Raw genomic sequence first — 57,017 nt, 5'->3', positions numbered from 1 at the left:
CAAGCCTTGTGTCCTAATGAACGACAATATTTCTTCGTGAATAATTGTAAAGGACATGCAATAAGAAGCTGGTCATAGGTAGGGTACTCTTCACCGATAACAGCAGATTTAGTCTCAGCAGCGATTCTGGACATCAGCTAATCTGGCAAGAGGTCGGAACACGGTATTGCACCAGAAACATCATGGAACGAGATAGATATGGCAGTCCAGGTGTTCTTGTCTGGGGTGGCACCATGTTGGATGGACGTACAGAGCTGCAGATCATCAAACACGCTACTGTAACTGGCGCACGCTATTGCGATGAGATCATTCTGCCCCATGTGCGTCTATTCTGAGGTGTGTTTGGTCCCGAGTTTCTGTTCATGGATGATAATGCTAGGCCACATCGTACTGCTGCTGTTGATGCCCTATTGGAAACAGGATATTCGATGGATGGATTGACCTGCCCATTCCCCCGATCTCAATCCAATAGAACATGTGTGGGACATCTTGGGAAGATGCGTAGCAGTACGTGAACACCCACTGGGAAATGTACAGCAGCTGAAGACAGTACTGCAAGAGGAATGGGCAATGTTATCACACAAACTCCTGAGCAACCTCATCCACAGTATGATGAGACAATGCAATTCCTGTATAGCTGTTCGAGGTGATCATATCCCCTACTAAGGACCACTGTTTCCCATTCTGTACATCTCTGACGTCGGTATATCTCTGTTCTGTCAAACACTGCTATGTAATCATTTCTGCATCCAGTGTGAATAAAGTGTGATAACATCACAAGATCATGTTTAAATGCTGTGTTCCTTCTGCTGCACTGTTCTCCTTCCTCTGGCAATGCCCCATACGAAGTTTCGTTCAGTTGTAACAGTTCTCACCAATGTTCTGTGCACTTCAGTACCTCGTCCTTAAGTTTTGCACACCAGTTTGTATATATACTGTGTTGCAGTGGCATGCCCAAAGGGGGGGGGGGGGGGCTTGTTGGGAGATAAGTATTCCTAAAAAGAACAATGTCAAAGGCAGGAAAAAATTGCAAAATGAGAGCTGACACTTACGTAACCCCTCCCTTAAGTAAATCCTGGGCACAGCACTGGTGTTGACCACTGTACTTTCTCAGTGGGGAGGAGCCGAAGCAGTCCATCTACCTCCACTTTGGTGTTATTCAGTTCAAATTAGGAGAAAGAGACAAAAATCTTACTATTTTGATAATAGATAACAGAAAAAGTTGTAAAATTCCAAAACTGAAATGTCTATGTGAGGGGTCACAGAACGTAACTTTCCTCGTTAATTTCAAAGATTTTTCTTAAATAAGGTATGTAAAAGTAAATAAAAAAATAGAATAACTATTTCACTATATTGATGGTATGAAATGTCAAAATTGAAGAAAAATAGTTATTCCAGATATTTTCACTTGTAGTGTACACACACACACACCAATAACTTCCATGTACAGTATTCCTTTTCCTGAGTAGAAAACACATAGGCCCAAAGTAAAAACCGAACTGTTAAAATATATTATTGGCCTACAAAACTAAAAAAAAACTTAAAAGAAGTCTGTAAGGGCGGGCCGAACCATGAGACGGCCAAACCCAACCGAAGCCGAACTAGAGGGTGCCTACTGTACTACTAATTTCTACGTAGAATTTTCAGTGAAAAATGCAGGCTCGACCAGGGCTTGAACCCGTTTCTCTGGCATACCGTGGCATTGCTCTACCTCTGAGCCAGCCTGGTCAAGCCTTTTCATTTTTCAATGAAAATTCTACATAATACATCTCCTGTGTGTGCCTAATTTGATGTACTAATTACTTGTTCTGCTCATTTAAATGCTACATGTCATTGAGAAATGACTTGTTATATCCTATATGCATACAACCACATGATCATGATTCACAGGTACCACAGACATTCATATTTCTGTCGAAAAGTGTCAAAATTTGTATACTGATAAACAGGAAGCCTAGTCTATCAAAAACTCTTGCAAAACTTACAAAGCAGTGACTAAATATTACAAAAAGTGATTATATTTTCCTTTACACAAAAATTTTGTGAGTGACTGCTCCCAGGAATGGTCTGGCATGCCTCTTCTGTCATATAGTGTAGTGGAACCCCATTCTATTCAATATTAAATAAATAAATAAAAGGTGGGAAAGATAGCATCGAAATTTGCCTTGAGCATGGCAGGGGTATAACAACCTGCTATCACTTGGTGTCTTGCTTTGAATGTGAAAGGGAAGAACATTGAGAGTAGAGAGGAAGAAATGGAGGGGGAAAGCAATTGACAGAGAAACCTGACTTGTAAGCAACGCCTTGTATTTGTAACAATGAACTGCCTTTGCTTGTAGAGCGACCGCAAACAAAATAACTTCGGCCAAAAACATTCGTGCATCTCCCCCTCCACTTTTCTATCTGTAAGGCCCATGATTCAGAATTCATTTATTGGTAATGAAGTTGTTGAATGTTGTCTTTGTGTATATTTTTGATTAAGTATGTGGCTGTTTTTGTCTTTCTTTCACACATGATTGTATAAGAAGAAATCCAATCTTGCAAGGCATTAACATGTAATGCATGACTAAATATTACTTGTAACTCGGACCATAAAGAAGCATGCTCCACTCTACTCTTCACATACATGCACAAATACGATGTACAGGACATGTGGTTCTGCGCAGGTCCCTTTTACCTGTGATCTCACTATAGTATAAAGAAAGAAAGAACGTATTTTGCTGACCAGTTTCAGGTGAACATGTTTCTCAACACAATTGTTGTAAAGGGGGAACAAAGAAAATTTGCTAAAAGAAAAATATGTCTAATATTTTGCATTTTGTAGGTTAGTCGCGTGTTACTCACAAATCCAAAATATAAAAAAGGAAAGTTAAAAAATGTACTTACGTATGTGAGTATATTGTTCCTACTGTAGAACGACGTTTCAGAGATTAACTATCTCCTTCTTCAGGTTCATAAATAAACTAGGTACTTGGCATAGTACTGCGTCAAAAATGTAATATGATTTTTGACGCAGTACTATGCCAACTACCTAGTTTTTTTATGAACCTGAAGAAGGAGATAGTCAATCTCTGAAACGTCGTTCTACAGTAGGAACAATATACTCACATACGTAAGTACATTTTTTAACTTTCCTTTTTTTATATAATATTTTGCAGCAAACTGTGGAGAAAGAGCAAATAAATTATTTTTCAGTCTTTTTTTGAGAGCAAGATGACAGGTTGCAATAGCATAGGACTTCAAAATATGACCATTCGTGGCATGTAGTGACACAGCACTTCATAAAAGTGATTGTGTGCTTGAATGCCATTTGAGATGGAATATTGAAAGAAGCGAAGTTAAGAATATTGCATTACTCTTGGTTTAGTTTAGAGTACACCTGTGTGATGAACCTGCGAAGAAGCATTGTGACTTTGGATTTGAATATGCAACAAAATGGCCTAGGAGTATGGTCAGATGTCTTGGTGATACCTGATGCTTTCTGGATGAAAGAATCCCAAATGAATCGGATGCACTCACTCACCTTTGTGATGGGGAATGGTACCATAATGGAGGTAAGGTCTCAATTTTTCATCATTGGAAGGCCAGCTGCGTTGAAGAGGAATACATTGATAAAGCTGATGGAAAAAGAGGGTGTTACTTGAAGACTTAAACCCACCATTTCATTGATTTCAATAACCTAAAATGCAAAAATTCCATGCAAAATGCCAATCAAATACATTTGACCAAAACCTTTACTATACAAAGATCACTCTAACATGAATCATGCCTAAATACAAAGCTCTAAATCCAAACTTTAAACAATATTATTTAAAGAAACACTTTGTTAGTATGTACCAGAAACTTGAATTAGCTGACTGGTACCAACTAAAAGAATATGAAGTTCTATGTATCGCCATTGACAAATTCTACGGAATAGTCCAAAGAGTTTTTAATGAATGTCTTCCATGCACTCGTTCAACTGCAAAAATATCTTATGCATATTGGTTCACATGGGAAATTATTAAAGATCTGAAAGCAAAATCACATCACAAATGGAAACAAGAAGTAGGGAATGTAATGTATCACAAAATTAAGTATAAATCTTTAACAAAATTAAATCGGAAAGCTTACCAAAACTATCTTCAAATTTCCAAAGCTAATCTTGCTCATGACTAATCATTTTTTTGTCTTTTATTAAAAATCAGAGAAATCAGCCTATGCAGCCAACCAAATATAACGATAAACTCATTGACAATAATGAAAGTATCCAAGATCATTTTGCATTGCATCCTACTATCTTAAATACCTGAAATTCAATTCAGTTTGAAATTCTTGTACAATTAACATTTTTTTGTAGATTAGTATATTCCGTAGCATTTGTGATTTGTGTTTGTAGATGTAGCCTGAGTTTGTGAAATGGCAAATGTAAACTCCATACCTTAAATTGAATATTTGAAATAGGGTATATATACCGTTTAATTGAATTGAATTAGAATTTTTGGATTCATTGGAATCAAACAGACCCTTTATATTATTAACATATTATTGTGTGGGTGGTGGGAGGTGGTATTACGTAAAGTTGAAATAGAGAAAACATCTGTTTCTACTCTTGAATTTTTGGAAACCTCGCCTTGAAAACCGGGAATTATCCTTGAATTTTATCATGGTCCAAGAGTGGCCACCCTGTAATTGAGAATTCTAGGTAGGAATGTGGGACGTAAGGGATGGCCTTTTGAGAAGACACCCAAATGCAAGTCTCACTTCCACATAGTACACCCTGGTAATTGCAATGTTGCAGGCCAACAAGGCTTGAGCGTTAGGACCTACAGCCAGTATAATCCTCTGTAGAGTCGTGTTTGTCCTTACATATGCTGAGTGCCCTTTTACAGCCTTTGCTTTTAACCAGGTAAGGAGGTTTTAGTCCTCGGAGACTGATGTTGATTTTAGTTACGATAAGGGGCTGGACCCCAAATAATGTGGCAGGTGCAAATAACCTAAGCGTTGATGCACCAAAAGAAATATTTCAATGAATTAATCAATTCAGGTAGAAATGTGTTCTATAGTTTTCACAGGGGGACAGGTGCCCCCTGACCCCTCTAGCTATGGGACTGATTTTAAGGAATACATGCAACACATTTCCCTCAAACAACTATATTAAAGAAACTATTTCATCAATTTTACACGTATGTACCAACTTTAAAATAATAATAATAATATAACCTTGCCAATAGCATCGCCATATGGTTGAAGCCAAGAGCTGTTGAGACCACCTTTGTATCCTACTCTATGTGACCAAAAGTATCCGGACACACTGCGAAACGTGTGTTTATCATAGAGGGTGACACAGTACTGCCATCTACCACGTGGAACGCAGAGTCTCACTCGGTAGTCTGCAGACAGTGTGAGACAGCAGTATGGGATGGTCTGAGGAACTCGCAGACTTTCAACATGGTCAGTTGGTTGGGTGCCACTTTTGTAGGAAGTCTGAGAGATTTCAACCCTCCTAAACATCCCTCTGTCCACTGTTTCCAATGTTATAGTGAAGGGATGTGTACAACCCAAAAGCATGCAGGCCAAACTCCCATGTTCACCTCCAGAGACCATCGAGTGTTCAAGAGGGTTGTATAGCATTATCGTCAATCATCCATCGCCACCATCACAAAGGAAGTCTGAACTGCATCAGGATCTACTTCAAGCACTGTTTGGTGCAAGGTGCGGCAACTTGGTTTCCATGGTCGAACAGCTGCCCATAAGTGAAACATCACACAGACAATTGCCAAACGCTGCCTTGTGTGGTGCAAGGAGCGTCAAAACTGGACCATAGAACAGTGGAGTCATGAATCACAGTACACAACGTGGCGATCCGATGGTAGGGTGTGGGTGTGGCGAATTCCTGGTGAACGACATCTACCAGCCTGTATAGTGCCGACAATGAAATTCGGAGGTGGTGGGGTTACAGTGTGGTCATGCTTCTCCTGGAGTGGGCTTGGCCCCCTTGTTGCTTTACATGACAATGTCACGGCACAAGCTTACGTTGACATTTTAACAGCTTTCATGCTGCCTACCATCGAAGACCAGTTCGGGGATGACCATTGTGTCTTTCAATACGACCAAGCACCCGTCCATACTGCAGGGCTTGTGGGGGAGTGGTTTGATGACAACAACGTCCAAATAATGGACTGGCCTGCACAGAGTCCTGATTTGAATCCCATAGAACATCTCTGGGATGTTTTGGAATGCCAACTTCGTGCTAGACCACACCGATCCACATCAATATCTCTTCTCATTTTGGCGTTCTGCGAGGAATGGGCTGCCATTCCTCAGGAAACCTTCCGGCACCTGATTGAAAGTATGCCTGTGAGAGAGAACGCTGTCATCAAGGCTAAGGGTGGGCCAACACTGTATTGACTACCAGTGTTCCCGATGGAGGGTTGCCCAAACTTGTACTTTATTTTCAGGTGGGTGTCCGGATACTTCTGATCACATAGAGTAAGTGTTCTAATCTTGTCACATGCAGTGGTGATTTTAGCATTGAAAGTATAACATATACTAGATTCGTACATTCTTTGAGAGCATTTGGTTGAAAATACTGCAAAAATCTGAGTGAAGAAAATTTTCTTCTATGCCAAAACATATAGGCAAGTAATTGTAAATGAGACTGTTAATTTCATTAAACGTAAGTGAAGAAAGTAAATTATTTGCAGTTACCAGTAGTAGCAATTGGGCGCCAAAGCTGCAGCCTGCAATGCCAGTAATTACTTCTCTTGGCAGACAAGCCCCCCCTCCCTCCGAGGGGGGCTTACTATTAGTAAGTACGTGGAGTGGCCCAGAGCTGGTTAATGGCTCCAAAGGCAGAAGAAGATGGATGGTCATCTCAACAGCAGCGGAGGCGGAAAACCCAGAGGAGTAACACCTCTCTAAGGAACCTTGGTCCAACTGGCTCCGAATGGTAGCACCTCGTAAGGGCCCCTAGCCAGGTTAACGTCGAAGACCCCAATGGCAGATGTGGCGGAGAAGGAGTCCTTTCGTACATGCAGATGGCGGAAGAGGCACTACATTCCCAAGTAGTTAAAATGTGGAAAACCACTGTCTAGTGGCGAGGAGGGATCCTCAATAGACTAAGGGAGAAAACCCCGACAGAAAACCAGCCATGGCCTTGAGGCTGAAAGGACTAAATAACCAAAAGGCCTCCTATCGCTGGGCTAATCACCCGCATAGGGGTAGATGATGATTCAGAGAAAAAATGAATGCCTCGGAAACCCCGGACAGATCTCACAAAGACGACAATGCAAGAATAAGGAAACGAGAATTGGAACCTGGAATATCAAAACATTAAATGGTAAAGAAATAGAAATAATCAAGGAAATGGAAAGATACAAAATAAGAATACTTGGAATAAGTGAAGTAAAGAAGAAAGAAAATGGGGAAAAAATGCTTGAAGGAAGAAATGTATGGAGATACTCAGGAGTACCAGTTGGACACAGAGCAAAAGAGGGAGTAGGAATTATAGTAACAGAAGAAATAGACAGAAGAGTAATCAGCTGGGATCCAGTAAATTCAAGAATAATAACTCTAAACATAGACTTAGAAGAAGAGATTGCACTGATTCAAGTATATGCACCAACCGAAGATGCTAATATGAGAGTCAAGGGAGAAGTCTACACAGAATTACAATCAAAATTAGAAAATGGAGGAAGAAAAGTTATAATATAATTATGGAAGACTTAAATGGAAGAGTGGGAAATGATCACTTGAGTGGATTTGGAACACTAGGAAAGTATGGAGGAGAAAGTATTAAAAACGGAAATGGACAGAGAATCATACATCTTTGCATAGAGAATGCAATGCTGATAGGAAACTTCTTCTACAAACATAAAACAATACATCAAGTAACGTTTGAAGGCGAGGGAAGAAATGTCGAAAGCATCATAGATTATTTAATATACCCACAACAAATAAGACAACAACATATCTGAGACATAAAAGTAATAAGAGGAGCAGAACTTGGAACCGACCATAGGCTGCTGGTAGCAGAAACATGGTTTTACACAGGGATAAAGAAGGAAAATAAAAAGACCTATTACAAAATAAAAACAGAAGAGTTGAAAAAAAAAGTGAAAAACAAGAATATCAGAATAAAGTAGGAGAACGACTAAACCAAGAAACATTTGAAGATGAAGATATAGAGGAAATGTGGAAAAAATCAAAGATATAATACTGAAGTCAGTGGAAGAGGTATGTGGGAAGAAAAGAGTAAATACAGGAAGCTAAAGAACCAGATGGTGGAATGAAGATGTGAAAAAGGCAGTACAGGAGAAGAAAAAAGCATGGAAAAATATATCGATACAAGAAGAGATGAAGACCAATTAGATTATTTAGAAAAAAGAAACACAGCTAAAAGAATAGTGAGAGAAGCAAAGAGGAAAACATGGGAAGAATTTGGAGAAGAAGTGGAATCACAATACAAAGAGAATAAAAAAGAATTTTGGTGCATAATAAAACGAATAAGAGGAAAAGGTGGAAGAAGAGTAAGAAGTGTAAGAAACAAAGCAAATATTCTAGAAACACAAATTGAAAATGCGTTCAAAACATGGAAAAAAGATAATACTTTGAAAGCAAATTTGAAAAGGAAGGCATACGAACAGCAGGTGGGAGGATTGGAGAACAAAATAGAAAAAAACAGGAAGAAGTAGAAGAAGAGTACAAGAGCAGGATAAGAATGAGATAGGAGAGTTAGTAAAGGAAATTGAAATAGGCGAAGTATATGAAGCCGTGAAAAGAGTAAGAAATGGAAAGACAGCAGGAATAGATGAAATAGCTCCAAAATATATAAAATATGGAGAAAAGACCCTCTTGGAGGCAATGACTAAACTGTATCAGAGAAGAGAAATTACCAGTAGAATGAGAAAAGAACATTATTATACCACTGAAGGAGAAAAGAGCCTCGACCAACTGTGAGAACTATCATGCAATATGTCTATCCACCATGGTACTTAAGGTGTACTCAAGAATATTGGAAGTAAGGCTAAGAAAAGAGATAGAAAAGGATTTGGAAGAAGAACAGGCTGCATTTCGTTCTGGGAGACAAACACAAGATCACATATATTCCATCTGAACAATATGTGATAAATACTTAGAAAAAGGAAAAAAGATGAACGTAGCATTTTTAGATCTAAAGGCTGCTTTTGACTCTGTACACAGAGAAGAAATATAGGCAATATTAGAGGCAAGAAAAATTCCAGGAAAACTTCTTTGAGTAATAAAATCAACATATAAAAGAGTAGAAGGAATAGTAAGGTTGGATGGAAAATATCAGACACATTTAAGTTGGAGAAAGGAGTGAAACAGGGAGACAGCTTGAGCTCGCTACTCTTTATAGTATTTATGGATGAATTTCTAAAGATATGCAAAAGAAGAACAGCAAGAACAAAAGTGGGTAATTGGAATATGAGACCGATATTATTAGTATATGCAGATGACATACTAATAGCAGATACAGAGAACAAGCTACAAGAGGCAGTTACAGAATGAACAGAAGTGTAAAGGCTAAAAGAATGACTGTAAATGCAAATAAGAGCAAAGTGATGCAAATAGGAAGAACGGAAGAGGTAATAGAAAGAACACACATAATATGCGATGGAATAGAACTGGAGCAGACAGAAAGATGTTAGTACCTGGGAACAGTCATAAACCAGACAGGAAGAATAGAAGAGGAAGTGATGAATAGAGTAAGGAAATCTAACAATGCATACTACCAACTAAGCCAGCTCATTTTTGGAAAAGGTACTTAAACACCAAAACTAAACTACAAGTGTACAGCCTGGTTTACATTGGTCGAGTAGACGGGAGAGTAGCTGGAGCGAGTAGAGCAAAGCGAGCTACTCTCCTCATGTAAACAACTGGGGAAGAGTACTGGAGCCAGTACTCGCTCCAGTAGTGAGGACAGTCGAATGGCTGTCCACGGAGGACAGCGACTCGACCAAGTGGCTTCCTTCCCCATTTTTTTTCACTCGCACGTAAACTCGACAGACCACTCAATCAATGTAAACTTTCTGAGGAGAGTATGGAGTCTGTGCAGTGGTAGAGTGTTGTGATTTTGCATATTAAATGTAATTGTATTTTTAAAAAAATTCAACCATGAATAGGAGGTGATCCAAGTCCGACAACATAAAGTTTGTAGAGACATAGGAGAAGTAAAATTGAAAATAAAGAATTTACGTTCTACGTACAACCAAGAACAATTGAAAATAGAAAATTCAAGTAAGTTTTCTTTCTTTCTAGACTTGTTCTCGTGCATTATTGTATTCATTTCTCGCAAAAAGAAAAAAAAAGTGTGTGAACTGTTTTAGAGCTTTTCTTAAAATCGCCAACTACGTCAACGTGTTCATATTGTTAAAAGAGCACCAAACAGCTGCAGCCACTATCCCACTTTGATAGAAAGTGTGTAAACAGCTACTCGCCACATAATGGTCGAGTCGAGCAGACAAGCCATTAACTCGTCCCAGTAACTCTCCCGCTTACTCGACCAATGTAAACCAGCCTTATAAGGCAGTAGTGGAACCAATTCTACTATACGGAAGTGAAAGCCTGGCCAGTAAGAGGAAAATACGTAAGACAAATAACGACAGTTGAGATGAAATGCTTCCGTAGAATAGTTGGTAAAATGAGAAGAGATAGAGTACGTAATGAAAGAATCGGAGAAGAATTAAATCAGAAGCCAATAGAAGAAAAACTGACACAAAGACAATTAACAATTAAAATGGGGAGCAATTTTACAATACCGGACCATTACCCGATTTCGTTCATATTTCGCATACTTAATGATTTTGGCCTCCCAATCACGAATCTGCAGTTAATATTTGGGGGTCACGTGTAGAAATTCGAAAAAAAGGGGATCCGTGATCGCAACCGACAATGCACGATTGCTCATTATTTACCGGAAAATTTCCGTTCCGAAAGTCGCACGAGTTTAACGCGTTAACGAGTTATGTTAACTAGCTGTCCCAGAAGTGTTTCCGTGCGTTTCGTGAGTTTCATTATGCTGTCCCAAAAGTCGCATTCCGTGCGTTTCGTGCAAGAACGAGATTCACCAAACGCACGGGCCAGGAGGCTGGTTTGTTCGGTGAGAATCGTCTGTTGCCTTCAGACAACGCACGTGCTGATGGATTCAAACTGCACTAGTTCGGAAAATGTATTATAATTTTAACAGATAGCGATATGAAGCAACATGCACAAGATGAGTAGCTATGCCTTAACCGTTCTTAGAATGTGATTAAAATTAGTAACAGTGTCCACAGTAGAGTTTATTTTTGCCATAAGGACATTCTTTCCGCTGAACGCCATGTGCAAAATTTCTCTAATGCCTGCGCTTTCGCCTAGTGTGTCCCATAAGTCTGTAAAATAACTGGTTTCACCAGATTCACGAGCCCAGTTATTTTCGTTGAATGCGTTTGTTTCGTTAAGACTTTCGGAACGCACCCATGGTTTCCATTCTCGTATGCGGAGAACAATTGTAGGCAAGGCTTAGCATTAAGAGATCAAAAAAAGTGTGGAACAACTGTACCCCACGCCTGTCTAATCGTCGCCACTTAGTGTTGCCCACGAGACGAGACTTTGGCCTGTCTCGTCTCGTGGAGTCTCGTGGAAATGCTGTCTCGTCTCGAAAATATTAGTTTGTCTTATGACACATGGTCAATCTCGTCTCGTCTCGAATTTTTAAAAGCCTGTCCCGTCTCGTCCCGTGGGCAACACTATCGCCACTGGCAGTTACAGTTACCAGGGGCATAACTTAGAGCTAAACTTGGGGGGGGGGAGAGAATAAGACTTTGGGCTTAACTTTGAGGGAGGGGGCAGAATCCAAATGTTTCCATTCCGTAGAGGACTATTTTACTACATAACTGTGTTATATTTGCGACATCTCAAACTTTATTCTGTATGACTTTGCTCCTCACAGTCAGGTCCCAGAAGGTTAACATAAAAGTATCCTTAACTTGTAAATTTTGTAAAAGCTGAAAATGCCCCATGCCCCGCCAAGTTACGCCTATGACAGTTACCATTTCTCGGAACCATGTTTTGCGTAAATTCTTATACAAAGCGATCCATTGAAGTGTAGATTGCCGCGTCGGTGTTTGCGCTATTGGCAAGTGAGGCGCTCGCAGCTTTATGTCGGCACTGTTGACTGTAAATCAAGCGCGCAAGTCTCCATAATTAGTTTAAAGAGTGACTGTATTTACCAATTTATGACAGAAGGTGCTGAAACTGTCCGCCTTCGTTGTCACACATTTTGACACCTCTTGATGAAGGTTACCCACAACTCCCTGCAGTTCCCGTTGATTAATGTTTGTAATTTATTGGCGGATGTCATATTTCAGTTCTTCCAGGGGGTGTGGATTTGACTTGTACACAGCATCCGATATAAAAAGCGCATGGAACTTTTACACCCGGGAATCTTATTTCAAATCGCCTTTGAACTTCACGTGTCGATTGAGTTAACACATATGAATCATAAATAAATACACGCTCGCTGTGCAGTAGAAAACATTTGCAGAGCCAAAACACACTTTGCCGTTGAATACACTAGCCAAAAACACAATACGTAACAAGCATCACATCACTTCACAGTCTCGTGTCTACTTTCAGGACCTCCGTAAAGACAGTTTTCGACCCCCCCTCGCAAGCTTAAGTTAGTGGGTGTCTTAATAAAGGGGTATCAAAAATGTGTGCCCATCGAAGGCGACTAGTTTGAACCAGGGTTGTTAAAGGTCCAGGAATTTAAATAAATTCAATTCCGGTCCAGGGGAGAAAATCAGCAATCGTAAATGGGTTCTGGACCGTAAAGAACCTTTTTATCTGTGAAGTATTTCAATTCGGTCCAGGAACCTTTTTTCCGGATGAATTTAAATACGGTTCAGGAACCTTGGACCTCCAACAACCCTGCTTCTCATTAAGGACCTGACGAAAAAATTATCCACTTCTTGAGCATGAGAAAGACTAATTCTGATGCTGGCTGTCTCGAGAATCTAAGGAACAAGGCCGTGCATAACGGTAGTAATGGGGAAATGCAAACGCTGGAGTCACGTTACCCCTCTCCAAGCAGCCCCATTCTCTCTCGCGTTCCTTTCCTTGGTTGAGACCTCTCGAGTCACTACTTGCGCAGAGACTTGTTTTCGTTTACATGCTTGTTGCTTTCGTTGAAAAGAACGTTTGAATAGCCATCCCCATTGCGCTGCAATGTAAATATTAGGGCAACCAAGTGATGAACGAAATTGTTAAGGGACTCGACAAGGGTGGCATCGGCACCGGAAAAGTTTGGCAATGAACAGCCCCACTTGCTCCGATTTTCCTTGCATTAAGGACAATTTTCCTTGATGTAGCAACACTGCCCGTCCCTGTTGAGATAGCTGCAGTGCTGCAGCCTCACGTAACCGGTCGGAACAACACGTGACGGGTTTGTTTGAACTCAATGTGACGTCACTCTAATATGGTTCATTGCATTCGACAAGGGAGGTTTTTGGAATTGGCCCACAAGAGAACAGCAGAGTTATGATTTTTTTTCCTTCGCTACGGTTTCTACGAGTACGAGGGCCACTATTTATATTTTGAGCCTTGGCAACACTGATTGAAGTTAGGCGCGATTTGACGTTTGCACGGAATCGTCTGGCATTATTGACTATAACGTACTTCAAATGTTTTGTCAATAGCTTCATTTGTGTTGTTTAGGTTGCCTTGGAGATTGTGCGACAACAATAAAATGGAATTAACTTGTGAACATTTTCGTGCGATGATTTTTTACGACAAGAGTGCATCGATCAACTTACTTCCACATTTGGCGATGAAGCCCCATCCTTTGCCACTGTGAAACGCTGGTATAACGAATTTAATCGTGGCCGCCATTCGCTCACCGACGAGATTCGCGAAGGTCGTCCAAAATCAGTTGTTGTTCAAGAAAACATTGATGCTGTGCAAAACCTAATACTGCAAGATCGTCATGTGACATACTGTGAGATTGAGGCAACCATAGGCATTAGTTCCACCAGCATATATAAAATATTACATGATCATTTAGCTGTGAGAAAGGTATGTTCTCGTTGGATCCCACACAATTTGACAAAAAAAATCAAAAAGACGCTCACGTCAATTGGTGCAAACAAATGCTCAATAAATACAATCGTGGTGCTTCAAAAGACGTATATAAGATTGTAACAGGTGACGAATCATGGATATATGCATATGAGCCGGAACGTAAACAGCAGTCGACTGTATGGGTGTTTCAAGATGAACCCAATCCAACAAAAGTTGTTCGCGCTCGAAGCACATCGAAACAAATGGTCGCCTGTTTTTTCGGGAAAACTGGTCATGTGGCAACTGTGCCTTTAGAGGAACGTAGAACGGTACACAACAATTTGTTTGCCAGAGGTCTTCGGTCAAATACGGAAAACAAACAAACGCCGTCGGATCATTCTTCATCAAGACAATGCTAGCTGTCACACATCTCGTCTAACAAACGACTTTATGAACAGTCAAAAAATCGAATTGATGGGTCATCCACCGTACAATCTTGATTTGGCACCCAACGACTTCTTCTTGTTCCCGAATGTCAAGAATAAATTGCGTGGACAACGATTTTCGTCAGCGGATGACGCCGTTGATGCGTTCAAAAACCATACTATATGGAGATGTCTCAAGAAGATTGGAAAAACTGCTTTGACAAATGGTTCGAACGAATGCAAAAGTGTATTGACCATAAAGGAGAATACTTCGAAAAACAATAAAGCAGTTTTCAATGCCAAATTCCTGTTTTTCATTGTTAGGCTCAAAATATAAATAGTGACCCTCGTACAGTGGGATCCGTGAGTATTACCGTGCAAATTGTCCATCACCAAGTTCGTGCACTTTATTTGACCCAATAAGAGCTTCAAGAATTAAAATACAACTCGAAAAAAGCTGTTGACAACTTCTGCACCAGTATACATAAAAATCCATCGCTTAAAAACACATAGGATGCAAGAAAAAAATTAATGAAAATAGTCATGGACAATTTGCACGGTAATACTCATGGATCCCATTGTACAACCGCAGTGTGACATTCCAATGTAAAACGTACTCGCGGACATTTATAGAAGGTAACTTTTATTCCGTCAACCCTGGTCCAGGAATTGTAAAGAAATTCAATCCCGGACTGAGAGAGAAAATCAGCAAACGTAAATGAGTTTCAAGACAGTGTAGAACCTTTTCATGTTTAAAGCATTTCAATTCTGTCCGGGAACATTTTTTCAAAATCAATTTAAATACGGTCCAGGAACCTCTTTTCCAGGATCAATTTAAATTCGGGCCAGGAACATTTTTCCCGGATGAATTTAAATTCGCTCCAGGAACTTTTCCTCCCGCATCAATTTAAATATGGTCCAGGAACCTTTTATCAGGATTAATTATACGGTCTAGAAACCTTTTCCCAATGAAAAAATACGCAACTTGGACCGAATTTAAATTGTCCGAGAAAAAAATGTTCCGGTCCTGGAGCGGAACCCAATAGAACCCATTACAATTTATGGATTCCTGGACCTTTAACAACCCTACAACAAACCTGTAGCTAGCTACAGTAGCGACGCTACAAGTAGCGCGCTACTTCAGACCACTGACAATTTCCGAGAAGTATCAGACATTTACAATGTAGAACACTTCGAGAATTGGCCATTTTTTTAAAAAAAATGACTGGAATTTCCCGACTGTTCAGGATCCCGAAAAGTCGGGAAATCATTTCGTGAAATCGTGACAGGAAATTATCTTCCCCACACCAGTACCGACTTTTCGGAATCCCGCACACCCATGGGTGGCACCAGAGGGGTGCGAAGGGGATGCTTGCGCACCCCTTAATTTTCTTCCGCACCCCCCTATCCAAAACTTATTTTCAGCTGAAAATGCTGTTATAACTCTTCACAGACATAAAGCTTAGAAAAACAAATAAATAGTTTCTAGCAACTAAACATTTGTTTAAACAGGCGATATACAAATTACTTGATTATTCATCAGTACTAAATTCTCTTTAATAATCGTGTATATTTGCTTACCAAACGTGTTTTTTTCATTCACACGAAAGCACTTATAACCTTCTGTCATATTATAATTTTACTTTGGAGTGAAAAGGCTTTATTTTATTAGAGGGATGATAAGACTTATGAAAATCATATCGTGATACTGAGCGAAGGTACTGAAGAAATGCCACTATTATATATTATTGTATACTACAGGTAAGCCGTTAATACTAACCTGAAAGGGAAGCCGCATTTACTTATCTGTACATGTTGTTGTTGCTGTGGTAAAAGCAAGCAAGAAAAATTAATCAAGTCACTAGCAATTTTCAGTTTCACTGGCATATTTTCATAGAAGCGTACTAAAAGTTATCTGGTATTTGATAATCATACATGCATGTTTCATTTTTTCTTTATTTTCAACATCGCGTCGCCGCGTCCCTTAAATTTAATTCTGCAGCCTCTCAGCACACCTAGATGATTGATCCTGGCGCCGCCGCTGCGCACACACCCCTATAAATTACTGTGATTGAAATCAAATTACATGAGTGAAACTGAAACATATAATTTTTGATTGACATGCATTTACTAGGGGGCCGTGGCAGCCCTTGTCCCACTTCCGGACGTCCATGCTTATTCTTTACTCCATACCTTGCTATTTTAGTGATATATAAAGAGCAAGAAGTGAAAATTGCACAGCGCAAATCCTATTCGTTCTTACATCTTGGGTGGAATGTGAGGCGTCTGCAATTTTGATGACAGCAGGATGACAGTAGATGTACCGAAATGTACAATATTTGGTAAATATTGCATAAATTGTTCTTTTCAGCAATTACACATGTCACTTTAAATCTTTCAGTAATGTGTTGTCTAAAAGAGAGCACAGCTGAATAATTCCAGCGATCGTGATGTAGAACATAAAACGTATTTATGTGTTAAGTGAATACATAATTAGGATAATGTAAACTCGTCTTTAATATGTACCATACTGAGGAATTAAAAGTCGCTACATGAACTGAAGTATGAAATATTTTATTGCTCATGTCCTTATTGTAACTGGTTGAGGTTGACCTGTCGTGAACATTAGACAAGGTATGAATATTCAAGTTTATTTAGATGCATTATGCAAAGCTGTGTGCGTATGACTGGATGTAGTATCTCATCCGTTTTGGTATTTGAAGTCTGATCTTTACTGTCTATAAATTCACTTCAGCATCTGTAGAAGTACGTATTTTATTATTATTATTTACTTCCTGTAATATTGATGCACGTCTCCCTTCAGTTTTCAAGCATGTAACCATAATCGAACTGTAACCTAATAAAGTAACTCAAAATTGATTGTGATTTAGTTTAGTTCACTTCACTTTGTTTTGCCACTTTTGGCCAATCACGGAAATAAGGATGAGTGATAAAATTGATGATGGGATACACCCATGCACCTGGGAACCCTGGTGTCATAGTGCACTGTGCTAACCACCCAGCCATGGACGTCGGCACATGCATACCTTGAAAATATGCATTTTTTTGCTGTGTGGTGTGGGAGTGAAATATGTGGCACACAAATGATATCCTACAAACATAGTCATCGTACTATCCCATAGCACTTCCCTCCACAGTTTTATTTCAACTAAATATTGTTTAGTTTAACCTAAAACATCTAAACCCAAAGAACCTGTGGAAATTCTAACAGCATTGAGCCAAACTTTTCTAACCTAACAAAAATGTTAAACTACTATCAATGCTGTAATCATGCTTATGTATAAAATTCACCTGCATGAACGATGACAGAACCACCCATCCATCAGAATTGGCATCACATAGCAAGCTCATTGATGCCAGATCAGTACTGCCACCTATTAGCATTAGATACACACAATAATCCTTTTAATATAAACTGAAACATGACTTTAACCACATGCAATTTACTTTCCGATACATTTCTCGGTCCAAGTTTCGATTGTTTAATTTCGTATTTATTATGGTAGCCTACACATACATTTTTTTTACTTGCATTGATTTCAAATTATATCGCTTAACGCATACTTCAAAATCTTTATGCTCTCTCCAAGAAAATAGTCCAGTCAAGGTCATGCATTTTTCGAGCTTTCCCTTGCCTCCACACACCTGGCCCTCCAAGGATGCCACGCTTGTTCTAAGCTGCTCAGTCGACGCTTTGAGCATTGTACGTGTTCGGTTGATTTCATCTTTGCTGGTGTATTGTGTAAGGGTTATTTGGTTTTGTGTTCATTATGAATGACATTGAGGAGCAGCATCCTATGTGTGGTACATTAGCAGGTGGAAGTAATGGTGGTGTACGTGCCTTCCGAACAGACATTAAAAAACTTGCCTATAACAAAGAAGCAAGGAATAACATCAACTTTGCACAAGTACAAAAATGATGCGGAAGCTTGCAGGATTTCTGAAAAATCTGTACATAGTTTCAGCAGTACTTTAACTTCGGTAGAGGCTTTGATGTAGTAGTGGCGGTCTCTACAAACATCAGAGTCTCTCTTTCACCAGCATTGTTGTTAGGAATTGTTTTCGGTTTGCATTCTAATTCACTTTCTTGGAGTGTAATTATTAATATAGTATGCCTTGAACAATCCTGTTCATTTCAAATTACAAAGCATGTGAGTCATTCCATGGGAAGTCACCAGAATTGTCTGGAAACGGGTCGCCTCATAGTAACAGATTGTAACAAGCTTTTGTGCACGTATAGAGTTAGTAAGGAAATATCATTGTGTGAAATATCTCGTTTCAAAACATAATACATATTGTACAGTGTGCCTCTAAAGAATGGGATCCTTCAAAAAAAGTACAAGACACCGACATTTTCACATAATTGTTAAGAAACAACAAACTGAGATAGAAAGTATGTTTTTGCTTTATTGTACAAAGTAAAGTATACTTAGTTGTAACGAAATGTAGATTTTGCCTTACCTTCATATGTGTATGCCCAGGAAGTGGTTGAAATTCATTGTCGTTAAAATGTGCGGCAGAAAATCAGGTAAGTTTATTAATTTCCCCCCTACTGAGGAAATCAGCCAAAGTCTTAATATTCGTCATAGTATGACTTCTATGTATGGTTCATCAACACACACCCTCATATTGCTGTTTAATGTTTCTGGTTATAAATTACAGACACTTTTTACAGTATGTGTGGGAAAGAAAGTGCAAAATGAGGCTATTTCAGGAGTTAAAATCTTGTAATGGGAAAGGTGGCAACACTATGCAGGTGGTATAATTGGAAACACCTGAACTGTGGTATTATTTACAGGAAATATGAAAATTGCACTCTGCCTCATTTGGTATCTGTTGCGGACATACGAAATGCGTGCAGTGTAGAATGTCCGTAATACAGAAGTTTCCAATAATCATATCCCAAGTCAACTGGAAGTTGTAAGTGGAAAGTAATTTCAAGGGATCAATCTGAGAGTTGCAATGTGGAATATATTTTGACATTGCCACTGATGGTTGTCAATTTAGTTCACCAGCTCATTTGTATGTCGCAAATGCAGTGTGAATACATTGCACAGTTGCTGAATCCAGAGTATAGGTTCTCCCAGTAACTGTGCCAGGTGGTGAAATCCTGAGCAAAATGTCAGTGTGTGGAAGCCAACATGAATCTTCCTTGCTCGGCCATGTAAAACTCTGTGCAGGTCCGTGAGGGTGCATAAATTTGACACTATATTAAATGTTGTCATGAGACACTTCTGTAATGATCCCCAACCACCACTGCGAATTGTACACACAAGCAACGTATGATGAGCTGTGTAGCATTATGTTACCTTGTGTTACTGGCACGTTGGATACTTCTTTAGATATCACACTAATTTCAGTTCTTGTAGTCATGCTGGATATGTGAGATGTAAGCATGCATGTTTTGGTTAGTGGTATGAAACAATGAAGACTTCTTGTTCCTTCAATGCGAGTTGCTTGAGCAAATCGTGGCTTTAACTTGTCTGTTTGCTGTTCAATTTGCTTTGAGCTGACATAGAAAACCTGAATATTCTTCGTAGCTTCCTGGGCAGTTTGTACATTCACCAAACATACTCATACAGTCCATATTTGATATATTACAAATACATTTTTCCATTATAGTAAGAAGTTTGACATGGGGTTGAACAGAGTGCAGCATGAGCTTCATATTCTGGTGTATGATGCATACACACACACTATGAGTCCCACCTGTTCCTGGAAGAACACACCATTTTGGACGTAATTCAGCAAATTTTGAGAACACCACTTGCAAGTTTGGATGTTCATTTTTAAACAATGCATACTACTCTTAAATTGCACATTACCAGATGCTTTTGTTTATGCACCCTTCCTCCGTCAACCTTCACAGAAATTATGTATTTTTTTCCTGCACATATTCAGCTGTTTTCATCATTCTCATAAAATTTGCAGCAAGCATCAATGGTATCCCCATTCAGAGCAATGCCAGTCTTTGGTTAAGGCAGTGCCAGTATTCCTTTCTCAGCTCTCAGTTTTTTGGCTGTTCGTACCATGTACTCAGTAGTGTTGAAATATTCTTTAACCTTTGTTATTTGCCAACTATGAGGGGCAAGTGTGAGTATTGGAAGCTGTTCAGCTCTTGAAGACTTGATGAATTTCTGCTGAAGTTCTGACATGAGAAGGTTTAGGTCGCGTTCAGCATGAGTTTTTGTAGCCTCAGCAGATTCTTCCGACTCTTCAGGGATATGTAAAACTGCTGCAACATGCTTTGTAACAGAAGATTGTATTTGTTTCATTTTTTGATTTTCCATACCTTTTCATCTTCTCTTTGTTCACATGAGTTTATTTCACTTTGAGTTATGTGTTTATTTCACTTTGAGTTATCACACACAGAATGAATGTTTGGTTTGGTTTGAGTTGGTGTTTTAAGTCCACTTTATGCACAGTAAGGCTAATCGGGACTGGACCTACAGTTTAAAGTGGGATCCGAACCACTTGTGCCTCCACCGGGTATCGAACCTGGGACCCCTTGATTACAATGCAATGACGCTACCACTGCGCCATGGGGGAGGCCCCAGAGTATGAATGTCTTCCTGTCTCTAAGTACAGTTTGTTAACAAGTCTTACTGTTCTTCACACTAAATAATCGAAAAACACCACTGCTCTCACCAAAATATTACGGTACACCACCAGAAGCCAGCCTCATATCACACAATAGATTTGGCGGGGGAAAAAAAGTGTCCTGAAATTCACATGAAACAAATGAGTATCAAAATGCACAAATGTTTCACAACTTGCATTAACTTTTTTGTTTTGGAATATACTCTTTTACAGGTGTGAGTGCATGGGTCGAGGTACAACAACTTTAAACATTTGAAAGGAAAACTCAATTACGCATTATATGTAAAAGCAGATATTAGCAAAACGGCAGTACACATAATTCAGTATTCTATGAAAATGGTTCAGAGTGCAATCACGAAATTTCTCCTGAGGAACATGTTGGAATAGTACAATATTTTACTGCCACTCATTTCTTCTTGATATCTTTCCCTCATATGGAACTTTGAACCCAAAAAGAGTGCTTTTTTTAGCTTTTTCATATTTTTAACATACATGACACACTTTTTAAGCAAGAAGGAAATATATTGCAGTCTTCCTTTTTAGTGTGGAGACCCCACACTTTGGGAACTGTTCTTGTGAGAACTATGAAGATTGCACTTTATTTCCTTCCACTTTAAAATATGACATAGATTTCCACATATATACCACATATATGTGTGGAAAGTTGCTTTTTCGGTTATCAAAAAGACAACCACAAATTAATATAGTTGTCACCAAACTTAACTTTTTTTCATTGTATGTATTTCCTTTGCATAATACAACAACTAGAAACCATACGTCATTTCTTTTCGTTACGCTACAAGCATCTATCTTGTACCTTCGCGCTGTACGTTACCACGTCACTACACACTGGGACGGTAACTTTAATCAGTCCTGTAGCCCAAACTAATGACCGTAGACATAAATAATTTTACAGTTTTCCATAATACCCTCAGACATACATTTGTGCAAAATTTTATTAAAATTGGAGATGTAGTGGCGACTACCATTTCGGTGATTTGCCATGGAATGACCCATGTGTTTGTGGGCTGTGGTAAAATCTTGCAAACATGAAACACTTGCCTCGGTGTCACATTTCAGTAAGTGGTCGACCTTCAATATCGCTACTGAAGGTCACTGGTTAGAGTCCTGACCTTTTGAGTGTCCATTTATCAGTGTCATCTAATCGTCATTCATCTTCATCATCGCGATTGGTCAAAAGTGGCAGAAAAGTGATGCTAAATAACACAAATACACAAAAATTAACCCAATTCTTTCATTGGCATATTTTCATAGAAACGTACTAAAAGTTGATTGGTATTTAATTTAGTGGCTAAAACATACGTTTGTTTCATGTTTTCTTTATTTTCAACATCACACCCCTTTTATTTGATTCTGCATCCCCTCAGCACCCCTAGATGATTAATCCTAGTGCCCACTGTTATAGAGAGGGAGAGAGAGAGAGAGAGAGAGATTGTGGTGATTCTTACTGTGGACCAGGTACATATACAATATTTTGTGGAGTTACAGGAAATATTATGTTCCCTCAAGTAAGTAAGTAAATGTAGCCGGGCACAAGGCACGGGCATCGCTCAGATGAGCGCAAGATCGATGCATAGCAAAATTCATTCAAATAAAATATAAAATATAGCTGACATGTCATGCTAAAGACACTACGTGTACTTAAAATTAATATCAATGTTTTATTACAAACTTTCTTAGTGAAAGTTTTTACGTGATCAAATGCAATGCGAGTTAGCCTGCGGCAATATTTTACATTACATAACCAAAAAGTTTTTGCGATTCTTGGTACATTTTACTTTTTTTACTTCAAATGCTTAAACATTTTGTGCATAAAATATATACTGCAGGCATCTATGCACCTTAAGAATGTTTCACTATTTTTTCAACCCTATTGTGCTAAGTACTGCTTCCATATTTTTTTCAAGTTTGAAGCAAAAACAAAAATTCTTGCAAATTTCATGGAAACATGGTTTTATTTTTTTCTGAATGACCAAGAAAGTATTTCAAGGGGCTGTTTACCCACTGTACCCCCTCGAGAATTACGTCGAGTTTGTTTGTAATCAACAGATTTTAATGTTTTACATAATATAAAAGTGGTTCCAGTGTTAGGAAAGCACAAATAACTGAGATATTTGATCCCAAAGAATGGCCCACGTAAATTAAATCCTGCAATTTCGGAGTATTTTCGCCGCTTTTTGTTAGTAAAATATGTTTGTATGCACATTGAAATAGCGAAAGAACACGTCGAAAATAACTATCAGTAACAATCCTAACCTAACTATGTAAAATTATAGCTGCTGTTGTTGAAAGTCGTTTCGAGTGCTATATTCACTTGCGTGAAGCCGTTGGGCTGTTCTGCTACACGGTAAAGTAACATGCGAAGGTAACAGATGTACTTTACTTCACAATAACACATTTCCTGCTGCTGTAATCTACATCACATGCATGGGGTGCGAAGTGGTATTTCACCAGTTAATGCTTCCATTTTTAGGTTAGGATGGTCAGGTTTAGGGCTCTTAGCATATAAAATAGCCGTTTGTGTGGTGGGCAAGTAGCATAGTCACTTGATCATACCTTGTTCAAGTGCTTACATGTCCCTATCCAATCAAGCACTTGCACTGATCAAGAAAAAACGGATTGAATCGCGGCAACAGTGTTTGATAAAATATACACCACGGAGTACATTGCGACGAAACGCCACTTCAAAAATCATTAATATAACCACTACTTTCTGAAGGTACGAAATGTTTTCATTTTTTCACATAGTATTTCAAATGCTTGCGGCTACAATCTAAAGTTGAGAAACAACGAAATCTTCCTTACTAGAAAAAAATGCACCAGTATTTACAAATCTATCATCGGTACGCAGCAGTTTGAATATGATGGAGACCTTATATTTTCTGTTATTTACTTAAATATCTTTAATCGTAACGGAATTATAAGGATTTTAGGTTCTAGTGAATAAGCCAACCTTTTATATTGGAAACTTTCTTCCTTACTGAATCTATCAAATAAATTTTGTCTTATGCTTTAGTATGGCTTTAGAACTCGCTTAAGGAATTAGTGGACGTTCACGTGCACACTAACCCTGCACGATAGCTATCTTGCTTGTGGGTTACCACTATGTTGCTACGAATATGTGGCGAGGGTATAATTTTGCTCACGGAAGTATCACATGCAAACTCTAGCAAAACAGGAGGGAAGATACGCATATGTAGACTCGTGAAACAAATGTATCTCAATTTTGGTCAACTCATATTTGGGGTGTTTGCGACTTACTCACGTTATGTACTATATTACAAGTACAATATAAAATGATTGATTGATTGATTTGTTGTTTTAAGTCCACTTTATGCACAGTAAGGCTAATTGGGACTGGACCTACAGTTTAAAGTGGGATCCGAACCACTTGTGCCTCCACCGGGTATTGAACCCGGGACCCCTTGATTACAAGGCAACGACGCTACCACTGCGCCATCGGGAGGCCCAAGTACAATATAAAAATAAATATACTTTGGAATACTTACGTTTCGTGCGTATCTGTTTTGCGAAATACAGCGTTTTGGTCAAACTGTGGGTTACCATTATCTTGCACCAAGGGGGCAGAATTAGACTCTGCAGAAGTGTCATGCAGCATTTTTTGCGGACCCCGTGAAAGACGAAAATGCCGGAAAAGTATGGTATCGGTAAATGAATTCAAACCTATACTTTCCGATACTGATACCACTGGTATCGGCCGATACAGATACATTGGCATCAGTATCGGCTCAGCTGTAGTTTTATTCCATTAGGCATATTTTGACCATTCACAGCTTGGTGCGTTGCTCCACTAAAATTCACCTCTCCCAGGTACCATTCAACAATTCTGGGAAAGCTGGCAACACATGGAAATATTCTTACAGTGAAATATTTATACAGGGGACCTTAATTTATATGTTTCCCTGAGATCTGTGTCCAAAGAACTTATGGGCCTCCACAATGACATTGTTGCTTTGTAATCAAGGGGTCTTAGATTCGATACCTGGTGGAGGCTCATTTCACAGCGGTTCAGATCCCACTTTAAACTGTAAGTCCAGTCCTGATTAGCCTATCTGTGCATAAAGTGGACTTTAAACAACAACTCGAAACCAAAGAACTTAATTTGAAAATTATAATATGCAGGAGGGTGACCCGAGGTAATTATTGGACACAGAAAATCGGGGTAAATATTGGACAGGGACCAAGAACCATGTTGTATCATAGTTTGTTACATCTAACCAACCAACATTTGTTAATTGCATATCCTACAATGCTCTGATTAATTATAGGGATGAGATTAGTACATTTTCTCAAAAAATATATTAATAACCGAAAGTGCTCGAAAAAAATGGTTTTAACTTTTTTTCAAATGAAGCAAAATTGTGTATATGTTTGTTTTCTTTTACTTGGATGTCACGGTATCTAGTGACATGTGAAACGCAGTTCGATATAAATTATTTTTTGTTTATTGATTCATTTTATGCACAAACATGAAAGTGTGAGGTTTGATTTTATTTTGTGAATAAACTTGTATCCGAGCCAGACGTCGGAAGTTGGGGACGGGTTTTTCTTGAGTGACAGCGGAACTGTCTTTTCGGCTTAGGACATGACATATTTGCACCGACACGGAGATACGAAAGGAATATTTTCGTCGAGACCGGGCTTCAAGTCAGCGGGCGGTCGAACCCATGTTCACGGATGACCAGGTACACCAGCTGGAGCCCACGCCTGGAAGGATCGAAGACGCCTCGGCGACCGCGTTTCAAGACAATGGACAGAGGTCATTTCCATCCCCTGGGAAACCGAAGCGAAGCCAACTTAGCGTCATTCCCAACGGACAAATTCGAAAGGGACATATAAACAAGAGTACCACGATCCCAGACACAGTTTTTACCCGGATTTCATAGAGAGAGCATCTCCGCGCTACACTCTCGCGTGATCATTGCTTTGTGTCCGTGAACTTCGTTTCCTTACGTACCGTGAGCGAATTGCGGATAGAGTTACCAGTGTGCGCCTTATTTTGGTGAAGATTACGCGGTGATTTGTTGTTGCCAAGCGAGGACTACATAAGGATGGAGGGCTAAAGAAGATAGAGAAGGGGGCCGTCGCTCCCCCTGACGCCTGCAACGACGCAGAAGCCAGCCAGACGACGCCAAAACCAAACACTGCGAAGCCAGCCAGACGACGCCAAAACCAAACACTGCCCGAAGCCCGAGAGAGAGATTGAAGGACGACTCCAGAACGACGCCGATCGAAGCCAGAGAGAGAGATTGAAGGACGACTCCAGAACGACGCTTCCAGAACGACGCCGAATCGAAGCCAGTCACCAGAGAGATTCCGAACCGGCGCGTGACCACGTACATCCGACGCTAGTGGCAAGAGGAACGCCCGAAGTTCTGAGGAGGTGCAAGTACAACAGATCGTCGCAATTATTCTTCGTCGCGATCGACCTTGGAGGACAATTTCGCCACAAAGGAACCGTGTGCAAGTCCCGCGTCCAGGAGAGATGAATGACCACGCCATGTAGCAGAGTCTGGTACAGTATACTTCAGAGGGTCTCATGTACATGTAAACGTGCGTCGTTAGTATCAACACCGTACGTTAACGCCGAAGTCCCACTTATTCGCAAAGTTACTCAGGAAAACCCTAAACCTAACCCCGCGTCTGATAATTTTTGGTATTGTTATAAAAGAGTTATTTCATGGTCAGATGTGCTAATTTAATTGCCTGCATTCAGGGTTAGAAGCTCCATTTCATTTCTTTAATATTTAGTATAAATTGTCAAAGTGTGCTCCATTTTTTGTGTAACCGACCGCCCCGTCGCGCCATTTAATTTGTCGATGGTTGACTGATGAGTCCTTTTTAATTGTGGAAAGCGTAGTTGTTTTTATTGCAAGGTCGTGTGCGTGAAATAGTATTGTTTGTTGCATAGTGGTTTTTAAGGTAATTTTTGCTCGCGCCGACGATTGGTTAGTGTATTCCGGCAGCTGGAGCCAATTAAGTTTTTGCATCACTATGTAATTGAGTAGTTGTTCTCATGGGACGAGAGAGGCTTGTGTGTAATGCCCCCGTCCGAGAAACTTGTATATTGTCGAGCTTAGAGTCCAGCGCAGTTAATTCTGCCGTGCGATGCGCGAAACAACTAAAGAAGCAGTGTTGCTAATGGAGCAGATAGAAAAATCGCTGCAGTGCGCCGATGCACAGCTGTTACGTACAACAATAAAATTAGAGAATTCAGGTCTATCTAACGTTGAGTTTTAAACGTCATGCATTATACCAGGACTAGGATTAATATGTACTAACAAGTGGCTTTGTATGTAGCTACATACATATGGACTAAAAATTCGCAAAATATGAACTAACACATAAGTAAAATTACCAAAAATGCTGCAAAGAAGACTTCTTCATACGATTCCATATTTGAGTGATTTCAAACAAAATAAAAAAAATATATATATTATTTTTCATTGCATTAATGCACTGGTGGCGTTCTAACTTTTCACTCCCAAAACCCGTATACACTGGTATGGAACTGCAACGGCAGATAATAACATGCCAATGTGTTAAACAGCTACAATTGCACCATAACACTCCTCCTCAAACAGTATTATTATTTCCTCTCTGAGATCTACGACAGTCGGTTGCCTTTGTTGTACATTTACAAAGGATGCCGGCTTCGACAACAATAACAAGTACATATACTGCCACTAGACGATAAGCTGCGCGGCTTTTTCTTTTGTTATGAACCAGGGCCGGCGCTAGTCATTTTGCCTCCCTGGGAGGTGGCGGCAGATGCCGCTCTATTTCGACCCCCCCCCCCGGTCATTACGCAGCAACGGAAAATTGAAAATCAATATATTCCTAACTAAAACATCAAAATATAAAATAAATAATGAGACTTCTTATGCTATTTCAATACTATTCAGCGCAAAAGAATATCTCGCTCGATCACAGTTTTCAATAGGCTTATTTTTTTCTTCTCTTCAAATTTTGCCGCTCGGTTCGCCCTCCCCTTCCGCCGGCCCTGCTATGAACTTGGTCACCCATCAAAGCATGGCAATTTTAACACAGAAAACAATATGTATCGCATTAAGCAGCAAAAATGACAGCCTCCTCTATGCAATTTCTACAAGAACACCTGCCGGAGCCAGAGTTGAATTGCTTAGAATTTCCCGAGCTTGGCTATGCAAGGTTTTTGATTTCAACTTCGACAGAACTGGAGGCATTATGGAATTTAACGTTCATTAGCAAACACACACTTTTACATACACACACGCAATACACGCACACAACGTCAAACCGGTCAAATACTTAGTATAAAATAAAAATATGGTGCTTCCAATCCAAGAAAACTCACCGCCACTTTACCTGCTTTCCCCTTCCGTGACAGAAATAGTGCTTCATTATTACAGTTGGCAACACTAGTTACTAGCTAGCCAATGAACATGCACTGCATAAAAGAAGCAACGACTACGCCGTGCTATATTGCCACATTCCCGTCCCTGCCGACCGGTGGGAAGCGCGAGCTGGAGCGCTATTCAATTGTTTTCAATGAAGTTTGCGCGAGTGTGTCCAGGAATGGAATGACAATGTGGCAACAATAGCGAAGGTTTTCGAGCAGGGTAGAACACGTGATGCTAAGAGAGAGGGAGACGAAACGAAAATTCGTTTCTACGCAACGGCAAATTTACGTGTGTGGCACTCTACGTCTCGTAACCACGCCGACCCAATTGTCTTAGTTAACCGCTTTCCGAGGGCTGGCACTTAAGTTAATTTAAAAGAGCACAGGAGCTGGCAGACAAATGCCCTAAATTCACATAAAGGTTTAAAAATTAAAAGGAATGATATGTTAATGAGATCCATGATTTGTATCCATACTTCACATGTAAAAATACCTCATGTGTGTGAAAGAGAGATAGAATGAATGTTGTGAGAGTGAGGAGGCTTTGTAAACAGTTGTTGATTGCAATATTTTTTTTGGTTGTTACAATATATATTCACTTTTTTACCGTTCGTCAGTGTTGTTATTTGACGTTTTTCAGGTACCAGATATTATGCTATTAGTGTTTTATGATTGTTCGAATCTACATATCAAAGGTAAACAAAAGTGTAACATTTCAAGGTATTAATCTCCGCCTCGCAATAGTATGACAATAAACGACCGTCTCAGTACCGAACTTGATAACTGGACCGTGAGTCACGACCGGTTTCCCGTACACATAACGACGTTTGGCCCCGTGCCGGGGTATGATTGACACGTCATTTCGGGGGCCGTGAGTGCACTCGTTACATTTGGCGCGCGAACATGGGACGGCAACTTTTGTCATGTCTTTCCGGGAAAGCCAGGTTGCGAGAGCGGTAGAAATTTCATTGTTGTATACGTCACATATAAAATTCTTGTGTTAGGTTCCTGGTTACTTTTGTGTTTTTTGCTTTGTATTTCGAGGGTTATTTTCATGTATTTGTCATAGGTTCACGTGTAAGGACACGTTATTGGGCGTAATTGGTAACAATAGGGCAGATATTTTTTTCGGCGAAAGCAGCAAGGGCAGCTGCATAGGGCATTTTTTATGTACTTTTTGTGTATTTTTTGGTTTTTGGCGTAATTTATGGCATCAGGCTGAGTTGCGGGATAAGGGATTCCCGACGGACCTCCTTTTTCTTTTTATGTATCGATTTGTAATTCACATTTTGTGTGAGCTCGCGTAAGTTTGCATAACTGTTCCAAAGTGCGACAGAAAATCGAGCAGATATTTAGCGAAAGGCCTTCATGAGATTAAGAAATCGTCGTATAGACTGTTTGAACAAGAGTGACGTCATGATGGTTTGCGAGGCTTGTGGAAAGGAATTTGCTGACTCCGAAATCGAAGGGGAGGGAGCCAGACCGGTTTGTCCCCAGTGCAAGGGCCCGTTGGAAATGGAAAGGGAGATACCAAGTGCCCAAGGGGGTACATCGTCACGCGCGGACAGCGACCACAGCAAGGAACAAGATGACGTAGGAAGTGGCAGTGGTGCCAACCAATTTCAGCTGGTTCTCGAGATGCTCCAGGGAATGCAGACCGAGATGCGGACCAACATCCAGGGAATGCAGACCGAGATGCGGACCAACATGCAAGGAATGGAAACCAGGATGCAAGGAATGGAAACCAGGATGCAAGCCAACATCCAGGGATTGGAAACCAGATTGCAGACCGAGGTCCAGACGAACATCCAGGGATTGGAAACCAGAGTCCAAACCAACATCCAAGGATTGCAGGCTGAGGTGCAAGAGATGCAGACCGACGTACGAGGGATGGAAGAACGCCTCCAAGGGACGGTTCGCGCCTCCGGAGAAGAAGTGACACAACAGCTCCTTCAGACGATCCAAGAATCCGAGGCTCGAATCGAATCCAGGATCGCCAGGACTGACATTCGCCTCAATGAACAGGAAGCCAAGGTGGCAACACTGACGCAGAGCGTGCGTGAACAGGAAGGAGCTTTGCAACACATCGGCCAGCAGTGTGCACAGCTGGAGACGGCCTGCAATCGGAGCAACGATGCCCTCGAGCGACAAGTGCGGCGAGCAGCGAGCATAGCGGAAGGGAATTCCGACAAGATAAAGGAAATCGAGGATAAACTGCAACGACTAAACGTAGCCGACGTTCCGGGATCATCGCGAGAGGCGGCAGCCATGACGTCACCACAGCCAGCTGCGGTCCCCTCGTCCTCAAGGCGCGCGAGTGACGCAAGACCGACTACGCTTGTCAACGGAGGAAGCGAAGTGGAACCTGGACTACATCTTCCATCGCCGCGACCGTTCGAAGCCCAAACTTCAACCCGGGAAGATATACGGTCTGAACCAGCACCGGCGAGGAGGGCTCTGTTCCCGCCGGAATATAAGAAAAATTTCAAGAAGTTCTCCGGGGCCGACAGGATATTGCCGTCTGTTTTCATCGAGGAATTCGAAGCAACAGCGCGGGAGTTAGGACTTGCGGATGGGGAGCGATTACTCGTGCTGAAAGGCCTAATGCAAGATCGGGCAAAGAACTGGCTGGATCGGAATGAAAGACACTTTCATTCGTACTCGGCGTTTAGGGAAGCGTTCCTGACACACTTTCAACGCCCTATGCAAGTGGAAAGGATGCTCATCCAGCTGAGGAACGAGAGGTACGACAGGAACGGGGGACTTACTTTTTCGCAATATTTCTGGCGTAAGTTCAATGAGTTCCAAGCTCTCCAGCCACAGATGACCACGTCGGAGATAATTGCGGCCCTAATTTATCATTACCCGCAAGAGATAAGACGGCATCTCAACGGGGCGTGCGTTTTCGATGCAGAAGCCATGTCGCTCACGCTAGAGAACCTGAACCAGTGCGAAGAGGAACGCGAGAGGATGCGGAGTGACCGATGGAACAAAAGGAGACGACCGGAGGACGAAGGAAGCCGAGGAAATAAGCATCCACGTGTTCATCTGGTCCAGCAAAGATACGGTGGGCAGCAACACGCTCCAGGAGCCGAAGTAAGCCGTTTTCAAGACAATCCGCCTTCACCGCGACGCAGACGCCAGTGCCGAGGAAGGAGACGTCGAGGTGGACCGAGCTGTAGGTCGCCGGGTCACCATGGCAACAGCGACAACAACAACTTCTTCAACGGGCGAGTGAACAATGGTTATTATCACCGTCACCCCGACAGTAGACCGGAGAGCCCGCGTTCTGACAACGGGCACACAAGGCGCAGCCTGCCGAGGGTTCAGAGGAGCCCGACGCGAAACGCGAACGGGCCGAATCCCAGCAACACATCTCCACAGCCGGGGCCGTCAGGTCGTCAGCGCCGAAGGGAGGAATGGGATGGCGAAACATGGTTAAGCGACATCGCGCCATTTTAGAAGTAAAAAATAACACTGCGCCATACCCAGAGTGTATAAAATGTATATTTATTATGTAAATTGGAGGTATCATTTATATCATGTGTTTTGTGTTATCGAACTGGTTTACTTTTCTTGTACAGGGTGTTAAAAAATTTGTAGTCAAAATTTCATGCCCCTGAATAATAAATTTCAAATTTCATTTTATTCGCCTACAGAATTTTTTGATCGGAAGGAGGGCGAGATGTCACGGTATCTAGTGACATGTGAAACGCAGTTCGATATAAATTATTTTTTGTTTATTGATTCATTTTATGCACAAACATGAAAGTGTGAGGTTTGATTTTATTTTGTGAATAAACTTGTATCCGAGCCAGACGTCGGAAGTTGGGGACGGGTTTTTCTTGAGTGACAGCGGAACTGTCTTTTCGGCTTAGGACATGACATATTTGCACCGACACGGAGATACGAAAGGAATATTTTCGTCGAGACCGGGCTTCAAGTCAGCGGGCGGTCGAACCCATGTTCACGGATGACCAGGTACACCAGCTGGAGCCCACGCCTGGAAGGATCGAAGACGCCTCGGCGACCGCGTTTCAAGACAATGGACAGAGGTCATTTCCATCCCCTGGGAAACCGAAGCGAAGCCAACTTAGCGTCATTCCCAACGGACAAATTCGAAAGGGACATATAAACAAGAGTACCACGATCCCAGACACAGTTTTTACCCGGATTTCATAGAGAGAGCATCTCCGCGCTACACTCTCGCGTGATCATTGCTTTGTGTCCGTGAACTTCGTTTCCTTACGTACCGTGAGCGAATTGCGGATAGAGTTACCAGTGTGCGCCTTATTTTGGTGAAGATTACGCGGTGATTTGTTGTTGCCAAGCGAGGACTACATAAGGATGGAGGGCTAAAGAAGATAGAGAAGGGGGCCGTCGCTCCCCCTGACGCCTGCAACGACGCAGAAGCCAGCCAGACGACGCCAAAACCAAACACTGCGAAGCCAGCCAGACGACGCCAAAACCAAACACTGCCCGAAGCCCGAGAGAGAGATTGAAGGACGACTCCAGAACGACGCCGATCGAAGCCAGAGAGAGAGATTGAAGGACGACTCCAGAACGACGCTTCCAGAACGACGCCGAATCGAAGCCAGTCACCAGAGAGATTCCGAACCGGCGCGTGACCACGTACATCCGACGCTAGTGGCAAGAGGAACGCCCGAAGTTCTGAGGAGGTGCAAGTACAACAGATCGTCGCAATTATTCTTCGTCGCGATCGACCTTGGAGGACAATTTCGCCACAAAGGAACCGTGTGCAAGTCCCGCGTCCAGGAGAGATGAATGACCACGCCATGTAGCAGAGTCTGGTACAGTATACTTCAGAGGGTCTCATGTACATGTAAACGTGCGTCGTTAGTATCAACACCGTACGTTAACGCCGAAGTCCCACTTATTCGCAAAGTTACTCAGGAAAACCCTAAACCTAACCCCGCGTCTGATAATTTTTGGTATTGTTATAAAAGAGTTATTTCATGGTCAGATGTGCTAATTTAATTGCCTGCATTCAGGGTTAGAAGCTCCATTTCATTTCTTTAATATTTAGTATAAATTGTCAAAGTGTGCTCCATTTTTTGTGTAACCGACCGCCCCGTCGCGCCATTTAATTTGTCGATGGTTGACTGATGAGTCCTTTTTAATTGTGGAAAGCGTAGTTGTTTTTATTGCAAGGTCGTGTGCGTGAAATAGCATTGTTTGTTGCATAGTGGTTTTTATGGTAATTTTTGCTCGCGCCGACGATTGGTTAGTGTATTCCGGCAGCTGGAGCCAATTAAGTTTTTGCATCACTATGTAATTGAGTAGTTGTTCTCATGGGACGAGAGAGGCTTGTGTGTAATGCCCCCGTCCGAGAAACTTGTATATTGTCGAGCTTACGTCTCGTAACCACGCCGACCCAATTGTCTTAGTTAACCGCTTTCCGAGGGCTGGCACTTAAGTTAATTTAAAAGAGCACAGGAGCTGGCAGACAAATGCCCTAAATTCACATAAAGGTTTAAAAATTAAAAGGAATGATATGTTAATGAGATCCATGATTTGTATCCATACTTCACATGTAAAAATACCTCATGTGTGTGAAAGAGAGATAGAATGAATGTTGTGAGAGTGAGGAGGCTTTGTAAACAGTTGTTGATTGCAATATTTTTTTTGGTTGTTACAATATATATTCACTTTTTTACCGTTCGTCAGTGTTGTTATTTGACGTTTTTCAGGTACCAGATATTATGCTATTAGTGTTTTATGATTGTTCGAATCTACATATCAAAGGTAAACAAAAGTGTAACATTTCAAGGTATTAATCTCCGCCTCGCAATAGTATGACAATAAACGACCGTCTCAGTACCGAACTTGATAACTGGACCGTGAGTCACGACCGGTTTCCCGTACACATAACGACGTTTGGCCCCGTGCCGGGGTATGATTGACACGTCATTTCGGGGGCCGTGAGTGCACTCGTTACATGATCTTGAATTTTGTAATGCCGCTGAAAAACACCATTGTAGGATGAACAGTAACAGTATGACATGCATGTTTAGTTATGGGGTAATTATTGGACACAGCAGGGTAATTGGTGGACATGCTATTGGGTAATTATGGACTTTCAACAGGTACTGGTGGCCAGCGCAACCACAGATTGAAATTGTGGTTTATGGTCCTGTGCAAACCGTATCAGTTAATCCATTTCAAATAACTTGTAATGATGAAGTAAGGTCAATGTTTCAAAGTATCTCTAGTGCCTCCCTGATGGCGCAGTGGTTGCGTCGTTGCCTTGTAATCAAGGGGTCCTGGGTTCGATACCCGGTGGAGGCACATAGTGGTTTGGATCCCACTTTAAACTGTAGGCCCAGTGCCGATTAGCCTTACTGTGCATAAAGTGGACTTAAAACACCAAATCAAAATCTAAGTATCTCTAGACTCAGGAACAAAATATTCCCTACTCCACAGTCTGATCGTGTAATTATTGAAGATGATGTGGAAAGTGACAACCTAGTGTAAGCCTATAGCATCTCAATATGCTTTGTTGCAGTGTGTTTGATTAAAAGACATTTGTGCAATGTTTGTAGGCCTACTTGAAGAAATAAGCTGTCTAAAAAGTTTAAAGTTTTGAAAAGTTATGTATTTAGTTTTTAGTTATAACTGTATTTAGTTCAAATCAGTTCAGTTAGTTAGCTGTAGTTTGGGGACAGACAGCACCTCAATATGCTTAAAATTACTTGTTATAGTTTTTGTGATTAAAAGACACCTTTTGCGCAATGTTTGTACTTGAACAAGGCAGAAATTATTAAAAGGTTGCCCGAAAACTAAAAGTTTTTCTAATTTTTACTAGATTTCACTGTTAGACATTTTTTGCAGCAGTCATGTGGTGTTCAATAATTACCTCACACACAGCACCTATAGCACACACCATTGTCCAGCATTTACCCCCTATAGCTCATCTCTGTACTGTGCAGAACAGATTGAAAACTACTGTCCAATATTTACCCCGCTGTGTCCAACAATCACCCCAAGGGTGAGGTAATTTTTGGACACAGTTTTCTTTTTTTTCTACTCCTGAAAGGAATTAGTAAATTTCAACAATGGTACCCGACAGATATATTAAATAGTCATTACCAGAAAAATTACTGGCTAGCAAAGTACATAAATGTGGGAGCTGTAGTAAAAGTTTGGTTTTTGTCCAATATTTACCCCGGGTCACCCTACATAAAATTAGTATCCACCATATTTGTTAATGTGGCATGTTCTGTATCATCTGTTTATGCTGTTTTAATGTTTTGAACTTCAATGTATTTGTCTGTAATTAATTATGAACCTTCTTATTTCCAGCAAAGGGAAAATGAAGATAGCAGAATAACAGCATGAAAGAAATTAGCATGAGATGATACTTCCTCCTGACACACTGTCTGCTTGCCTTCATGAAGATTGTACAGGTTGTTCTGTGGATGATGACGACCTCCTAGAGAACGTAGAAACACCAACTCTAGTTGGTAGTAGCCAAACGGAGTCATGTTGTAGTTTGATGGAACCAGCATGCTCCGATATAGGTTGTAATGGTGTAGAAGACTTGTTATTGAAGACTGATGCATCTCAGGAAGAAATGTTTCCAATCAAAGTCGAATCTAGTCAGAATCTTGCGCTGGTACCTGACGAGGATAACTGGTCAGATTCCTTTCTTCTTGTTGTAGATCCATATAGAGATGATGCCAGTTCCGTACCAGACAATAATGGAAATGATGGCTGTGAAGAATTTGTGAAGACTTATTGTAGTTCTCAGATTTCAAAGTGCGCATTTGGCAGTTCGGAAGATGCAACCTCCCATGGTCCTCGTAAGAAACGTTCGCTTTCGACGTGTGATGTGTTAGGTTGCTACTTCTATCCGCTTCAGTCCAAACACTCCAGTACTCCATCTATTTATACGAAGTCAAGCGTCCCAACAGTTAATAGCTTATCAGTTGGCACCTTATCTGCAACAAAGTCACGAGATTCCGGGATAGCAAGATCAGTCAGCTGCACCAGCTTGAGTGTCCGCAGTGGATCCTACGATCATGTTCAGAGTAAGGTGAAAGAGTACATTAGGCAGATCAAAATCGCAAATGCAACCGATCGCAGTATGGCAGCTTTTCGGAGATGCAGCTCTCCAATTATCCTTGATAGGCAGTGTTGCGTTTTTCATTTGCCAAACAAATACTGCCTCAGCGAAAGCAGCTTGCAGAAATATGCCGAGAACCTATCTTCAGAGAAATTACTCACACTTCTGCTACAAGAAAGGAAGGAGCTACAAGAGAAAGAAAAATTGCTTGAAGAGTTGCAAGAAAACTATGATAATCTTTTAACTAAATATGCAGAGGCTGAGAATAAGATTGACCAATTAAGGTTTAGTAAGTTAATGCAAAAGGCAGATAGTGGAAACATGGTGCAATGTCCTACACCATCTAGAAGTAGTTTAGGAAATGATTTTGATTACCGTTATGCTTATGGATTATATCAGCAGTGTATTGGCCAAAGAAGAGAAGTGATCTGTGATTCTAAAAACACCGTGGGGGAGAATGTAATTGACATGTCTTCCAGGGTGCCTGCGAATTCAGAATATTTCGCAGCTGAAGAGGATGATGCACACCATAATGACACAGCAAGTGATACACGTTTGGAAAAAGTAAAGGATGAAGAACAAAGAATGGAAGGATTTGCCAAAGAAAGACTTTTAAATGGACACGAAACTCAAGAGCAGGAATCGCAGGTAACAAATTAATTTCATTTTAAGTGATGCATAATATTAGCTTTGAAATTTAGAAACTATTGAATTTGAAGTGGATGGTGGTCATCCCTGATGTCATATTGCTGTCACCTTGTATTCAATTAGTCCCTGGTGGAGGCACATGGCACAGTGGTTGGAATCCTGCTTTAAACTGTAGACCCAGTCCCAATTTGCCTATCTGAGGATAAGGTAGATCTAAAATAAACTTTTTGAAGTGAATGACTCGATTTTATTCCCAGAAGCTGTTTGTGATTTGTTCCATCATGTCTGTAAAGTAATTTTAACACATTCCCGCCTATAAACAACCATAGTCATCTCAAAGTATGTGCTTGCATATGCCCATAAACAACTAACGTAATTTAGCTGAGGTGTCCATTTTTCCATATTTTTTTTTTTTTTTTTGGCAATTTCTCCCCTCGTGTTGATTGGCAAAAGAGTCACCACATGACTTTGGGGGGGATGGGTCCAATGTGGTGCCTGAGAGCATGTCCAGGGCACTAAATTACCGAGAGCTCCAGGGGCCCAACACGTTTGGATCCTTGAAGGACCAATGGGGTTCATCGGTAGGGGACCAGCAAGAACCCTTGAAGAGGTCAGGTTACTATTCGCCAAGCTGGAAAAATTGACAAAAAAGTCCAATTGGATCTGCCAGGGTCCCATTTTTTAAAAAAAACTCCAAAATTCAAGATGGTGGCAACTTTTTTTTAGGTAAGTTTGGATTCAGAAAATGCCTGGGCTGGTTGTTTAAATGTCCCCCCTCAGAGCTGAGTGTTAAGTGTTAGGCATATTCTTCTTGAGTGTGCTGATTTTACTTTCCACTGTTTATCATATATGTTTGGAGATGACAGTGTTTTAGCAAATGTTTTTTTTTTTTGAGAAGAGCTGGTCTCTTTCTTTGTCTGAGAGGAAGTTTTTGGTGTATTCTTACAATTTTAATGTGTAGTGTTTGTCTTGTGCAGGTGCCTTTACAATCTTGCACTTTTAACTTTTCCTAAGGGGCTTCTTACATGACTTTTTAAACTCTTAGGTAAGAATTTTAGAAAAGGGGCCATTTCCCCAAGTACATGAAGGGTGCAAAATGGACATATGTACCAATGCAACCAAAAATTTTAACTCATTCATGGGTGAACACGTAGATAGAGTTCCTTCCTTCTTACAGGATAAAGGAGGATCAAATGACATATATTGTTTGAAACAGTTGTCAATTAGTGATCTTCTTCCATAGGGAAGTGGGAAGTGAAGAAGGGATTGGAGGGGATAAACCTAAACGAGGAGGATGAAATCCGTAGCTTTGATGTCATTAATTTGTATACTAGCGTCCCTCGAGATAAAGCCACGGATTGTCTTCAGAGGTGGGTTATGGATAAGGGAACTGATGTTGTAACAGCCTGGGAGTTCGTTCGGTGGTTCCATTTAGTATCAGGATATAATTATTTCTGTTTCAATGGGAAAATTTACAGACAGAACAAAGGACTTGCTATGGGCAACCCTGTTTCGGGAATAGTTTTCAGCATATTCCTCCATTACATTGAGAAGGATTCACTGAGTGAGGTTAACAATGATATTAAATATTTTTGTAGATATGTTGATGACATCTTGGTTATCGGGAAAAAAGAAATATTAGATCGTATTTTCGAAATCATGGGAGAACAAGACGATAGAATAAAATTCACTTGTGAGATAGAAAACGAAGGAGTAATTAACTATTTGGACATGAGGATTGAACGGGTTAATGGCAGGTTTCGGACTGGGATTTACCACAAGAAGTTGGCAGGGGACAGATACATCCACCAAGATTCTGAACACGCAAACAGAATTAAGAATAATCTATACATGAACTTCTACATTTGGGCCGGGAGGCTCTGTAATTGTAGGGAGGAAAGAGAGAAAGAAGAAAATTGGATAATGAAGGTGGGGTTCAGAAATGGTTATAAAGTAGAGGAAATGAGGAGAATAAAGAGGGGGTTACTTAAAGTCTTGAATAAGGAAGGTGGAAAGATTGGGATAAGTAAGAATAATGCGGTAGGGGAAATACGTCGGCATCCCATATGTAAAAGGGAGTATCCAAAAAATTTGATAAGATTCTAAAAGACTTCAGGTTAAAAGGGGGAATGAGAGCTCCCCGAAATAGAGAGGAATATTTTACTGAATACAAAAAGGATGGAAAGGGCCGAGAAGAGGTCAGAGATGAGAAGGGCGTGTATAAGATAAATTGCTATTGTAATAAAGCATATATTGGACAAACAGGAAGAAGCATGGGAATTCGCTGGGACGAGCATGACAAGGATATTAGGGAACAATCTCCGAAGACCGGGCTTTCTGAACATGTTTTAGAATTAAATCATAACGTTAGAAAAAGAGAAGTGGTAAAAAGAGTTCACAAACAACCTGATATGAACGTTCACGAGGCTGCAAATATTTGTGTTGATAGGGGGAAAAAACTAAATAGGGATGATGGTAACTTGAATGAGGCCTGGATCAACATGTTTAAACGGTGGGGAAAAAATAGTGAAGAGTCTGTTAAATTCCATGTCACGCCGGAGGGGACCCGCGCTGCTTCGGATCGGAATCTGTGGAGTTCTCATTGGAGGGGATGTAGCATTCGTACGCTACAGTAGTCATTCATTCTGTATGGTAATATGGGTACACAGTTCTTTTAGAATTATCTTTTAGTCGATATGGCATTTTTAAATTCCATATCCCAATACCCTCTCTTACCTAATCCTGGATTTTATTTTTACATATATGACGAAGTATCTTATATACTGAAAAGAAATACCTGAAGAAGCGAAGCGTAGCTTCGCGAAACGTTGTCTGCAAGGAGTTTTACGACTATTATACTCACTTATGTAAGTTTTTTTATACTTTTTATACTGTGAATATATTTAGTGAGTAAACACACAAATTTTCAAAATGTATCTTTCTTTCATCATTCCCCCAATCCACTCTGCTCATTGATTGCTTATTGTTGGTTTTATAAGTTGTTTCAGTTGACTGATTACTTTATGTTTTGACTTTCAATTTCACATTTTTTAATTTTTTTTTTTGTAATCCCTAATTACATCATGGTTGTTATTAGCCAAAAATGAAAGAAAATAGTGACGTAAACTAAGAAAAATACAAATACAATGCAACCTGTCCCCAGAAGCACTTGCTTCATTTATTCTTTGTTTTAAACATCTCGGTATGCATGTGTTGGAGAGGGGAGAAATAGCTATTTACTTATCCCTTCCACTGGGGGTAGACAAAAAAAAAAATCAGGAGCTAGCATCCCAGGCCTGTAGCTAGAACTGACCTCCAGGGATGACTCACGTGGACTCACTCCAAGTCCATTTTTCAAAAGTTTAATAGTATTAAATGAAGGTAAATTATGTGAGTCGGGGGTCATGAAATTAATTTAGAAATATCATACGAATACTACAGTTTCTTTTTCCATAACTTCTAAAACATCTCTTGAAGTGCTAATGACTGCTACTGACACCATCTCTTAATACTCACTCCATACTATTTTTGATGATACCTGTGCCCTCCACTCTCCATTAATCCAGGGATAGTTTGATGTATGCCACGGATTTCGAATGGATACCACAGGATAGTTTTGGTCAATATGACTTTATAGCATAAGAATGTAACATAAATCTTAATGCATTGTAAAAAGAAAGGCACAGTATGATAATTGGAATAATAATAAAATGATGATAAATGAATAAAGAGAAACAGTTAAGCAGTTATTTAATGGTGGTCCGTGTCTATGAATATAAATCGCTAGACTTTCAGTGGTGGTCTTGTATGTGTCGTTACAATTATACACCAAATATGTAGGTTCCATTATTAAATTATAGTGAAATTGTTATTCTCAACTTAACTTAAATAACTTAAACTTAAATATTTAAGTTTGAATTCTAAGTCTTACTTGGTGATATAAAGAAATTAGCATATAGTAATTGATGAGATGGATTGATGTTGATAGCATAAATGAAACACTAGGAATGGTTTGATACATGCATTTTTCGTGAATACCATTATAAATGTTTCATGATGAACCTGAACTAATTAACATTAGTTAATTATGTAACCAGTTGTTTGTAACAGCTGACTTCTGTGGCAGAGTGGTTAGCAAAGTGTGGTACAACATCAGGGTCCCAAGTTCAAATCCCTTCCTGGGCATGGGTGTTCTTTGTTAGTGTCCCTTCAATTAATCCTTTCATCATTCATCCTCATCATTGCAATTAGCCAAGAGCAACACTCAATAACAAAAATAAATGAATAAGATCAGGTGACTGCAACAGTTTTTTTGCTTTGAAAGTAATCTATATTTTAACATTTACTTCACAAAACTAGGCATATTAATTATTTCTTTATATTCATCAAAATAATATGGCACAATTTTACATTAAATTGCAGGATATATATTGAAATTTTGAACTGGTAAAGTTATTCTCAGTTCTATTGATAAACTGATAAAGCAGATATTGGTCAATACTAATAGGGCACAGACTGATCTCTCTCATCTATAATAAATAATAATTTTAAGATGTGAAATATAACAGTCTTTATTGAAAAGAGTACATGAGTATTGTTATGTCTATTTGTTTAATTTTAAATAAAATACAATGATGAGGTGTAACAAGTATTGTTTGGTTTTCAGGAATCAGAAGTATTGGAACATATTTCGCCAGTCTTCATGGATCTTATCAAGGCAGATGAGGATTTTATCTCCATAAACCTTTCTCAGGAAGAAAGATCTGTTGGTGAAAGCATTAGGCATGAAAATCAGTTTGTAAATATCTCGGACAATGCATGCGAGAGCTTCTCTCTCTCTGAAAATAGAGGCGATGATAATTATTCTAGTCTGCATCCTAGCTCTAGAGATAATTCTACAGTGGGCAGCAAAGTTATAACTAGTCAGCATAATGGTGCTAATGGAGAAGTTGTCAAATCCACTGGAAAGGTAAGCAGAATCATCCAGTATTTTAACAACACTGCAACTGAAAGCATCCACAGTGGCAAGTCCATCAACCACTCGAACAGGGAAAAGAGAAAGTCTCACGGCAGCGTTTGTTCCAAGGGATCCAGAAGTGCTGTACCTTCCGAGGTGACATCTGTGGGCAAGTACGAAATACATTCAAGCAGGTCGAATTACGTGGAACAATCTGAAGATTGTATATTCCATAATGTAGACAATGATGAAGGTATCGTCTGCAATGAAGAGGTTGCGACCAAAGAAGACAGCATTGAAGAATCAATCTGTAAATTGGATCTATGTGCTGGACTCGACCAGCTGCTTACTCATTCTGTACCAGAGGAATTATTGAACCAATCAGAAGGCAAGGAGAAGTGCAATGATAAGTGTGGTGATCCCAAATGTGCTGGGGATAAGATTAATGAGTATTCTCCAAACACGAACAAGGACAGTTTAAACTTAGGAGTTGAGAACAGAAACCACCAACTGAGCCAATCAACTCTCTACAAGGGTATTCTGTCCACATCAAAGGATCAAATATTCGTGGAAGCCATTGGTGTAGAAAACAATCCTTCATGCCCTCTAAATGGTTCTTTTAATGATGACACGACTGACAGAAAGGACAACATGAAGACTGGAAATTTGAGCCATGAAATATTTGAAGGCGACTGCAATCCTGTGAATGTAGGCAAAGAATTTCACAATGGAGATCTAGAAAAGATGTCCCATAGTGTTGAAGGAGATAGCATTGAAGATATACACCTGCCCAGTGATGATACTTTTACGAAGGTAAGTTTTGCTTATGTTTTTTTAGAGCATCTTATAGTCTACATTAAAGTCTAGAGCAATCCTTATTATTATTATTCTTTGCAGTAGGGCTACTCTTACAAAAAGAGAAAATTCCTCTGGCATTGTGGTTGCATTTTCAACCACAAGCGAGCCGAGTGAGAGTGGGAGATGCAATGAGCTGTTCGCCATGTAATCCTGCTCCTGAATTATCAACATGTGTGACATTCTTCAACACATCGTCATCGCCTTTATTCAGTGCCAAGTGTAAAGATGTTATATTTAATGTTGAAATTTTTGGCAATGACACAAGGAAGGGAATCATCAGCTGAATGCTGTTTTGTTGTATCCACTTTTTGCCAGAGATGAGTTGATAACATTATCGTGTTCTGTACATTTCAACGAGTCAGGTTCGAAGCAACATATCTGGTTGTCAGGTGGCATGAACTATCAATAATAGGAAAATGTTTATGCAAATCTTGCATATTCCAAATCCATGCAAGTCAAACATTAGTCAGCTCTCCTGAGAAGTTGGTTTAGATGGTCATGCAACAAAATAGTATTCAGCTGGCGATATGGCAGCATGACAGCACTTGGGCACAAGGAAGTTGAAGCAAGAGGAGAAACAAAGGACTGTCAGCTTTAGTTCGCAATTTTTCTGAGGTCATGTTGGTTAAACTGTACAATCTTTTGACATTTTTTTTAAAGACTAAATGAAATTGTGATAGATATGAAATAAAAAGAAGATGGGGTAATGAAAGGGTGTGAGATCATGAAAGCAGTTATTGGAAATAAGCATCACAAGGCTGTAGTGTTTCTCTGTCCACTTTCCCTCTTGGAATATTGTATTCATCTTGGAAGCAGTAAAGCTCTAGACACTTGCAAGGGCTTCCAAATCATTCAGGTCTATACAGATTCATAGGGAGAGCAAAATACAAGAATATTGTTTTCTTCTGAAAGAAGACAAATCCTGTTATTTAGTTCCTGTTTTTTCTTTCTTCAAAAGGTAAAGAGGCAATTGTTTACTTCTTACACAGATACATGATAAATCCATGAATTCAAATAATCAAAAGGCAAATAGATTGTTACGTATAAATATTATAGCTGGGTGACACACATCAGCATCTCAAGTTGCATCACTGCTGGTTTCTGGTTTCGAGACTGAGTCTGCTAATATTGCTCTCAAGTGACTCGCCAATTGTTTTTAAGATGTTGGGCCAACACTCAACTTTTGGAGCTCAACCACCAAATGCAAAAGCCCTATACGGGGATATTTAGGGGCACAAAATTGATTGTAAATAAGATAAATATTGGTCATGTTGACTCTACCCTAATATCTCTTTCACTTCACACTTTCAGTGTGAACTCAACCTAAGACATGCAACATATATAATGTGCATTTTCTATATATAAAAAAATCACTTCTATTTGTTCATTTCTAGAGTACCATGTAAGAAACAGGCCAAGGAGATGCTGCTTCTTTTTATTGTCAAGAGGAACACTATTGTTAGGTTGCCTTTTTTCAGTGTTAAGAAGACTATTGTTATGTTCTATAGGGCACAGAGGTACAGGACAGTTTTTTTTTATTTTTCATGCCAATATTCATGTTATACCTGTAGAACAAACCTATGACTTTTTTCTTCTTCTGTGATCATCACAGAAATTTCTTTTTCAGTTCATTGTAACTGAAGTGTCACTGTAAAATGTCCGTTAATTTGACATTACAAATTCAAATATCATAAATATGCATAATTTCAGCATGTTGAAAGCGACTACCACGATGGCAACTGAGGGAAAATATGCCTTCTTTCGTACTTTTATTCATAATTATGTTATTCCAGACTAACTATTAAACTACTAACATGGCCTTTTCATCATAGTATGTTCAAGAAGCTTTTCTCAGCTTTCTTACTACAGTTTGCGAAACTGTTCTAAACGTAGACTATTTTGGCTTACATACAAATGTAAATTACTGATGTGTTTTTATATTCACCTTTAATGCATATTTTTTGGTTTTGAATATTTACAGGTGAAGAGATGGCAGGATTCCCTTCCAGCACTTGAAACTGCAGAGCCTACTTGCTGTGAAAGTCTGGGAAGCAATCCAGATGATCATAAATTGCCTATTTTTGTTCGAACTAGTGTTTTGAAGACTGGGGATGCTGTTGTGGTTAAAAGCTTGTCTAAGCAGAACGGCCAGAATACGTTTGATGTTGCAACTAGTCCTGTGGGTAGATGGCTTGAAAAGAGTTTGAGTGAAGAGACTTCTTTTACCAGGGAAAATTTTAAATGCCAGAATAGCGTTAAGAAGGGTAGAATCAAAATTTACAACAACCATAACTGTTGCATAAAAATGTCTCAGGTTTCAAAGAGTCCATTGTCGCTAAGTGAAGACTCAACAGACTTTTTTGAAATTCAAAGTGAAAGCGTTGACATACTGAAGAAGTCACTTCATAACGATCATTCTTGCATAGTGGAGACCCCCATTAGATGTAATGTTATGTGTGGTTCAGTGTGTCCAAACGGTAAGAGCATAGAGTTGGAAGAACCAGGTAGGGACATCATTGAGGCAGTTTCTAGTGCAACAGAGGAAACAAAAATGTCAAGTAGATCTTACAAGACTAGGAGTATATCGCGACAAACAAGTTCAAGAAGCTCTATGTATCATGGGAAGAGAGAAGAAACGCCTGTAAATTTAGCATCTAGAGAGATTGATAGCCAAAGCCCTACTCTGGAACAGCAGCCAACGTTAACTTCCACACCTGTGTCTTCTCTGACGAATCAGTCATGCAGCCCTATAGTACCACCTTTAAACTTGGATATTTTATCGGACAGCGATCCAACGTATGATACCGGTACTGATACTGTTTCTAAAGCATCTTTTCTAAAGACAGAGTCTCAGTCCTTTTCATCAACACATCCTCGCTCTAGCACTAAAGTGAAAAAATCTATTAACTGCAGTTATTTTTGTGACAGAAGTTGTTGTTCTCATAATTTAAATGTTGCTAGCTCAAGTACCCCATCGGCAATATCATATTCTAAGACAAATATTCTTAATGATCTGGCTCTTGGTTCCAAAGATAGCAGTCCATGTTTTCAACAATCTCTCCATCAGAGCTTATATACTTTCAGACCATACCCTAAGACTAGTTATCAGACTGGTAGACAAATTAAGTCAGCAGATTATCAGCGAGTAGGAAAAGATGATAATTTAAGATGCTTCAAAAATAATTTGAAAGTACCAGCTGCAGTAACAGTACGGAATATTGCATCCTTTGGCAATGAAATTTCCCACACTTCTTCCAGTTCTTACAGGACAATAGTGCCTTTTGTTAAGCCGTCCAGAAAAAGCATAAGAATTAATAAATTTGACTGTACAGAACATTTAGCAAGATTTGAAAGTGAAACGTCAACTCCGTCCAAATCAAAGTGCCTTTCTTCCAGTCCTAGGAAACAAACGACGAATGATTTTTCACGATCTGCCAGCCAATTCCAAGAATCAAATCATGAAGAGCATAGTTTGCAGAAAACCATGTCAGACTCTTGTGAAGTGTCCGTCGAGAGAGACCAGCAACGAAAGTCTTCATCGCAATTAAAAGAGGGCCACTGTGGAACCGTGAGGAGAAAAAAATCGTTGCAATCTCAGGTGAACGTTGATCATTTTGTAGGAGTTACAGAACATGCTTCTACTCAGACAGGCAGTGATCCGTTGCCAAAATCTTCATCTACAGAGACTCTATCTCCTAGGAAAAGACACAAAAAGAGGAAGAAGTCTGACTTGTTACATCAGTCCAGGTAATATATTTGCTAATTCTCTGAATGTTAGTGACAATGGTTGTACATTAGCATGTGCAATGTTAATTGAACTTTATTCATTGTGTAGTGCTTTTTTAAAACTATACTTATTATAACAGAACTGTACAGAGCCCCCTTGCTCACATAGAGGATGCCGGGATATTTGGGAACCATCCCCAAGTGACTCTGCGAAAATTAGACTATTATTAGGAAAATGAAAGATAGAAAATCAACACTAAATTGATGCACTATTTAATGGAGAAATCGGACCGTATAACGAAACACATGCCTGCCGCTATTGGTGCAAGGCTGCCTCCTCTGCTCCCCACATTATAACAACACAATCGAGAATTGACCTTTCTCCCCCGACTCCTTGCCTATTTCATTCTCCATCCTCGCGGAAGGCTGTGCACGTTCTCATCTGCTGACTTAACTTTGCACCACAGTACATTGCGAGATAGCATCTCTTCTCTTGACTTCAGGTGTGCCTGTGGTGGGAATCGAACCTACAATGAACCTGTTGCTTCAAACTTTGGCAAGAGAGGTGACTGGTTCACTTCTGTAGTTAGTTTTCACCGACACAGCCACCTACTGCTGTCTGTTCTTTTGGCAGGAAACTGATACAGTCAAAGTCTTTTGCCTTGAAATTTTTCATGTGGTTGTTCAAAGCGAGAAATCATTATCAAGACAGGTCATGATTCAGCAGTCTGCAACTAAAAACAGATCTACATTGCTTTCAAATAGACACCAAAAAAATATGGTACGTTTTAAACTAAATTAACCATCCTGCAATGTACAGTGGAACCTTGGTCATATGTTTTTCAGCAGATCTTGTGTAATGAAATTTGTAATGTGAGAAAATATGGGAAATTTTATTAACATTTTGCTTGATTGGTGTTAGAATGGAAAAAATCCACTGTAACAAATTCCTTTAAATTTTTAATATTACAAAAAAAGTAAATATTGTGTGTGATTTCATAGTTCAATTATTCTGGTTTTAAAGTGAATAACAAGCAATGTGCAAGATAAAGAACAACACATGTGGATTCCAACCATGAAATAGTAAGGAAATTCTGGTATTGTGCATAACTAACTCACTCTCTAGCCTTCTTAAACCCGAAGGTTCATGGCTGCAGCAACACAGGCCTTCCATCTGTCCCTATCTTGAGCAAGATCAATATACTCTTTTCCATTCCTACCGATTTCCTTTAGGTCCATCTCAACGTTGTCCCTCTATCTTCATCTTGGCCTTCCTACAGGTCTCGTACCATCAGGTTTCCCAACAAGAATCCTGTAAACTCCTCTTTCCTCTCCCATTCGTGCCACATGGCCTGCCCACCTAAGTCTTTTTGATTTAATTATTCTAATAATATCTGGACGTGAATACAAATTATGTAGTTCTAAATTATATAACCTTCTCCACTCACCTGTCTCCTCATCCCTTTTAGGTCCAAAGATTTTCCTAAGGATCATATTTTCAAATACTCTCAATTTATGTTTCTCTTTCAATGTAAGGGACCAAGTTTCACACCCATATAATACTACAGGCAAAATTACTGTTTTGTATATTTTAACTTTTAGTTTCTTAGATATTAAACGAGAAGACAATAGTTTACGAAGAGAAAAGTAACATGCATTTCCTGAATTAAGCCTACTTTTTATTTCCTCTTTAATATAATTTTCACTTGTTAATATTACTCCTAAGTATTTGAATTTGGAAACTAGTTCAAACGAGTTGTTATCAATAATTAGATTTTGATTGTTACCTAACACTTGGTTTCGGCCTGTATGCATATATTTAGTTTTCTCTTTGTTAACTTCCAAACCTATCTCTTTAGCAGTTTTGAAAAATATTTTAGCATTATTCTTAATTGTATTTATATCATCCCCTAATAAGTCTACATCATCTGCATATGCTAACAACAGTCACACCATTTAATTTCAGTCCTTCGTTAGTTTCTTTTACCTTACTAACAGCATATTCTAAGACAAAATTAAAGATCAATGGAGATAATGCATCTCCTTGTTTTAACCCATCATGAATTGTAAATTTGTCAGACACCTGGTATTGTGCATATATAATTTTATTTTGTTGTGAGAGTAGCTTTGTTTACTGAACGGCCCTTGTAGAAATGAAATGAGGATTTATGAAATGTTGTAACACCAGATCACTCATTTTAAATTGCATTCTCATCTGTTTGTTTACTTTTCAGAAGTTACGGAAGGAAGGATACTGTTGCCGAAAATTCTAGTTCTCAAGTCAGTGACAGCAAAGGTGCTTATTCTCATAGATTAGTCAATGGCTCGGATGTTTTTGATCAGGTAATCAAACTGTTCCTTTTAGAATTGTAGTATAGCAGAATTGATTGGTAAACATTGCTATATTTTAGGCAAGGGGCAACTTACTGCATTTACTAATACTTGTGTGCTCTAGTAACTGTAAAGTTTTGATTCTGTGTGTGTGCAATTTGTTAGGTTAAGTTAGAAGCATGGTCTTAAGAAGGCAAGTGATACTTGAATACAGTGCATAGCGTAGGCATAACTTGGAGGTGGCAAGGGGGCACTTGCCCCTGCAAAATTTTCGAATTTATTAAAATTTACAACGTAAGGCTTGACTGGACCTTTGGCAGTTGAAAGGGCGAACTTTTTAAAATTTTCCTCTTCATTCAAAAAACCTCTTTGATATTCCAAAATATGAAAAATTACCTACACTTAGAATTCCTTCTAAAGCATTGACGTGAATTTTTGTGTAGTTTGCTTTCGCTGTTATGTAGATATTCTCAATAGTTTCGCGATTACGTAAGTCTATCATAAAGAGCAATTCTCATGACTTGGCAAATGTAACAGTTATTTAGCTAAATACTCCTGGACGTTATTTTTATGTGATGGAAAACTGTTTGATTGTGCTCCTCCAAAGTTGGTATTCCTGAAGAGGGGGGGGGGGGTAGGGATTAAGTTATACACCTAGTTAGCCCAGTTTCTGGGGGAAAAAAGGACATCAGATTTCCCACAAAGTGATAAAACATTAAAATAATAATAATGAGGTATATCCTCCACCTCAAATCAACAGTTTTCCCATTTAAAAATTCTTGGTCAAGTTATTGTAATAGTAAAATACTTGCTATTATTATTTGTTTAAAAAAAAGCAACTTAAGAAACTCCCTTCACCACGTAATTTTTCCACAACTACAAAACACACAAAAAAAAATTGAAGAAGATGGAACTTAAAAGTTCTGAAACTAACTGAGAAGTCATATCAACCATATGGAGTTCACAGGAGAGAAAACAAATGGGCTTGATACATTACAAATTAAGGTATGGAATCATAAGTCATTAGCACCCATTTTTCACTCAATCCGCTGCAAGACATTTTAGAACTTGCTGATCTCTCTTAGAATTACAACTGATAATTTTGATTTTGATGCAAATATTTACAAGTTATTTCATAACTTAAACCTTTCCAGCATGAACAAGAAAACTATTTCCTTCCTTTTGTTCAAACTGCCATTATTTTTTTCTTTTAAAAGTAAACATATTAAAAGTTGCACAATTTCTGTTTCAGGACAGGATAAGTGTTTTTGAAACACTCGATGCAGCAGACCAGTTTGCAAGACAGCTGAAAGCAAGATCAGAAGTAATTTTGAGATATCTGGCCCTTCAATTGGATAATGCACCATGAAAATCTTGACATTTTCTGGCATTTAGAAAGTATGAAGTGCAAATTTAATAAGGTGCTTGAGATGGTTCTACCTTTTTTTTTTTTTTTTTTGCCATATAATCTAGTGTGTATCATTGTTTTGAAGATATTTTTATAGATTTCTGTTATTTGAAAGTTGTGAAACATTCTGTATCATGCTTTTCCACAACCTTGTTTTACAAGGTTTATTTTGTTGACATTATTATAAGTTTGAAGGTGAAGTCAGTTGAAAATTTGTGATAGAATTTTAAATATTCTCTTTGTAAAGAAATGAAAATTATTTTCTTGTTGAGCAGGAGTGTACAAGTAAGGTTGCTGTAATGCATAATATGTCTTATTGTTGCTTTCATAATTTGTTTTTAAGTTGTTTTTGTTCTGAAATTTTTTGTTTTGTTTGTTGTAGGTAGTATGAAGGAGTACTTTTGTTGAAATTTTGTCATGTGCCACATACATAAAGAAGTTGCATTTACAAAATAGTAAATTTTTCTACTTTTTTAAAGGAGAAAGTTGTTATGAGTGAAATGATGTTTAATTTAAATGTAAGGGATAGGATATTATCCATAATAATAATTATTAAACAGTTTTTTTTATTCCCTGTCACAAATCTTCCAGATTCTTTTTCTTGGGCGAGGGACCACATTGTTCTATTTGGCAGATTAGATCGATCATTTGTAAAATTATACACATTGCATTAGCATGTAGAAATAATTTTCGAACTTTCATTCCACTAATAAACTTCAAATGTTATGTTTTTGTAGGTAAAAAGGAGGGATAGATCATATTTCCCTTTTAGTTTATGGCTGTTACAAGATAAATAATTCTACAATGCAAGCAATACATGCACAAAAGAAAAATAATTTTAAATTTACAGTATTTACAGAATACCTTTTCTTTCCTTATATTATTAGTGTGCGTGTGAGAGGGAGGGGAGGAGGTGGGAGTGTATGTGTTCGGGGCTAACAATATGTTTAGATTAACTCTTCAAGGGCATATGGGAATTAATAATAATGATACAAGTAATGTTTTTCAGTGACTAGTAATAATAATTTATCTTTTCTCCTTTTCAATACAGTTTGTATTGATTTTGTCAGAAAATATTCATGTGTTGTATTATTTTTATTAATTCTTGTATGTCAGATCTTACTAATATTTCTGTCACTTTATTGATTAATAATTAACCTACTTACTTATAGAGGTGTATTGGGCAATTTTCATGTAATGTAGAATAAAAAGGATAATGTTTTTCTTCTGCAGAAGTTTGCTGCACAAGACATCAGTTTGTCTTCATAGTGAATGTGCATTAAATGCAGTTATACCTTTTATTTCTCATACCACACTTGAGAATGATCAAATATTGTCAGATGGTACTCAAGATTTGTTCAAATGAGAAATCTAGTCAATCACTTAGCATGTACTCAGGGTTTACACAGCCAAAGAATTAAAATTCAGCAGCAAGATTATGCCCTAGTGAACCAAATTTCCTTGCAGGAAATGAAAATCCAATGCTCTTTTTTCTTTTGTTTGTTTGTTTTGTTTGGTACACCAACTGCAAATTCAAACTCATTAAATTTTATTTAGAATAAAGGAAAAATTACTGAAGTGTAAAAAAAGGTAAAGTGCTCCCCTGTGCATAGCACCATGCCATGAAGGCGTATAGGGGGTGTGGGGGTAACGCCCCACACTTTCTTGATCCGGTCGTGAGTGGGGGTGATGTGATCAGCATCACGCCCCTGACCGCCTTTACCCCCCAGGGTTTCCCCCAGGTACCCATGTTATTCGACGCTGGGTGGGCGCCGGGGCCGCTTCCATCCTTAGAAAAGTTCCCGGATTTGAACCGGCCGGGGATCGAACCCGGGACCTTGAGCATGGTAGTCAGACGCGTTACCGACTGAGCCACCGCGTTTATAGAAATTTACTTAGAAGCTAGATCTGTTAGCTGTATTGAATAATTGCTAACTTGAGGGTTAAAAGTGGCTGGAGCATGGTACTGATCACATAACCTTTGCAAATGGCTGAGATTGTGAATATGAGGGGCTGTACATCCATATGTTCTGTATGTGCCTTCATGGCAGTGCAATGTGCACTGAGTAACTTTTACCTTACCTTACCTTTACACCCAATGACAAAAGTAGGCAAATTGTACATTACTATTTTCATTCAAACTGTTTTCCATAATGTGATGATCAAGAAGTTAAATAAAAATGTCAGTAAGACAACATCTGCTTTACGTCATAGAATTCTATTCTTTACAACATGTGGAATAAAAGAGAATGAAAATAGATATGGTGCCTACTATTACCTTTGCAATTGGCTAATACTCCCTCTGTCCCATAATTATTTTCCGGTATACCTTTGTTTGTTGTCTCATAATAATTGTCTGATATTCAAACTGTGACATTGGTGTATACAGTAGAAGAACATGAAACAAGGGAATGAGTCATACAACTTTACTACTCAAGGATCAGTACGAATTGTGCTTTCCATCTGCCTCTTCGTCTGTCATTTCTGTACTACCATTTTGGCATACCGGACTATAATTATGGGACAGAGGGAGTAGTATTTATACTAAATAATAGTGGTCTAGTGTATTATTTATTTACATTATTATAGTAGTGATTTATAATTAGGAACAATTTTTTGATCTTGTCTGTTCTGGGGTGCATGATATTAGAAACAAACACAACTATTACAAATTAGTGTTTTAATATGGATTGCACCATGCTATTTGAAAGTACACTCTTGTTCACATAAACTGGCACATTTTATAAAGTTGGACAGTTGAAGTGTGAAAGTGAGCAGGAGTATACATTAGGGCTGGGTGGAGGAAGGGCCACTCCCCCTATTGATCTTGGTCACATTGAAGGTGATGTAATGAGCACCATGCTCTGTCCACTTTTGATTAGAGGCTTGGAGAGCATCAGAGCAGGGACATGGTGGGAATTCAACCTGATATCGCCAACCCTGAGAATCAAACCCAGGTCTCCAGCATGGCAGTCAAGACAATACTTGAGTATTGCAGCACATTAGTTTAGATGATGTTTGTTTGTAAGTCTGCTTTATTCATCGATAGGCTAATTGAGACTGGACCTACAGTTTAAAGTGGAATCCGAACTACTGTGCAATGTTCCTCCATTGGGTATTGAACCTGGGACCCCTTAATTACAAAGCGACGACAAGTTTAAATGATCTCAATTTGTAGCTGTGAATTAGGGTGAATATCCAACAAAAAAGTTCATTTGCAATTATATTATAGTACTATACAAAAGTGTCACAATACCATAACAAAAGCCAACCTCCATGGTTAGTTAGCACAGCATGCTACGTTGCCATGGCCAAAAGTGGCAGAAAAGTGAAGTAAAGAAATTTTTGGCCAATACGGATATAAAATTTACCAATACCGATTCAATGTAAAATTCCAAATGGTTCATTAACCTCTTTAATAAATATGTTACTAGATAAACCAAGCCTTTACAATGAAAATGAAGCTGCATATTTGGATATTTACCAGGGTGGCTACTCGTTGGGAATTCCGGGAATTATGCATGAATTGTTGACTCGGGGAATTTTGCATGAATTTTTCTCCATAGACGTGAAAAATTGAAACTTTTCTTAATCCAAATCCTATTGAATTTATACATATTTATAAATGCCATGAGACAAATTTTTCACAGTTTTTTTATTTTTATCGAGAAAAAAAGCAAAGCTGTGTGAAAAATATAAAACAAAATTATCTCAATCCATTCGCTTTGTTAGTGTCATTTGCACAGCAATCTATCTGACAGATGAACGATTAAGATATCTTGCAACTAATTAGGTAAATTTGAGTTTGAAATTCTTATACAATTAACAATTTTTCGTACATTAGTATATCCGGTAACATTTGTGACTTGTGTTTGTAGATGTATTTCGAGTCTTGAGTATGTGAAATGGCAACTCCACACCTTAAATGAAATATTTTAAATATAGATACAGTTTAATTGAATTGGATTATAATTTTTGGGTAGTATGGAATCACATAGACCCTATATATAGTTAAGATATTTGTGTGTGGGTAGTGGGAGATGGTAATACGTGAGGTTGAAGTAGATAAAACATCTGCTTGTATCCTTGAATTTTTGGAAAGTTTGCCTTGAATTTTATCATTGTCCTAGAGTAGCCACCCTTTTTACTTTTTTTAAAAAAAGTACAGAATGGAAATGATGTGTTTATATCCTTAAGAATTATAACAAAATGGCACAATTTTGCACTAAAGTTTAAGATATTTATAGATATATTGGATTGGTAAAATTATCAGTAATTTTAATGATAAATCAATATGCCTATACCAACCTACACTGATAGAGTACCTATCAGTGTGTCCCATCCCTAAAATAGACAAAATCAATCAAATCATAACTAAAATCATTCCATGGTCCTATGAACGTTATTTTAATCATATTCTGAACGTTAATTCTTCACAAAGATATAACTTCGATAAATGTTTTACAGTATACTTTATTGTAATGTGTTTGTACATATTCCAATTATGTTCATTAATTTAAAAAAATTATTGAACTATGTAGCACAGTTTAATTTTTTTATTTTAATTTATTATTACATTTTAAAGGAAGTTACCGGATATTTTTTTCAAGTGGACTGATGTGTGTATATACGCAATTGAAAAATTCTACTTTGTAACTGATCAGTGGTCATTGATTCATGATGAATTTCTTGGACATTTAACCATACACACACACACATATAAGCATACATAAATGCAATACAATAAGCTGAGGATGAAAACAAAATAATTCTCTGAGACATTGGTATATAACAAAAGCAAGTACAGTGGTTAAAAATCTATAAAGTTCATCATCACAAACAAATATATATTAGTAAAATATAACATTAAGGAGAAAAGTGTTCTTAAATGGGTAAAACAGTTACAAGCACAAGTACAGTTATAATAGAAGAGGAACATGTATATGGCAGGCATGAAAACTGTAGTATTAAGTAAGGTTCATCACATACAAATAAATAATGATTAGAGCTCGGATTTGTATGTAATATACTATTCCTTTCTAGATACATACTTTGAACAGGAAAATGTCAACGGATTATATAACTGACATTATTTTGCATAAGATTTATGTTACAAATTTTTACATATTTGATAGGATATTACACATTCTACATGCTAATTTACTTTACATAAAACAACATATTTCCATAATTTTTTCGTATCTTGATTCTTTCTCCTATGTTTTCAATCTCTGAAACATGATGAAAATTTGTAGCTCATGTGATGCCATATTTTCTAATCGATGAGATGTTTACTGCTTACGGTCACCTAAAATTGACTGCCAAGTCGACAGACAGGCTGAACAAGATAAAAAAAGTAACTGTTATTTATTGAAAGATGCTGGATTCCCCCCTTCTGCCCTGTCCTTCTGGTTATATATTTTGTTTCACTTTTAGGTTTAGACAAAGCATGTAGAAACTTGACATCGGTGCACAAGAAACCTACTGTCCTGTACGTAGCAAGTTACACAATATGTTCCCTTGTACAAAAGTAGCTATGTATTTTCATCAATTGTTCTTTCTGTAGATGCTTCTTTTTACAATTTGTTTCGAAATTTACAAAGATCTCTCTTACATATGTACATATTCTACATTTTACTATGTGAAAAGTAATTAGTAGAGTTGACAAAATTGAGTTTATAAATTTGATACAAATTTTAATTTGAACAATTTATGTCCTTAAAATTAAGTTAAATATGTTCAAATAAAATAAATATCTGGCTGATTACTTTAAATTGCTTGGATACTTGATCGTTATTAATATTACATATTCTTTGATACTACATATTTAGCTACATATCCTTTTGATAATACATATTTAGGTACATTTTTTATCAACTATTGTTACATATTTATGTACATATTTTGTACTTTGATATTACATATAAATCCGAGGTCTAGTAATGATTTGATATAACAGGTGTATTTACAATTTATGTAATAATGAATTACGTATGAAATTTCTTATGAACAAATGCAACAAAATTTGACAATAGCACCAAAAGTAATTACTTTAGGTACTGTTGTGAAAATATTGTTTCATCATAGTAATTTATGTTGGAATGTATGTAAGGTTAGTATGCCATCTGACAATGCTGAATTTGGCATGTAGGTAAAACCAATGTTTTAAATGCTCTCTGCGTTATTTTTTTCATGTTGCAGCCAAAGATCACTAATGAAATTTCAAAGTGCTACCACATAGCTATGATCTTATTTATTTATTTATATTTGTCTGTTGTTACATCACAAAGAGTAAATTTAATTGAAGTATTTTTGTCAGAATTTTATATTATAAACATGCAAACTTTAAATGAAAAATAGTTTACATTAAACATGTCTTATTTTTTTCCCAGTTTTTTTTTTCATATAGAGTCAATATTTGATGGCTTTACTAATAAATTAGTCTAAATATGGGTGCCCACAGGAAGGGTCACTTGTCACCCCTGGCGTAA

The 57,017-nt window shown here is 38.8% G+C and overlaps 2 protein-coding genes across 4 annotated transcripts; both read left to right on the top strand.

Moving 5' to 3' along the window:
• The first annotated feature begins 7,209 nt into the window (after positions 1-7,209).
• Positions 7,210-7,695, top strand: LOC145998358 (protein CFDP2-like). Its single transcript, XM_083134766.1, has one exon. It carries the CDS (start codon positions 7,210-7,212, stop codon positions 7,693-7,695), a length of 486 nt encoding a protein of 161 aa, XP_082990892.1.
• Positions 7,696-16,745: 9,050 nt separating this feature from the next.
• On the top strand, positions 16,746-56,816 carry LOC145998868 (uncharacterized). 3 transcript variants are annotated; one of them, XM_083135563.1, is made up of 6 exons: positions 16,746-16,810; positions 35,836-37,246; positions 41,913-43,016; positions 45,043-46,808; positions 49,025-49,130; positions 50,371-56,816. In XM_083135563.1, exons 2-6 carry the CDS (start codon positions 35,888-35,890, stop codon positions 50,485-50,487), a joined length of 4,452 nt encoding a protein of 1,483 aa, XP_082991689.1. In that variant the 5' UTR covers positions 16,746-16,810; positions 35,836-35,887; the 3' UTR covers positions 50,488-56,816. The 3 variants fall into 3 exon arrangements, with proteins under 3 accessions (XP_082991689.1, XP_082991687.1, XP_082991688.1); XM_083135561.1 differs by having other exon boundaries at positions 49,022-49,130; XM_083135562.1 differs by lacking the exon at positions 16,746-16,810 and adding an exon at positions 16,993-17,102 and having other exon boundaries at positions 49,022-49,130.
• The last annotated feature ends 201 nt before the right edge of the window (positions 56,817-57,017 follow it).

The sequence above is a fragment of the Lepisma saccharinum genome, chromosome 14 (assembly GCF_977018435.1).
Source record: "Lepisma saccharinum chromosome 14, izLepSacc3.1, whole genome shotgun sequence".
Taxonomy (NCBI): Eukaryota; Metazoa; Arthropoda; class Insecta; order Zygentoma; family Lepismatidae; genus Lepisma; species Lepisma saccharinum.
Note: the sequence above shows the minus strand (reverse complement) of the source record. Positions and strands in the feature narration are given on the sequence as shown.

Bases quoted from the DNA above. Each gene is read 5' to 3' on its own strand.
- LOC145998868 (XM_083135561.1), top strand. From the start codon at position 35,888: ATGATACTTCCTCCTGACACACTGTCTGCTTGCCTTCATGAAGATTGT. The intron at 37,247-41,912 runs GTAACAAATTAA...TTTGGTTTTCAG, and splicing joins CTCAAGAGCAGGAATCGCAG to GAATCAGAAGTATTGGAACA. The intron at 46,809-49,021 runs GTAATATATTTG...TTTACTTTTCAG, and splicing joins GACTTGTTACATCAGTCCAG to AAGTTACGGAAGGAAGGATA.
- LOC145998358 (XM_083134766.1), top strand. From the start codon at position 7,210: ATGATTCAGAGAAAAAATGAATGCCTCGGAAACCCCGGACAGATCTCA.